The sequence below is a fragment of the Echeneis naucrates genome, chromosome 6 (assembly GCF_900963305.1).
Source record: "Echeneis naucrates chromosome 6, fEcheNa1.1, whole genome shotgun sequence".
NCBI lineage: Eukaryota > Metazoa > Chordata > Actinopteri > Carangiformes > Echeneidae > Echeneis > Echeneis naucrates.
This window is the reverse complement of record NC_042516.1, coordinates 7772443-7839749: the sequence shown is the minus strand read 5'-3', so window position 1 is coordinate 7839749 and position 67307 is coordinate 7772443. Positions and strand designations below refer to the sequence as shown.

At 39.5% G+C, this 67307-nt stretch overlaps 3 protein-coding genes across 4 annotated transcripts; 1 reads left to right on the top strand and 2 right to left on the bottom strand.

The window, feature by feature from the left end:
* The first annotated feature begins 23266 nt into the window (after window positions 1-23266).
* ccka (cholecystokinin a) lies at window positions 23267-26414 on the top strand. Its single transcript, XM_029504801.1, has 4 exons — window positions 23267-23321; window positions 24962-25041; window positions 25188-25377; window positions 25981-26414. The coding sequence occupies exons 2-4, from the start codon at window positions 24964-24966 to the stop codon at window positions 26118-26120; spliced, it is 408 nt and encodes a 135-aa protein (XP_029360661.1). The 5' UTR covers window positions 23267-23321; window positions 24962-24963; the 3' UTR covers window positions 26121-26414.
* Window positions 26415-29507: 3093 nt separating this feature from the next.
* mroh1 (maestro heat-like repeat family member 1) lies at window positions 29508-53935 on the bottom strand. Of its 2 annotated transcripts, XM_029504438.1 has the most exons (45): window positions 53534-53934; window positions 52227-52306; window positions 51820-51965; window positions 50648-50779; window positions 50408-50570; window positions 50110-50208; window positions 49663-49814; window positions 48735-48875; window positions 48559-48651; window positions 47518-47596; window positions 47069-47182; window positions 46738-46811; window positions 46411-46533; window positions 46100-46207; window positions 45736-45880; window positions 45522-45562; window positions 44872-45013; window positions 44584-44636; window positions 44223-44330; window positions 43646-43765; window positions 43393-43515; window positions 43119-43265; window positions 42539-42565; window positions 39372-39494; window positions 39191-39270; window positions 38691-38832; window positions 38368-38463; window positions 37954-38058; window positions 37559-37694; window positions 37262-37374; window positions 36854-37006; window positions 36669-36725; window positions 36367-36464; window positions 36025-36190; window positions 35514-35680; window positions 35264-35401; window positions 34889-35003; window positions 34637-34783; window positions 34447-34513; window positions 34151-34272; window positions 33880-34029; window positions 33626-33760; window positions 32322-32424; window positions 32096-32161; window positions 29508-32007 (listed from the first exon to the last, which is right to left on the bottom strand). In XM_029504438.1, the coding sequence occupies exons 2-45, from the start codon at window positions 52246-52248 to the stop codon at window positions 31931-31933; spliced, it is 4908 nt and encodes a 1635-aa protein (XP_029360298.1). In that variant the 5' UTR covers window positions 52249-52306; window positions 53534-53934; the 3' UTR covers window positions 29508-31930. The 2 variants fall into 2 exon arrangements, with proteins under 2 accessions (XP_029360298.1, XP_029360299.1); XM_029504439.1 differs by lacking the exon at window positions 42539-42565 and having other exon boundaries at window positions 53534-53935.
* An 871-nt stretch (window positions 53936-54806) lies between these two features.
* ncam3 (neural cell adhesion molecule 3) lies at window positions 54807-63317 on the bottom strand. The gene is made up of 16 exons (XM_029504653.1): window positions 63109-63317; window positions 62542-62610; window positions 62223-62420; window positions 61793-61930; window positions 60556-60699; window positions 60171-60288; window positions 59744-59898; window positions 59475-59608; window positions 59246-59381; window positions 58985-59152; window positions 58719-58839; window positions 58100-58229; window positions 57846-58014; window positions 57400-57595; window positions 57142-57258; window positions 54807-56040 (listed from the first exon to the last, which is right to left on the bottom strand). The coding sequence occupies exons 1-16, from the start codon at window positions 63179-63181 to the stop codon at window positions 55998-56000; spliced, it is 2109 nt and encodes a 702-aa protein (XP_029360513.1). The 5' UTR covers window positions 63182-63317; the 3' UTR covers window positions 54807-55997.
* Between the last annotated feature and the right edge of the window lie 3990 nt (window positions 63318-67307).

The window sequence follows — 67307 nt, the reverse complement described above, 5'->3', positions numbered from 1 at the left end:
CTCCAGAATATAACCCTTTTACTGTCAACCTCCATCATATTCTGTGTTCTCATCTGCACTAATAGGCTAAAGCTAGGTCAGGGGTTCACAAACATGGAGTCCAATTAATGGAATGAGACTGGAGGTGTGTTAGAGCTACTAATGACTCACATATTCAGGCACAAAAAAAGAAAATTGGTTATTTGAATAATAAGATATATGATACAATATAAATACAGACTGTTTTGAAAACCACAAACTATAAGGACATCATGACAATCGTGCTGAAGCATATTTTCAACACTGATGGTCCAAAATCCCTCTTGAATATCATGTCGGTCTGAAAACAGGAGAGCCTGTTCTGAAGCTATTGGTGCTAAATGTGGTTTGATGAGAGAGATTTCAGGATATCCATGGGTTCACATAATTTTCCACCTCCACGGTGACTGTGACTATGTTGCTGAATCACATTCTCTAAACTTTTAATTCAGATGAATGCCAGACAACAATTTGTGTTCCGCTAATGTAGAAAATCAGTTGATTCCGAGGAGTGCCAGAACTTTTCATGCAGTTCCTCTGTATAGTTCCTGCAATGTGAGTTACAGCTATATTCCACAGGGAGGCAGTGTGCCTCAGAGAAAATACTGACAGCTGGAGTAAACACAGACCATGGCCAATTGTAAGTCTGGCAAAGCAAGCAAGGCGATCTTGACAGCTTAAAAGATGCATCCAGTGTTGGGCTTGTGCTTTCCCTGGCGTCAGACTAAAGCCCAACGCCATACCAGTCTTCAGAGTGCCATACCGCTATTCGTGTTTCGATATAAAGTCATTTTGATTTACCACAGAGGCTTTTCTTGAACACCCAATGCGAGTGATCACTTAAAATTTTGAATACTGATTTATTATGATTATAACTTACAAGGCTCAAAATCGATGTGGGAAAAGATGTGGAAGGAAAAAGACAAAAAAAAGAGACAGACGATAAACAGAAAGACTGCTCAGTACTGAAAAAGAGGAGATGAAGAAGAAGAGGGGAGACAGATGGCTAAGGAGAGATGGAGCTGAAATGTTTTCCACTGTTTGGTGGAGGACTACCTGTTGTATGTAGTTACAGAGGGGAAATGAGAACATTGTTCAGAGTTGAGTCAACCGGGAAAGAAAAAGTGATTGAAATTGAAAAGGAATCAGATGATGCAGAAGGAGGAGGAGAGTTCTTTCCCAGCGTGATTTGGTCGGATTAAAACTAAATTATTAAATTATTAAAGTTGTTTATGGAAAAAAAAAAAATATGATAAACCAAAAAGAGCACATCACAGAGAAAACACCGTCTAAACAAACCTTAGAAAAGAAAAAAAAAAAAAAAAAAAGACTAGGCCGACTGTCTCCTTAAAGTAAAAAGCAAAAAGAGCTGTATGCTTCAACGCCAACCGACTGATGAGCCTAGAAGGACGGTCCACTTCAGCAATGTGGCGTGTGATCATGCCCTCAAGACGTGAGGCATGACAAATTCCTTCGGCAATGATCCTTCACCGTGTCCAAAAGGAGAGGTTGACTTGTGTAATCACCTTAACAACCTTAGCTCAGCCACAAACCTCGGCCACAGACTGAGAATGTATTGCATTTTGGGACAAAGCTATTCTTTTGTGCTGCCAAACTCTTTACCTCCGAAGTCAAACACCTATTTGTTCTGTCTCTGCGGAAAGGATAGTACTGTCATTTATCTAAATAATTCTTTTTGCCAAAACGCGGCATATGAAAGGAATCTTTACTGCGAGCTCAGGAGAGGTCATTTATCCCGGACAGGGCTGTCCCCAACACTGAATGTCACAACCTGACAGAGCTGGTTCTTTGCTTACATGTGCAGACCGTTTTTCTGAATAGGCACTTGATAGCAGCCATTCTTAGGCATGTCCCCATATTATTTCATGTCTGTGGATCGCGTGTACACTTTTATTCTTGATGGCACAGTGGATAGCAAATTTCTTTCCCGGCTTCAGTCCTCTCTGTCTGTGGATCAGTGCAGTAAGCCTGGTTCTTTAGACATTCATCTGATCGATTCTCTCTCTCTCTCTCTTTTTCACCCCTCCAAACACAATCAGCTGTCGGGTTTTAAGTGATGCCATTAGTGGTTTTCTAGTCCACTGTAAACACAAGAAACATATGCTCTCTGGTCTGCAGGAAGTAATAAATGTGTGAAAGTGAACATGAGAGATACACAGTCCTTATTTCAGTGCAGGTGAATATTAGTCGAATGTTAGTTTAGAGCATAACCACAAAAAACATTTTTGCAACAATATGACACTTCAATGTTTATTAAGAACTTATTTGAATCAATTTATTTATATGGCACAAGTATATTTAACCCTTTTGTAAGTATTTACATTGTGGGCTTTAATAAAGCATAGTGATGCCCGTTTCTATAGAGCAGTCTGTGTAAGTCCAGTTCCTTCATTAGTTTTACCATTTTAAAAATGGTGAAAAGAAAGAAAATATATATAAGTGCTTAATCAAATGCCATCAAATGGTTCTTCCTTGCTATATGTAAATCCAGATGAGGGTAATTGTTATCCGGCTTTCATTTATTTTGTCCCAATAATGAGAGCTTTTCTCATCCAGGCCAAGGGTCAGATGAAAGTGGATGTCCTCTGCTTTTCATTTTGTGAAGCCCCTTGAGATTTGCTGCTATGCTGTTGGTCTACCTTCAGATTCCCTGTATGTGTTTGCATGATTGATCAACAAACTGAACGCAGAGTACAACACAACATCATAACCGTCGTGGGCAAAGAAACTACACATTCAATCATTCAATCTTTAACCACAAAAGCACAAAAGATCAGCAGCGCCAGCGTTGCCGCAGAAGATTATGATGACAAAAGGAAAGTGACTTTCGACCTTTGGAGATAAATTGTCATCATTTCATCCTATTTAATGCTTTTTAATTGCCATAATTAGCTGAAATTCTTGACTTATTGCCAAAGACGTGTTTTGCGTGGTCACAGTGACCCACAATCACATTTTGACCCATTCCTGAAATCCTAACATCCAGAGATCATAAAAACAGAAAAAAAAATGAGAGGTGATCCTAAATGTGTCTCTGAGCTTTAAACTTTACAGTTCAGAATTTTTTTGGGGGGAAATTGATGAACGTATCAATAAATGCCAAACATACACGCAGACCTGGGTGAAACAATAACCTCCCTGGCATGATGTACTATTTTAGTAAAACAAGTAAAAACAAGAAAAAAAGATCACAATTCAACTAAATGAAGTTCATTGTGACTGTGTGGAAGATATAAACACAAAACATCATTTAATTTTAGTGCTTTATGGCTGCTTTTCTCTTGTCACTGTTGGCCATTTTCTACTTTTCCTACGAACTCTGTGTACTGTGTATTGAACTGCTGGTACTGCCAAAGCAATAATTTTCAGATCTCTCTGACAGATTCTTTTCTTTTTCCTCATTATTGTTTCCTTTTCACCTCTGAAGAAAACTGAAGACAACTTCGGGTGTGCTGAAGCTCAGAGCACTGAATAGACAACTGCCAAATTACTGAATTTTTAGTCGAGCAAATCCCTTCAATGATCAGCAAACCACAAGTTATCCAAAATACTCCTGAAGATATTTTCACAATTTAATGTAATCACAGAAATATTCTTATTGTTTGAAACAATCTGAACAGATAATAACTAACTTCAAAAGCGTATTCCTGTTGCTACATGCCTCTTGTGATTATTAGCAGGTCCTGAAGGAACCGCAAAATGAGAGGAAATAGTTTCCACTGCTGCAGTCTGAGAATGGGAAACATGGAAGGCTGGTTCTTCCCCCCTGTTTTGCTCATTACAGTTTAATTGTGACATTTTTTACAAACAATATTTACATCAGATTATTAGAATTTGCCAGACAGCAAATTGAATCAAATCAAATGAAGTAGAATTACATTTGTCTGCCTGGGAAATAAACATTAGATGACATCAGACACTGTCAACCTTTATTTATCATTTTTGGCACTTCAGGTGTGAAACCAATACTGATATTAATCCAAACTCAATAATCACACCTCAAAACAAAGTAAAAACTAACAAAATCGCCACTGTGCAATCATTTTCAAATTTATGCCATGTTGCAGTTTTTCATTACAGAGCGGATAAATTATACTAGATTATGCACGACTGAAAGAGTTTTTTAACTCAGCCTGAACAGAGAGGGCACCTCCTAATACAGCAGGCTGATCGCATTATGATAATAAGATCGTAATAAATATGTATCAATAAATCATAGATATTAGCATTTTATTGTATGTGATGGAAAAAGGATGTTTCTTCAGTGTGCTCCCAAGTTAAAAATAAATAAATAACTAAAAAGGAAGGAAGTAAATTCAACATTGTTGCACCAAGCACTCGAAAAAGTAATTTCCAGCGGGGATCTACAGCAAACAAAGCTCAAGCTTATTGCAGCAAACTATTCGTCCTGTTGCTTGTGATCCATCCATGTCATGCAATACAATGATTGCATATTCACGCAACAAAAAACAAAACAACAAAAGAATTAAATCCCATATTTCACCTTGGCAACTGAATAGCTGCTGTCTGAGTAAGTCCCCGCAGATGAAACAGGACAACAGGAAGCTAAATTTGTAAATCAAATCTGTTTTTGGCTCTTTGTTAACCCCTCTGGTTCACTGCAGTGTTTCCTGTCCTTTTTCACTTTTTTTAACGTCTCCCAGTATACATATATGAGAAATAATAAATTCTAATATGCTGTACATCCTCTTATGAATGCTTTATTATTCTCTGGGTTGTTTTTCACAAATTATTTCGTATGCAGTGCACATCAGAGGTAGAGAAGGCAAGGATCCTGATAAAGTTTACTTTGTGTCACCGCAGTGTATCCACTTTATATTTGAAGCTGTGGTGACGACTTTATTTAGGAATGTGACAGTGGTGACATTTCCAGTGGAAGGCTATATTTAGATCAATCTGTTCGTCTCACCTGCGTCATCAGAAGGATGTAGAACGAAATGACATGACATGAAGATGGAGATGTCGCTTTTATTTATATTTGTGTGTGTGTGTGTGTGTATTTGTGTGTCTGTCTGTGATTGTGCATGTGTGACAGGGATTATGCTCAGAGAATCAATTATTTGTTACACACAGTACCATATAACCATGAAATAATACAAGTTTTGATTAAACACAAGTGTCAAGAGAGGGAACATGCTGATAATATTTAATATTATTCTATTTTCTCTAATGACAACTAGTGTGTGTGGATGTAAACTTGTGAGTATGAGTGTGTGTGTGTGTTTGTGTGTACGTGCCTGTATGTCTCTGTGTGTGTATGGGAGGGTGGCAGGGTTGCCCCTCTTTAGCGTCTGTGAGGCACTTTGTGTTGCTTTTATGTATGAAGTGCCATGCAAATCAAATTTGATTTGAGTTGATATTCTACATATATTCAACAAAAATATTCATTTATGTGCATACAATAAACCGAGCTGTTGTTCTTCGTGTCGAAGAAACATGCAAATACAAGTTGGGACAAATGTGTCAGTGATGTATATTAACATCTTTATAATGCCTGTAAAACATTTACAGTAGATCATGAGCTAATCTGACAGAACAGCTGTAAGAAAAGCATCATGCCTCTGACTAGTATTGCTAAATATTAACAAACAAATGTGAGCACTAAAGCATGCAGCATCACACACATCTACAGGTGGGTTGTCTGTTGTTGGCTACAGCTATAACTTATGTCAATCGTGAGAATTTACTCGTAGAAAATAGAGAAAAGTAAACCGTGAAACAGGAAATGTCTGATGTTTTTTGAAGCCAGAGTGCTTCCTGAGTTGTTGTCCATCATATCACCATTAAAGAGAGAAAGAGGGGTGATGGATGTAACAAGGGTGCAGACTCAACACAGCGAGGGAGGATAAATCCAAACTCAAAGTTTTACTACGAGGATCTGACAAGGAATGATCAGCAGAGCAGAGTTGGTACGGAGGCTCCAGGTGACTGCTGAACAGCTCCAGCTGGAACGTCCAATCAGACTGGTCCTCAATCACAGGGACAGCAAGACGGAAAGGGCACGGGGGAAAATGTGACAATAGCTTAAAGTCCTCATCCGAGCTAGACAAACATTCCATTTTTGAATTTCCAATTGAATTTTTTTTTGTCATTTGCTGTTCGTCTTCACACCCTCACATTCATGATCATAACCATGTCACTAAATTAATGCTTAATATTTTCTATTAGTTAATGAAGTACTGCAGGATGGGATGGCTTCTACCAGGTCACTCAATGATGTATTTTTAACCCACATTTATTGCAAGGAGAAGGATGAAAGTATCAACAGAAGTGGTTACAGGACCTTTACTTACGAATAATCAAAAAAGAAAGAGACCCCCCCAGAATGATAAAATCTGTATCTGTATATTTATTACACTATTAACTTCAAACACTTCAACATTATCATTCAAAAAAAATCCTGACTAACCAATCTAAACTGAAAATGTCATAACTTATCGTTACGTTGCCAAAACATCCATGATACCAACCAGCTGTATTACTTATATTCATAATTGAAGACTGTTGGATTCCTTATCTTTCTTTCTCATCTCTAGCTGTTTGTGCTGATTTGTGTATTTAGAGCCAAATCTTGTACGGAGTGTGTGTTTTATGGCTCCTGACTCCTGGGATTATATCTAATATCTTTATGACTGCTTGTAATGGAAAACAACAGAGCGAAAAAAGATTGGAGACGGAAGGAAAGAGGGGAGAACGATTGAAGACTGTGTGTCTGAAGTAAATGTGTGTAAACTGCATGTGTGATAAGTGTTTTGCTGGATATAGTGGACCTTTTGGCATATTTTACACCCATCTAATTCCATTCGAGCAGACACTAGGATAATGATGGGTGACATTTGCTGACACCATGGATGAGAGGTACCGTCTGACGTTTACATTGTTGATTTTCAGCCAGTCCTCTAATACTCAGGATATTGTAAAGGAGGATTAGATAAAATGTCAAAATGCAAAATTTCCGTTATGTTTGAAAACTTTTACATTTCTGAAATCTCTTTATGACACCCAGCAATTTGAAATTGTTGCTATCTCAGCTCTGAATGACGCACATTACAAGCAAGGATGTCAAGTCTACATGTGGAGGCTGTGAATCAAAGTCAATGCCGAAGTCTTTCACTGAGAAAGGTTCAAATGGAGATATACAGCTCACAGCACACACTCATAAATCATAAAGAGAGAGATTCAAAAAGAATGTAAGAACCCACCATGCCTTAAGAGTTGCCAGTTTCTTTGATGTGGCATCTCCACGCAAAAATGCATTTTAAAATGCGTATTGGGTTCCTTGCTGGTGTCAAGCACTCACATGTCATTGGGGGACACTAGAATGGCTTTTTTTCACCTATTGCACCACAGTTTTTGTAACTGAGTGGAAAGTTGCTCCCAGATTTCTGGGAGTAAGTGAGGTTACAAGCGACTTTTCATCATTCTTACGTTCAAACTCCAGTCACTGGTATTAACGATTCCAGCTTTGGCTAGTAATCAACACCGACAGCTGACAAGAAAACTTGTGCAGCATATTTTAGTCGCTTGGATTTTGTACGTTCAAACGAAAAGCTGATGGGAGTATCTCAGCTTCCAATGAGGGAAGAATGCATGTCAAGTGGACAGAAAAAGGTTGTGGATCACGGCCACCTCACTTTCCCTGAGAAAACCACGGATGCGGAAATTTGTTTCCTGCATGGAAAGCACGAGACAGGGTGAACACACCTCCCTGCCGTTCCATGAGCCGCCACGGAAAGGCCGAGCTGGAAGAGCAGCAGCAAAACCCACAACAGGGCAAACATCATTGACAACAGAAACGCAATTGATAAGTCAGAATATCATGAGAATTTCCCAAGATTTCCCAGTTTGGGGTCAATATGGTAAATCTGTCCAACTATGAGAGGCAGCATGCAGAGGAAGCAGCAAACGGCATCAGGTTATACAGCTTACATAGCATGCCCAGTTGAATACGTAGGAAGGGACTGGTCAGCTGACAAACGGCCTAACCATGGCAACTGCACTGCCCAACATGCACTACTCACCAGATGCATATTGTGTGGAAATGCTGTCAGTCATCATCATAATTTGATGATGATGGACAGTTGATTGCAGTAGCGACTGCGACAGCTCACTTTCACTCAGAAAACAAGGCCGGAGTAGTTTGCATGCGGCCTTCCACCCAATCCAGTCGTGTTAAAAATCAAACGAAGCCGTGATGATGGGCTCATTTTTAAGAAAAAGGCGGATTTTACTGGTCATACTGGTCAGAGGTTTTGACACATCAATCCCAGTGGCAGGTCTGAATGAGACAAAAGATTTGCCTTTAGCGGGCGAACAAAGTGGTGGAGCCAGAGAATGACGTGAGTGAGATGTGGACAATGGTACACCTGTGACCAGCAGAGAGGACGACTCCGATAACTGCTAAGTGTTCACCACAATGCGGAGGCAAGAACTGAACTGAAGTTTCTATCTTGTGGGTGCATCAGAGGATTAGGTCAAATCGTACAAAAAGAGAGAGGGCAAATATTTCCTGAGAGTTTTTCAGGTAGAGCTGTCGTAAACAGTGAAAAGAAAGAAGTGAGAAACAGCTCGTGGAGATGGGCAGATGGGTGGGAGATCATATATATATACATAAGATATATATAAGATATTTTTGTGAGTTTATTAATTTATTAATTTAATTTTATTAATTTATCATGTTTTTTTATTTACAGGTTACATAAAACAGGTTAAATATTTAAATAAAAACTGTTCACACAAAAATACTGAAATAAATCTGGCTTAATACAAGTGCTGGTACAGATGATCATTCTTCATTTTATAATATTATTCCGATATTGCTCTGAATCTCCCTCACCTGTGTGTGTGCGTGCGTGCGTGCGTGCGTGCGTGCGTGCGTGCGTGCGTGCGTATATTTCAGACAATTGCTCCAGGGCCCTCTTCAGTGATTCTATTTGTTGAGAGCTGGAGCAACTGTTGGACTATTAGCATGATGAGCTTTGGCAACATGATTTCCATTTTAAAATATTTGACTCTAACCTGAAGCGGCATTCTAATAAGAATCATTTCCTGTGTCGTATGGAGCTCCTTCCAACCACTATTTCACCGCCAGCTTTAAATCTCCCATTGAAAGGAACTCTACCCTCTCGACTTGCAGGGGACATGGTCAGAGTCCTACGGTCCTTCTGTTCCTGAATCACAGTATTCAATAATGGCCAGAACGTTACAATAGCACAGCGAAGTTGACCTTTGACCATAGAAAGAGCTATCACTTCATTATTTTTCATATGAAATACTTAATTACTTTTTGGGTTTATTTAAGTTGCAGCAATGTTAACATCTGGTGTTCCCATCTGTTAGATGTCCCAGTTGATGGGCCAGAAAAATATGACTGATAACACATAATTTGTGAAGTCACTGTGACCTTTGTCTTTGACAGACAAATGGCTGATAGCAGAGATAAGAGTTGAAATGGAAGAGCGTGTCACAGCAAAAAGCATGCGGTCATCTACTATGCTTACAAGCGCCATTGTGACACTAAGTGCAAAACACAATCACATAATCACAACACAGCAACACATAACTAAACACTGCAATTTATAGCATTACAGACTGGCATGAACAGAATCGCAACAGGCATTCTGTTATTTCGTTTCATTGTTACTATAGCCTCTCGGGAAAAGAAAACAAAAACAAAATCAAACAAACCAGCGGGTAAGAAACACCACAGTGACAGAGTTCCATATTATTCAGGCGGGATGGTCCATGTATGCTCAGACGATCAGCACTTTCAAGACTGCTGCTATTAAATCAGAAGAAGCCTCCTCATCCATCGGCAAAATACATCATGAATAAAGAGTATGGATTTGTAGTTTCGGGGCTTGGCTAGCTCATGATGCGATCATTTAAAAATCAGTCTATGAAAAGATAGGTCACTGCAGTGGAAGATTTTGTAGCAAAACTTCCCACACTTATTAGCATAATTAAGGAGGCCCAACAATCTTTGCATTGGCACACAGAGTTCTGTTACACAGGAATGAATAAACGGTGGAGCAAATTTATAGTTAACCTTCAAACGTTCATTCATTTATTTTATTATAACTCATAACTAGCTCAATTTTAGAAAGAGATCAAGAGCAGGAGCAATAACTACACACCTGGAAGTTGGATGGTTTAAATGTAGGAACCCTGATGTTTCAGTGAAAGACAAAGCTTCATCTATAACGGAAATACAGATTATATAGGAATTACAATTTAGCATTCACGCAGAAGTTGCGTATACATCATTCAACCTTGAAAAGATTACGCTGGTCTTTATGATGTATGCTACAGCTGACAGATTAACACAATGTTTATAGCTACCTGCACGTGCTTCTATTCCATTTGCAGCTTATATCTTTGTTGGAACACATGACAGAAGTGGATACATGCAGTCTCATATTGATTTCCTGTGTGTGGCTATCATTAATGAAATGTTCAACTGTGTTTAATGTGATTTATGATTCCACCTGTGCTGCTAATGACATTCTTACCGGAAGCCATTATAGTAATAATCACAGGAAGCAGCAGGTAGCAGGTAAACTGGGATGTGTGTGTGTGTGTGTGTGTATGTGTGAAGTTGACACAAGTGTGTGTTTCTCATAGATGAATGAGTCTGCTCTTGTCAGCAAGGCAGAACTAAGATTATAGATGGATCGCATTGTTTAATGCACATCCAAAGAGCAAAGATACAGTGCAGCATTTTCCCCGTTTTGTGATTAATAATGATGAATTAGTTACGTGCTGCATGTACAGTATGTGTGCATGTTTTTGTCTGTGTGTGCGTGTTTGTACTATTTATTCTGCACAATTAGAGAAAGGGTAATAGCTGGCCCCTGGATATATTTACTGACCAAGAGGAAAGATATGACTCATTATTTGGTTTCTCTGCTAAGGTTCACCTAGAGCTCTCCAGCGAAGTAATCCAAATGCTCGATCAGATTGCAGCCTGTAAATTGAGGCATGTGGCAAAAGAGAAGGAACAACAGGCGGCAATTAACCAGTTAACAAGCCTCACTGGGTGCTTGGGAGCCGTGAATTAGATCTCAAGTCCATATCATCTTGGAATAATTTCAATCACAGGTGTTTCTCACCAGACTCCCTTTGAAGAAAAGTGTAGAGTCAGTTTCTTGGTTGCTTTTAAACCGAATCATCCAACTTTTCTACCACTCTGTTTCTGTTATCTTGTTCCAGGCCAGCATTTAAACTGCTTTATTTTATGTGGGTTTGCTGTTAAGATGGATGAAAGGGCCGCACTGGCCCACAGAGGAAGGTTCAAATAAATTATGAAAAATGTGCACAAACGGCTGGATGGATGTTCGTGACTACACACAATTTTTTTTTTTTTTTTTTTTTTTTTTTTTACCCTATAACACAATAACACAGTTGTGTTGGCATTAAAAAGCCCCTAGATGCTAAGGGCATCTTGTGTTTGACTTGCTGTTGTGGTCAACTCTCCCCTGCAGGTACCGTTTTAATGTTCGTGAAACATCTGGAAAGAGCTGTGTGCCCATTCGTTCCTTATTGACTGGATACACTGTACCTGAAGGCAACTAATAAACTCTACTCTTTTATTTTTTGCCTCCGAGTTTCACAGCTCTTATTGTATTTTAGCTCCCAGCCCCAGTGACTGATTGTTCTTTACCTCTATCTCCTTCCGCCTCTCCACCACCCGTCACTTCTCCCCTCCAACTACTGATCAGCTGATGGGTTTTAACTTATCAATGAAACATATCAGACTCTTGCCTTTCTGTTCCACATGGATGTTGTTTGAAAGAGCAAAACTGAAGGGTGGACAAGGTCAAGACAAATCTCCAGTCCAAGTCAGTGTGTTTGTGTCTTTTAAATGAGGATGACTAGTCCTCTGCTCTTACTGGAATACGAGTAATGTTAGGAGTGCCTCAGGTCCAATTACACTTTCCACCTCTAACCATGTCTGTCTACCATGTCTGTCTTCCTGTCTTCCTTCCCCCCCGTCATCCATCTCATCAATCACAACCTGAGGCTGGGTGCTTCAACTCCCCTAGATTACAACCAACAGTGTTTCCTTTCTCTGACCTTCCTTCAGAAATATGTCTTTAAAAAAAAAAAAAAAAAAAAAAAAAAAAAAGCTCTCAGAATGATAATAGATATTTTCAGACATTTAAACGTGCAATTAAATTGCTCTTTGTTTAACAATCAGAATGTGGTTCAGAGGAATTTGATCTGATTACTACACAATTGTAAAGAATCTGCTCGGTCGTGGTAGAAATATGTCAATATGAATGAAACTAACGTAGTCATTCACACTATGACAGCTGAACTGTTCTGTTCAGTGCTTTTCACAGGACTGACACAGTTTGTACAAGTCAGTGCAAAGAAATTACGCAAGGCTGCTTCCATTAACAGGAAATAACGTTTGTTTTTTGTTTTTTTTTTTTTACACTTTTACACTTTTAGAATGAAAAAGCATGAGATCATTAAGACAACAGAGCGATCATGAGAGAAAGGGATCTCTGAGGGATGTGCATGCTGCTCAACCAGGTGCTCTTGATCAAATTGCACAGAAAACAGAGTAACAATAGGCTGTTGATCCAGTGATTCACCTGCAATGGCTGTCTGCATTATGATGGCAGATCACCAAACCCACACTAATGACACCACTGTTTGATTTGTGTGTGTGTCTCTGTATAAAACAAATGTATGACTAAGTGCACTGTGTCTACAGTACTTGTGTGCAGAAGCATATCTCATCATCATGGTTATACAAAGGTCATCAAGGGTGTATGTCTGCATGTGTTGCCACTGAGGAGCAGGTAAAACTGCGCATCAACACCACCAGCGTTACAAAAAACTGATGGGAGAAGATAGTAAGTACACCAGAGTGTTGCATCGTCTGTTTGATTTTTGCATACCTCTGTGATACCTCTGTGTATCTTAAGCATGTTTCATCAGCAGAACTTGCTGGGCAACAAAAGTTGAAGAGGTGACAATATCCCTATAACGAGGCTTTTACCTTCACATTCATCTGCAATTATCTGATTGATTTCCATTGATAGCAGGTTTTTTTGGTTATTTTTAAATTTTTTCAGCATTCCTCTAATGGGGAGAGCAGATCCCTTTGGGATGTAACATTCCAAATCAGATCTGAAGATACCATTTTTGTGTTTTGTTTTGTTTTTCTTTTTTGGTTCATAATCTCAACAATATGACTGATGACTGATCTCGCTGTTTTATGCTCATTCTCTGAGGACCAGCTGTGGACTGGGTGGTAAGCGTGATACGTCTTTCCAATCACCGGTGGTGCTGTTTGACTTCTTGTCGCCTATCTCTGTGGGTTTCTGTGGTTTCAATCAGACACACACTTGTTGAGAGTTAATTTTCACTCAACTCACAGTTAGTTAAGCATTTCGTTTACAGTCATTTTTAAACCACTCGGTCGATTCCTCAGCTCTGGTAACTTAGCTTTGCAATAAGCAATGACCTCTCACTTGACAAAAATTAAAAGTGGAGTATTGAATATTAGATCAGTATCATCCAAAACATGTTAGTCAGTGATCACTGATCACATTATGGATTTATTCTGCATCTCTGAAACCTGGCTTCAGCAGGATGAATATGTCAGTATAAATGAATCTGCACCCTCACTCACGTCGACTTTCATATTCCTCGTACTGAAGGTTCAGAGGGAGGGGAGGCTGCGATATTTCATTCAGCTTATTAATCAATCCAAGACCAAACTCTGGGTATAGATCTTTTGAAAGCCTTACCCTCAGTCTCACCCATTCAAACTGGAAAACAGAAAAATCTGTTCTGCTAGTAACAGTATATACTCAGTTTCTATCAGTTCTGAGTTTCAATCTGAATGAATTCTTGCAGATACGTGCAGATAAAATCATTACAGTGGCTGATTTCAATGTAGCTGTTGTCAGCGACAGCCTTGGTTCTGCATTTAAGTCATAACTGGACTCTGACGTTTCCCAGTGTGTGAATGAACCGACTCATTGTCTCAATGACACCGTTGATCTGGTGATAACATTTGGCATTGACATTTACCAATTAATAACATCTCCCCACAGGGCTCTTCTCTCTGACCACTGTTTAAATACATTAGAATTTACGATGAATGGCTGAAAAGCATCTGGGAATTCATTCAGATACAGCAGAGGTTTATCTGAAAATGCTGTGGCCAAATTTAAGGAGAAAATTCAGACATCATTTGGTAAACCGCAGTGTCTAAAGACAATAGAGGACTTCTCGCCGACAGAGATGACGGCCTTCCTTTATGGCAAAGCCTCCCTCTCTCTCCCTCCCTCTACCTCACCCCCCCCTCCTCTTCTTCTCCACACTCTCTCACTGATGGCTGCCCTCCCTGAGCTCGGTTGTGCCCGAGGTTTCTGCCTCTTAAAGGAAGTTTTGCTTTGTCACAAAGCGCTTGGAGGGATCTGTTGGGTCTCTTTAACAACTGCATAAAGACTTTGGTCTAGACCTGCTCTATGTGTAAATGCCTTGATGTGACTTTGTTATAATTTGGCGCTGTATAAATACATTTGATTTGATTCTATCAAACTCCACACTACAGTACGTGTCTAACAAAGTGCAACAATAATATTGCGCCAATGTCTTTTTGAGCACAAGGCGAAAGGATGATGTCTTTCTTTTTCCTCTGTCTCTCTGAACGGTGTCACCTCTTTATTGGTGCCATGCTGCCTTCAGGAAAGCACGCACACACATACACAGCAACACTCACACACTGTTAGTCTGCTGTGGTTAATCACACAACAAAGATTTTCCTCCTAAGTCCCCTTCTCCTTTCTGTGGTTTTTAGGACTCATTGATTTCACACCTACAGAGAGCAAAAGGGCCGATAGCAAGCTGTAACAGTCGCTATGTTAGTGAGTCAGTGATCTGTCCTGGCTGTTTCATTATTGAGGATATGATGGATCACACACTGACTAGCCTACAGAGACCAATGTACACTGTGGTGTTGGTCCCTGAAATAATCACTTTATCAGATAAAATCTAGCACAGGTAATAAAAAAGGCTCAAAGAAAAAAAGAGACAAAAAAAGATACATAGAGAAAGAAATTGTTGTGGTAAAATTAAAAGCCCCAAAAGGGTTTTCATGGAGATCTCACCAAAAAGTCAATTTCCCATGTCATTACAGTTCAGCAATTTAGGAAACATTCGCAGAACAAAGAAAACAGAATTTGGCATTTATGGCTAAGATTACTTCAGAAGATGCCAGGTTTAATGAGCTAAATATCAGATTCAAGTAGTCTGCCTCACTACATAAGATGTACACCTGTATTTATATCTAATGAGGGAAAATGATTGTTGCAATATCATTTATGCATTTTTTTCATAGCTGTGCTGGGAGAGAGAGATTCATTTCCGAAACAAAACACGAGAATTTAGAGAAAACACAAGAAACTTGTGCGACAAAAAATGGACCAGACTCAGTGATTACCTTCCTAGCAACAAACTTTCGCCCTGCTCTATGTTCCCTGCAGATAATATCCAACTAGGCCAGTGAGCGGGGATAGCTATCTTTGGGGTCATCAGGTGGGAACCTCCTTTTGTCGGCGTTTCGTCTAATTAGGCCCACAACACCTCCAGGTGATCACTGGTGTCCCAGAGTCACCCCCCTAATGCCAGCCATCACTGCTCCTCACACAAAGACAACTATCTCAAACAGCACCACTGTCAACTACCGAAAGTGTGTGTGTGTGTGTGTGTGTGTGTGTGTGTCAGTCCTATATTCAAATAAAGCCAACTCACCTGGGCTAACTGCATGGTGTCAAAGAGGCTCAAACAGGCCACACCCTCCACTTAAATACACTTCCTCTTCCTGTATTTCTTCCTCTGCTGCTCCCCAGAGTCTGTCTGTCTTAAGAGCTCCCCCTGCTGGGCCCCCAGCTACTATTACTTCTTCTAACCCAAATCCACTGACTGGGTCTTACTGCCTCATCTGACATTTCCTTCACTGTTTTCCTCACCCTCTGTCCCATTCCTCCTAACTCCCTCACCAAAGCAACAACAGCTCTTGCCCCAAACCCTCTACATCCTACTTCCACTGGACAAATCCTAACCTTCCATCCTCGCTGCTCAGCATCCTTACCTAGATCTGCATACCTGAGCTTTTTCCTTTCATACGCTTCTTCAACTGAATCCTCCCTCAAGAATTCAAAGTGAATAGTTTTAATCTCATGATGTTAGATTTCTAAAAAAAAATTGAAGTAATAGTAATGTGTCTTTGAAAGAAAAACTGAAACATGTGAAGTAAAAGTTAAGTAAAAAAGCCGAAATCAGTTTCTCCAAAATAGCTGAGAGGGGTTATCCAAAGAAAACAGCCCCAGGCTCCAGAGATGCCCCGTGGCAGGTTACAATTTTACACTGCAGCTAAAACCCATTTCTGAAGCAGAATGGGTGAACCTAAATATACTTTTGCTTAAAAGTACTGAATATACCGAACGCTGCAAAGACAAATTTGTGTTTCAATCCAACTGTCATTTCACCTGGGATATATTTGGCTCTGAAACATGGAGCCCCAAGTGACCCGACCCGACCCTGTCCAGCAGGCCATCAGAGGCTGGGTCAGGCCTCAGAACGCCCTCCTTGTTTGGGTGATATGACTGCACTGCAGGTTTATGGAAAAAACTCAGCCACACTGTTACTGATGTATCCTCCCTTAGCTTCAGCTTTTCCAGTCGATTTTGGTCGTTTGGTATACAACCGTGACTGGCTCTACATGCAGACATTCATTTTTCTGAGCGTGACAGACCGGCCATTTATTTTTCACCCAAAGCCATTTCGACAACACAGCTGCACAACAAGCACTTTTTGTTTAGTTTTGAGCTCATCCTGTGGGGCCTCCGCTGCGTGCTCCTGGCTGTGATCTTGGGGAAAACAGCTGGTTTGTCTCCCAGTCTTCAAAAGAAATGCACAGTCAACTTCATCTTTGACTTGCATATGAAGTTTGACCACACTTCGGTCATCAGCAAGTGATGAGTCACTTTACAAGACGTTCCATAAGGTTCTGTCTGACCTCAGTCCATTTTATTGCCGGGGCCTCTCTTGTAAAGTAGTCATGGCAGGGCAGACTGGTCCTGGGTCAGTGTTTTTTTTTTTTTTTTTTTTTAAGTCTTAATGGTCCACTGTTGCAACAGAAACCATCCTTGGCAGTGTGGTAGCCCACCATAATACATAATACATACTGTGCCGCTTGGAACTTTCTTCCTCATAAGCATCAGCTCTCAGGCTCAGACTCACTTGATGGACCCTGATAACAACATACACACAACAGAGAAATAAAGGAAGGTTTTTGGGGGGGCAGAAGAAGTATGAAGTGTTTGTAATAAACAGACAGGAGCAGCAGCACCATATATAACTAACTCATTTTATTGCTGCACACATAAAGCACTGGCGTAAATGGTGGAAGTACTTCTACTTGTGAATACCTCATGATGGTATTCTCTGAAGATGACAAGGAAGGTTTATCTTTTTAAGCACCAAGTCTTCTTCACTCGTGCGGATTGATGGCTTTATGGAAGAGACAGTTGCATAAAATTAATGTGACTTTGGTAATGAGCACAGCTTCGCATTTAAAATAATTTTATATTATATTCTTTTCGAGGAATGGCGGCGAGGAATGTTTATAATCTCTTAAAATAGTTCGATCTAATCAGCCCAAGGATCAAACACTGTTGCAGGGATGTTGGTAAATTAAATGTAGCTACTTTCCTTATAAATCTAAAGCCTGTCGACGAGCTCATCGATTGTCAGATTAAAAGATTAGCTGAACCGCTGCAGGGGTGTCACTTAGTTCAAAAGAAGAGAAAGAAAAGAAAGCTTTGTTGGTTGGCATTCAACGAAATTGGAGCAAAGAGCCACATGGTGCCACAACGTGACAATTAAAAAAATGAAATAAATAAATAAATAAATGCGTATGGACACAGTGCATACACATAATATGGATCAAAAAAAGGAGCACACACATATAATTGCTTTGTGAGCAGCTGCAAAAAATGAAAGCTCAACGTGTGCAGAGAGGCTTATGTTGCACTAGTATATCTGTAAATAGTTGCTGCTGAGTGCATTTATGTGTGTTTGTGCAGCTCTCATTAAACTGTTTTCTACACATTTCCTGTGTGTGACAGACTGCCTCAGGCTTGCAATATATCTGTCTAAACTAACTGCCAAAACAAGAGGAGAGGAGAGCAGAGGAGAATTTGTGCATCCTCTTCAGATAGGATGGGAAAGCTCCACCGCATACAGAGCAGTGCTGACTCTGATAAATAGACATCAGTGTCTACATGGACATTCATAGCCATCACATTCAGATCTCTTTTAGACTGGTTTGCGGACTGAAGACATAAAAAACAAGAACATGAAATTGCTGATTCAGTCCTCTTACATTTCTAAAATGAAAACTAAGTCTAAAAAAAAAAACAAAAAAACTCACTTAAGCTATGGCAACATATTTATAGTTTTGATTTCATCTGCTCTGTTTTGCAGCTGCTGTTACTGTACAGTATGTCACCCATGGCAGCTCTGATGCAGGGAAGCTGTTTGACTGACAGCAATTATTCAGTGTTGATGGACGGTGGGTGGCTCTGTACATCTGATGTAGATGATTTAGAGTGTGAAATACTCATTCATTGTTTGGGGGTGAGTGAGTGACTCCAAATCAAATTTATCTGCTTGTGTACATGTTTGAGACATGTTCATTAGATTGCGCTGGTGCAGCTCATAAAAATGAAACTGGTAGATCAAATGGTAAACTAAAGGTTATAGAATGTGTCTGCAAACTGAGCACCTCTTACTCTGTGTTTTTCCCCCCATTCCATCACATTTTAAGCTAAAGCAAATCAATCCATCCAAGGATGGCAGCAGCTTTTCAAACAGCATTTAACAATATTTCAAATGGGTCATTTCTGGATTTCTCTGTTTTCTTCAGTTTACAGTTTAACTGTTCATAATTACTATGGCTTTACACACAGACGCACACACACACACACACACACACACACAGAGACAGACGGACATGCGCGCACACAGTTTTTATGGCCCAAAGAGAAGCATTAGTATTGATGAAAGATTCTATTAGAAAAAGCAGTCTCACATTATTTCCCCTGAGAAACTCATTCTTAAGATGCACCAGTAAGATCTTGCACTTCACATATTTATTTTAATTCAAATAGCTTCCAGCTTTTCCATTTAATTCAAATAATAACTGATATTTCTTGTAAAGCCTTTAACGGTCATTCTGACCACTGTGATCTTGACAGATATTATTTAAAATTTTTTGTCCCTTCGAACTGTAAAAAGTTAGAGAGAACAGCAAAGCTCGGTAACATCATTTCCTCCTCTTGAGAAACACAAATTTGGTAAAGCAATATCAGAGCAACACAATAAGTACAGGACTGTTGGTTGTAATCACGGAAGTTAAAGGAGAACAGATGTCATGAATGCCGCGTGGTCTCATTTCTCTGCAGCCATTTCCTGCCTTCCACCTTCAGCAGAGAGAAAGTGAAAGCCTGCGACTGGAAAAGGTTGTTTTCATCCAAAATACTCTGCTGATTATTCTGTCAAACTAATGAATAATTTGTTCCAGTGTGCTATGAGTGCAAGTGAATCATGAACAGGAAACAGCCTTCTTCTAAACCAGAAAGTCACTTCATGCACTTTTGTTGTTCTTCATAATTTAATTCATGCAGGATTACTTTCCATTTGAGGCAGTCAACATAACAAATCCATAATTTCAGTAATAAACTCTTTCCAAACTCTGATATTAGGTTAATATTTTTTCTTCACAGCTGCCGTGTGCCTCAACAAGCACGACAGTTGACTTTTTGTCAAAAGTTATGAGTACAAAAAGTGGCTAAATAAATTCTATTGAAAACGGTGTAAAGACATTTTAATTTGGCTGCAAGGGATGTTTTTTTTAATAACTTCAGGCATTTTTGGAACAAAGAAAAGGGCATAAAGGTATAAAGTAAGACAACCAGAAAACAGTCATTATCACTATTATCAACACAAACAACGTTGTGATTTCTTGGAGTTTATTATTTTTTTTTCCTGCAGAATGTTTTGTGCTTTGCTCAGGCTGTAAAAAACTGCCTTTGAGCATTTACTGCTACAAATCACTTTGTATTCAAAAGTGACAAAGATGTTGTTGGGTTTTTTTTTTTTTTTAGATTGTTTGATAATTAGTTTTTTCATCATCATCACCATTTTGTACGCTTTCACTCCTCTATCTCCATCTGCCCCAAGCCCTCCCTTCATATCCAACAATGCAGAGCGAGCCGGCTGATTAGAGCAGAAAAGAGGGTCCATCCACTTTGGAGGTTTCTGACCCGCACAGCACAACAATGCAATTAACTGAAGCACCATGACTCACTGCTTGAAGTGGGAGAGACAAGGAGAATAAATATGAATGCAAAATGCGTGTGTGTGTGTGTGCATTTCTTCTCTGGTGACAGTGATGTCATTATGAAGCACAGGTTTATGTGCAAAGCCTTCTTTGGATATTTTCAGATTCGTAGCACATTCCACTGGAGGGTTAACTTCATGCGGTGCATCAACATAAGGTCAGCCTATCATAGATGGATACAACTAAACATGACGTAAACAAAGCCTTCCTTTAAAGAAATGTAAAAGAACATCATCTTGGGCCAATATGTATCAGAATATCTCACTTCACTCGTTTCGTATTGAAGAAAACCATTGTTTGTTTGTTTAATGTTGTTTGTTATGAGGGCATGTTGATGCTTTTTGAGAGGATTATTATATGATGTGAATGTTGTATGAATGTAGACTGAATTAAAAGCAGAATGGTGTAACATTAAAGCCACAAATTCATAGATTACAATTTCAGATAGATTTAACAATGAGAGTTGGCTAACAATGACAGCAGCTGAATTAATTTGAATTATTTTCTAAGGGCTTAGCTTCATACGGTAGATAGAGGAAATGTCAGTGTGATGACGTACTCTCTCCCAGGTGACCAAAGTCATATAGAAGATGGTAATTAGGTCATGTTTCCATACAGTACAGAACCAACACGAAACAAATGGCAACCCATGTGGCTGAAACATTTCAGCTACATACTTAAATATAACTTCAGCTTTCAACTTAATACTCATGCACAGCAGTAAAGTATCATTGGTCCCACACCCGAGCATGGACACACACCAGCCTTCAGGTACCTTATTGAAGCGCAGCATGTAACGACACTGCCTCTAAACTGCCAGCCCAAAGGTGGCAGGCATCACTCTCACCAGGCTATGCTTGTTCCATGCTGTGTGCGTAGCTGGCCTTTTGAGCCGCGTGTTTCCTGTGAAAAAATGTCACGCAATCAGGGTGGTGTTTATGTGAGCACTGCGTGAATGCGTAATATTCAAACAAATTGCATCAACGGCCGTAAAAGTCCAACAGGGTAGCTTAGTGTCAAGTGTAAAGTGGCGCTCTTCCATTAACTGAAGGGTTGCTGGCTTGGTTCCTGCATGCTTCCGCATGTCTACATGAGCCGTACACTGAAACCCAAATTGCTCACAATGAATTTCCCGGATAACAGCCCCATGGCTCCCTTGTGGTTGTGTTGGGTATGTCATTATTTTACACAGAGAGTGCTTATTCATTGATCAAACAACAGACAGGTGCTGTCTAATGAGCCTTACAGCTGGACCTCTGGAATGAAAACCTCGGGGAGCAGGGTGGATTAGTTGACTTCCAGCCATTCGCTCAGATGACTGTTTGCCCAAAAGCACATTTGATATCTCAGACACCGTGGATTCAATTTTTAACACATTGTGAAGAAGAGTAAAGATTCAAAGTTCCTCATAAAAGACCCAGACCAGTAGTGAGTTCACTTTCTGATTTGTGCACAGCGTGGAGGAGCGGTGGTCTTGCAGCTGATGTTACTCAAGGACACTTAAGTGTTACATTGCAGTCCGATGGCCAATCAGGTGAGTTGAAAAGGGTGAGTAATTACTTCCTTGTGTTTGTGTGTGCTGGTGGGAGAACTAAGACAGGTGCCGCTGACAGCATTTAGGTGAACGCACCACCAAAAGTCAAACAGCTGCTAATGACAGGCTAATGTCAGCCTCATTAGCATACCGGAGTAGAGCTAAAACACACCAGAGGCAGTCCTCATAGATTCTCACAAACACACCAAATGGTAGGATGTTTGTGTTTTTTTCTAGCACGAGTATGATCAACTATCCATTCGATGTAAACTCTGGATCTATCACAACATCTCTGTATTTATATGGATTCTCAAATGACTTCAAAAACTTGTCTAAACATGAAGGAAACACAGTACAAAGTTGTTCAATACAGGCCTTAGTGAAGTTTATTTAGTTTCTTTTTGCATGTGTGTGTGTGTGTGCGTGTGCGTGTCTGCGTGTTATATGATGTAAATATAGTTGCAGTGAAATGCATCGTAAATAGGAGAGTAAATAAATAAGATAAAGAGTCTATAGCTTTTGAAGCTCAAAGCACTGACCCTGGAGGGCAGCTATGAACACTCATAAGTTATTCAGTGTAGATACTAAATATCCCCACTTTGGACTCCATCTGTTTGCAACCCCAGTATCAGTGAGAGTTTGTGTTGTGATCCTGGTTTTGATCAGCCACTTTGCTCCCACTGATATCGGAGCATTAGAAAGAAAGCTTTAAACAGTGATGCAGTGGAACAGTTTTGAAGTGTGGGACATATTTTACTCTGTGGTCATGATGTTTTCGTAGCTCCCCCCGATATCCCGTGTCAACACACAATACTTCACTATTCACTCTGCTCTTTCTTGTCTTTTCTTGTTTTTATGACTAAACTTCAATTTGTCTCCATCCAAGTTTCTGCGCTTCCCCACACAATGATGAGCGTTTCAGTTTCTCATTTTTAGAAACCTCATAATCAAACCAAACAAGCAACCATGGTGTCCATTTGTGTGTGTGTTTTTGTGTATGTTGTGAGTGAGAAGATAGCACGATGTAAGTCGTCACCTCTTTTTGCACTTTCTAGTTTGATTTGCATGTCACTGTGTGGGTTTTCAGCATATGTGCAAATTTGCGTCCGCAGTTGCGTCAGTGGCATTAATTTCTGCGCCAGCAGCAGACTCCTCCCACTCGCCCAGACTCCTCCTCCTTCCAGCGTGGCACTATATAAGCTGGTCTGTCCTCTCACACACACTCACAGCCTCAAACTGGAGGAACAAAGCTCAGCATCTTTAGATTCAGCCTCTTGTGGTCCACGACAACTGCAGGTAAGAACAACATAAAAAAAGGAAAGAAGAAAAAGCTTTCTTTAATTGTGTCTCATTTTTGGTTTGGTTTTTTACACTGTATGTTTTTTCACCTGTGAAGTTGATGTTCAGTGTTATCTCATTATTAATCGAATTTTAACTGTGCTTACATTATTTTCTGTTATCATTATCAGTAGCTCTGGCTCAGTAAGTAACTTTAAGAGAAGTTACTTACAATACAAAATAAAAATACAAAAATAAGATAAAGAATGGATCTATTTACTCCTGAAAGAAAAGGTTTGTTAAAAACCCTTTATTCACACTTTATTCACATTCAGAAGAAAATAAATTATAAATTAGAGTCCAAATGGAGATAGATATTCATCAATGCAATAACTGAACATTGAGGTGTTTTAATAATATTTTTTTTTTATTTATTTTTAGACCTCTTTCATAATCAGGAGAGAGCTTTCACTCACATTACAATAACCCATCATTACCAGCCCATTGAATAATGAATGACAGACAATGACCAGCTGCTAAGAGGAATTATATTTGCATCAACAGAATAACTTTTTACCACCACTGTGCCAATTTTAATCAAAATCATTCAATTGTGCTGCTGTATTTATAATTACTTTAACATGTACTGTCTGTCATGTTATATATATTTTGTTGAGCTCTGGTACATTTTTATTTGGAGCACATGTTTAGCATTAGATTGTACGCATTCACAACTGATAAGTGAAAGTCTTCATGAAGGAGCTATTCTCCATAAATAATCCATAATGTGTAAATAGTGCACTCTTTCACGCCGTAGAAATAAACTAACAATTTCGTTTAGTTTATTAGACCTGAATATTAGACAGGTTAAGAAAGAGAGTGTGCGGAGAAGTATTTGTGGTGCTTTAAATAATTAGAGATTGAAAGCCTCACGGTGATGGGTGTTGTTGAGTTTATCTAATTGGATGTTTTCCACTGGATGGATGCTCTGGCACCAACGACAATTCACCGCAGTGAATATGCTGCAGCCTGGGATATTGCAAATATAGTGTGAACAAATCAGTCAATGCAACATCATGCCATCTCTTTCTGAAGTTTTGCTTCTTGAGCGTTATTATTATTATTGTTGTTGTTCTCAAAGCATATTTTAATCATGCTGGAGTGCTGCCCGCTCAGAGAAAATGCTCAATTGAAATTGGTTATCTAAGCAAAAGGAGGCAGAATGAACTATAAATTTTAAACAGATTAGGCCTCCGCAATAAATTCAATTTACACTCTCTTGATTTAATAATGTTTTATGGGTTTGTTTTTCTACACATAAGTGAGTAAAGAAAAATTAGAGCTACTCAATCTCAAAAAAGCATATGATTTTCAGATAACTGGTATCTTTCCCTCGAGATTCTGTTACCGCCTCCCTGTAAAGGAGCATGCCAGCTACTTGCCTTGGCTCCAGCTGAGCCATCCTCATCTTTTAGTTAGTTTTTTTTTTTTTTTTTTTTTGCAAACCCAACAATATCTGTGACTCTCCCTCAGTGACAGAGCAGAGTGCAGACAGGAGAGATTGTTCAGAACAAATCCGAGATGACCATCAGAAAAATGGATTTACCAGGATTTATTTTAACACGTTTGTATTTTCTCTTCCTGCCTGTCTGCAACAGTCATGAAAGTAGGAATCTGCATGTGTGTCCTCCTGGCTGCTCTGTCCAGTGGTTCGCTGAGTCTGCCCTCACAGTCCTTAGTAAGGCGTGCGCACGCACACGCACACACACACACACAGAGAGAGAGAGAATGAGAGCACATTAACATACAATCAATTGAAAAAACACAGTCTTTTGTCTTTCTCTTTTCAGATGTCTCACAAAAATGTGTATTTTTTGTCTCCAGTCACAAAGAGCTGAGGGTGAGGCTCTCATGTCAGACAGCCTACCAGCCCTCTCACCAGACCACACATGGCACACCCGCTCAGCTGCAGCGCCGCGCTCAGGGCAGCTCGCCAACTACAACCAACCCCGGGAAAACGCAGATGCTCGAAGCAGTCTGAGCCAGCTACTGGCCAGGCTCATGTCCAGAAAAGGTGAGCAATCAGATGTACGAACCACCTCCTGCCCGCAAATGGAAGATGGATAGAAAGAGTAACTAGAGGGGAAAGCTTTTCCTTTAATCATTTTACTTCACAGGTCATTCCGGTCGCCCTGCTTTGCTCCTGGTGGTGTTCTTTCTTTCTTTCATAGATTCTGTAATCTACATTCACTCACGCTGGGCCTGAGCTCCACCATCTGGCACTTCCCACCTCCCTCTAGCTTCTTCTCTTCTCCTCCTCCTTCCCTCTCTCTATCTTTTTCCACTTCTACTTCCTCCTTTTCTCTTCACTCTTCCTCACCGCTTCCTCTTTCCATTCCCTCCTTCCCTCATCTCCCTGTTCCCTGACCTCTCTCTCTCTCTCTGCTCCCTCTGTTGCTGTGTATCTGTTTCCATTTTATTTCAACACTGTGTGACTGGGAGACATGCTGAGCTCACTGTTTATACACAAAGACAGTGTTACTCCAACTAATTCAGAGCTTATACATAAGTATTACAGAGTCAGAATAGGTGGAAAATGTGCACTGCAGTCATGTTTTGGCCAAGCAGAATGACTTCCTGTCCCCATCATATATCTCCTTGTCTTGGTCCCCTGCAGGTTCTCCTCACCAGACCAGATCTTCTCTCTTCAGCAGAGCCAGTGGTCTTGCCCCAGGCCACAGGATAAAGGACAGAGATTATCTTGGCTGGATGGACTTTGGAAGGCGCAGTGCAGAGGAGTATGAGTACACCTCCTAAAGGCATGGCCTTCTCTTGCTGAAAACCCAAGTTACAACCTTAAACATCACCAGTAACAGCTCAAAAAAAAATAATGACCCTTTTCACACTGCACCTATTGTAACCCAGGGATGACTTGACCGGGTCCTTGTATGATTTTGCAACACACCATGAGCAAAGAGTATTTTTTCCCCAAGAGGGTGCGCGCTGCAATTTGTGAATCCTGAATTGCAAACCATTGAATTTAAGCATCATAGTAACATATGTTGTCAATAGTGTATAATAAAAAAAAAAAAAAAAAAAGACAATCCAACAGTGTGTTAGTCCATCTCTTAAGTTCTCAGCCCCAAGCCCATTTATTTACTTTGAAGCTGAGCTGTATCTATAAAAACACATTCACACAGACACGTGTATATGCTTTATTTTTTGACAAAGACCTATTGATTGTGAGCACTTTAGTTTCATTGCAGCATTACTCAACCGGGGTTAAATAGTGGGCTTGTTGGGGACTATTTTCTCCATTCTATCTATTATTTACAGCAGCAGGACAGTGTATGTGAGTTGAACGGAAAATAAACTGAAGCAGTAATGAAGAAAATTTTCACTGAGTGCAACAGTGTGGCTCATTTTTGTCTTCTTAAAAGTTTTCGGATGTGTGATGAAGCTCTATGCACAGAGGAATACACTATGCTGCAGAAACATTTGAGTGAAATGTAATAGTTTTTTTAAATAATTTATTATATACATATATATATATATATATATAGCTCAACACACAACCTGAGGCAAACAGAGAAAGCTCACCTGTTTTTCAATTTAAATAGATTAACACGTGGAAGGCTGAGAAAATGGATCAACAAGCAAAAAAATGAGCATTTAGGTAATTTCAGTCCCATTCAGTTGACCTTAGACTCAAATTTATGCACATCAGTGTCAAAATGAATAATTTCACTGACACTCAGAAAGTATCTCCTGGTTGGGCTTATTGGGCCACTGAGGCGTCACTCATCGAACTGCAGCCCAAAGCTTCAATCCATTTCCACTTTACGCAAGTGCTCGGTAAAACCAATCATTTTTTTATACTGTACAATTTGCAGAAAACAAAGTGACTTAACTGTCTGAAACAGCAGCAGCTCCAGCTCCGTCCACAGCTGTTAAGGGTGAACCCTGGGCTAAAAACGTGCAGTGTGAAAAGCAGAGGGCACCTTCTGGAAAGCACAAGGTGCTGTCTATATGTGACGCTGGGTAGTCTCCATCATCACATAACGGACTTTGATGACACACAGAAAAAAAAATAGGATCAGAAGTTGCTTAGATAAGAGTAGAGGCGTGTTTTGTTTTTTTTTTTGTTTTTTCCCTTTTTCTGGAAGATCATGATGTATGTTTGTATGCACTATCAAATGTTAAGTGTGTTATAAATTCTATGTTTCTACCAGCTATCCGATGCAGTACAATTCAAAATAAAGTTCGATTTTCTGACGTCAGCAAGAAATGATCATTTATTTTTTTCTGATGATGAATTCTTAATATCAGGGGCACAGCTGATGAGCCGATCCCAAACAATTCATGTAGCAACTGCTTAGCATCTTCCTGCTGTACCGTTCCCTTCCACAAGAGTATTTGGCCTCCACAGAAGCCAGGACATTATCATTATTGTCTATTGTTAACGTAGAAGAGGCTTTGCCAGGATTAACACCTGGATTATCGAGCCTCCTTCCTGAATAGGAAAGAAATTCAGCTCAGCCTAATCCTGATTTAGAGGTATCTCATTTACATTTCACAAAGTTATGTATTCAAAAAGAATAAAGTTAGAATCTGTGTTCATGCTCATCAGTGGGAGCACAAAACCAATTTTAATGTTCTCGACCGACAGCTCCTGTTGAGTCAAGAAGAGCAGTGTGATCTCCTGGGAAACAAAACTGAGCTCTACACCGCGAAGGACAGCAGCCTTCCATCTTACTGAAAACTTTAGCTATCATAAGAGATTTTATGATTTCATCAGACACACCTGAACATCAAGTAAAAGTGGAGGGCTGAACATGATCTTGAATGTACCCTGTAGTATAGAAAATGCCATAGAATCACACTTTTATTTTGGAAATTCAACTCCACCTCTTGCTTGGTAACATGAGTGGTTTTGAATTTGATTTCTGACTAAAATAATGATATCTATTTATTCAAAAGTGAAATACTTAATAAATCAAGACAGTTTTAGATTTAATGATGAGAATGAATAAAATAATAAACATATTTATAAATCAAACTCAGCTTCCTTCACACACAGAGACACACACATTCACTGCACACTGAAAAGACAAATATGTAAAACATGCACACACTCATGGCCTTCCTGCCCAACAGGCCCGATTAAAATGGAGTCAATATTATCAGAGGCTTATGGACAGGAGATGACCCTTTCTCCCAAGCCTCATTACACAGAGACAGACACACTAATCGCTTCACAAATATATGTACACAAGTAACAAAAGGGCACAGAATTTCTTCATCAGAACAAATGAATCACAAGATGGTAGACATATGTCAATCTGGTGTTTAACATTTAGATACAGTACAAATGAAGCTCATCTCTTCCTCCGATTTACAAACAAAGACAAAACCAAATATCCAGCTCAGAGAGTGGTGTTTGCTAATATGCTGATATCCCCGTCTGAGTTCTGTTTGCTGTCTGTCTGTAACTGAAGCGCTTATGCAAGAGCTTCACTGGTTCGAATTCAAACTGCTTCTGTTACAGGACACACACACACACACACAAAACAGAATAGTTTCAAATTCCCGCAATGTAACTTTCTTCCACTCGCAGCTTTAGTCTTGGATGAGTCAGACAAAAAATAAAAAATTGAGAATAGATAAAAAAAAAAAAATTAAAACAAAATCAGGACAGAGATCATTTTCTCCACTGGTCGTATGGAGGTAACATGATGTATAACTGATCGCAGGAACAAATTCCCAAAGTAAGCTTTGGTAAGATAGAACATGATGCAAGAGCAGACAGACGAATAAAGTGTAGTAATACAGTCCAGAGGAGGACATACAGGGATGCAGTGACAGGAAGGGAAGAGAAATTTCATCTTTATTGCATTGCCCACATATATGGCTCTATGGTGCTCCCATGTGGATAAAGGAGAAGATACACTCCCATTAGATGTTTTTTTTGTTTTTTTTTTACAAAAACGGGAAACCTCACCCTCTTTAATAGTTATGAGGGTGATTGTGTGTGTGTGTGTAGATATGTTTTTTTTTTTTTTTTTTTAAATCAAACTGAACACACCTTCTAAATTAAGATTGAGGTGACAGAATCACCATTTACGCACAAAGCAAATTATTCTAATTTATAATCTGATTGTCCTACTTCAACAAAATACTCAAAAATAAGCAGTCTGATTTAATGGATCTGTTTATTTTTTTCATGTAAAATACATAGACAGTCTTCATCCACCATCCCCTCTGATCCAGCAACAGGAAAAGTGAGATGCACTCATTCACACTTGAACACAGTAGAACGTGAACCATTTGTAATAGCCGTACCTCTGTGAGTCACACAGACTGAGGACATACATACATTCAACATGTTAAAAACAGGAATATGACATGAAAAAAAAAAAATCTGATTTGTTGTATAAAGTTTGTAACAGTGTTTAAAACTGAGAACACTGTTAATTCCTATTCACCATTCACCCCAAACCAAGCCATAGTGTTAGAAAGTGCTAGAAGCCACAAGTCCCTGTTTGGAGAACATCAATATCCATAAATACAGGAGGAGGAGCAGCCTTTTCTCTGACGTCCATTACATTTACTGGGTAAATGTAACGTTAACTAGCTTTTGTTTACATCCGCTTGCTTGGGGGGGAATCAAGTGTCTAAGGTGCTTTATCGTTTCATTATCAAAGAGCGAAAAAACTGATACTGAGTCGATACTTATGAAGGTCAGTTCTGAAACAAGTGACCACATGGCAAAATGCAACAGAAACATACACACGATACTTTAAATGTCTTTCAAATACAAAAATGTATTAATCTATTGCTTCACTTGACTGTATTGAACATTTTTTGTCACCAAATGAATTCAAATTGAGACAACAATCGATCAGTTTGCATCATTCCTTATTGGACAAGGATGAATTCATTTAAAGACAAAATAGTAAAGCCATTCACACATAAGACAACCCTGTTAACATTAAGACCCTCGCATACCCAAAAGTGTACCCTAAAATTATACAAACTTATCATTCAATGGAATGACCGACACCAAAGCAACATTGAGTGTATTCAAAGTAAGAGAGGGGGAAAAAAAAAAATCATTAGCAACATTGTTCTAGTGCTATTAAATGACACACATTTGGCACAAACTGTTTCAGCATGGCCACACAGGTCAGTTCTACCAAGCAACACTGTTGGGTTTCACTGGCTGTAACTGGCTGGTTCTTGTCAATTACATCGACAAGTAAAAAAGTTAACTTGAGAAAATGACTATTTCTGGACCATCACAAATTTGTTTTGCATTAGTGGCTGCAGAACACCTCAGACGTTTTGGCAACTTTTTTCTGATCAATGCCATATGAGCTGTAATGCTGCGATCAAAGGATCAGCAGGATGTGTGGGGCTGCTACAGAGATGGTCATGTTTTGGCCATTCAGTTTCAGGAGTGGCAGTGATCTATATGTGGCTTCATTATGTCTTAGAGATGGAGGTGAGTCATATTGAGGTCATGAATGACTTTCTTTCATCTGGACTGAGCCAGTAAGTCATTGTGCAAGCTAAAGCTCTCACAGCATTATTAGTAATTATTATTCCTGCTCTTTAGGAAAGTTGCTGGCTAACCTTGCTGAACGGGCAAAGCTGACTGGATGATCAGGACTAGTGAACACAGCCATGATGCCATAATGGTCCGGTTTCCTTTTATAGCTGCCTCCTACAACAACTATGAACAACACAAGGCATTTAAGTCCTGCTATAGTTTTTGAGGATTTATCATTTTACCTATTCATTTTTATTAGAGACTTTGCCTTTTTAAAAACACGTACCCATGACAGCACACAACTAAATGAAATCCTGGCAGAGGGCAGGGAGAAAACTCAGCAAGCCCAAGGATGATCAGAGTCTTTGGGACATTAAGTGGAGATTGCCTGAAAATAAAACTAACTATTCTCTAATAATCACAATTGTTTGACCGCACTCACATGCACACACCCACGCACACTTTAGCTACCAGGCAGTCATATTAAATATTTCTGTGATGTAATTTTTAGTGTGCAAGAATTATCTAAAGAAACTATATTATTTCAAAAAAATTGCAAGTCAAACTTTGTATTTGAAACTTCTTTAAATATGGTATATCTGATTCATGAAACATATCTCTGATCACACTGACTGAACAATAAATGCTACAAACAACACAGTCTTTGGTCACTAAAGAACAGATAGGATTTAACACTCCCTATAAAGACCCACAATCAAATGCAAAAGGGAGCCAATCAAAGCTGCTAAAAGATAAATACTGTGTGTATGTATATATGTGTATTATTAGTGGTCATTTGTATGATAATACTGGTACATTACATTATGCAACACAAGTTCCTCTAGCGCCACAATTAATCCTGTTTGGTCCCTGCTTAACTTTTAATGAATCTTAGAGTTGCATTGTTTGGATCATTTTTTCAACATTGCACATTTAAAATGTTGGATTTGCACAATTTTGTAGGGTTGTCATGTATTCAATGTAGTGGTGGCATATAACCTGCGAATGAAGGAAACACTGATATTTGTCTAAGTGGAAATGAGTGTGTGTGTGTGTGTGTGTGTGTGTGTGTGTGTCAGTGAAAGTGGCCCATGGCCTCAGCCGCCTTCACTCTCACCGCTGGATCTGGATCTTGGAGCAGCATCACTAGACCTGCGTACACACCCAAGACGTCAGACACGGTTAAAACCAGCAGGCCAAGACAATGAAGAAAGAAAATGAAGACTGTCAGCTTCTTCACCTTTAGTGATGGTTCCCATATTTAGGTGGGAGAAATGTTCCTCTGGAAGATTTCCCAGCAGAAACCCTGATGAACCATAATGAATATAATTTAAAGGCAGTTTACATCAAACATATTGTTTTATTGTGACAAAGTTGTATGGCTGTGGTTACACATTATTTTAGATTTCAAATTTTCTGAATTCTTACTTGTTGATGCTTATAATGTAGTGGTGCTGTGCTCATACCTATAAACATGGCTGCTCCTGCTCTGACTTCAGGCCAGTTACTCTTGAAGAACTGAATAACGGATATGTGGTAGAAGTTCAACATGCCTGGAAAGTCCTGGATCTACAACAAAACATGTGTTTAACGTCAAACATGGACAATAATGTAAAGTAATCTGATTTTGCATGACATCAAGTCCACACAACCACAACCCAGTCACATTGTGTGTCCTGATAATCAGTCGAGCTGTCTACACAAGGCAACAACATACATACTAGCATCTGTATATTGGTCACCGAGAATATTTTAGCACAAGTACAGTAACTGTTAGAGGTGTACCAAAATATTGATGGAAAATTGAAGAACTGTGATTCTCATTTACTATGATTCAGAATCAATTAAATTAAAATAAAAACTAATTCACAGGCTGTCTGCCTCCATTTTGTATTTGGGACATCCTGACGTCAGCACAGAGCTGGTTCTGGAACATACACATGTGCAGTAAGCACCAAAACAAGGAGGAAAGACAGATTCAACTGGCCCCGCCCTCGTTGAAGGCAAATATTTGGACTCATTTGGTTTTTACCCAGAGCCCTATAAAATCTGTTTTATTTTTTCCCCAAATTCTATTTTGTCCATAATCAACCAGGGGGTTATCTCTGGAGGGGGGGTCCGGTGTCTCGTCTAGCCTGGTCTGATCAGGTCAGGTCTCTACTCTTCGCAGAGGTCCGGTCTCTGGTCTGCTCTAGTCTCTGGTCTCTGCAGGGGTCTGGTCTAGTCTCTCACCAATTAACCAATTAACCATTTTTTCATGATCGTGGATTTTATAGGGCCCTATTTACCAAATACCCAGGAAGAGAGAGCTTGACATGAGCTTCACAGTGTGCAAGGTTTGCAAAATGAGGAAACCATGTTTGACAGCACTATATATATATAGTGCTGTCAATCATATATATATATATATATATATATATATATATATATATATATATATATATATATATATATATATATATATATATATATATATATATATATAAAGAGACAAATCGGAATCGAATCGTGAGATAATAAAAGATTCCCACCCCTAGTAACTATAGTGATTGGGTATTGAGTGCTTCCAATATAGTGGTAACATACAAAATGGTCATGTGCAGCATGAGGAACAGAGCTGTTGCACTGATATTATGCTGCTAATGCAAAATAATTTGTGTAAAAGCACTGAGAAAAGAAAAGGACAAAAACCAAACCCATTTTGGAAAGATGCAAACTTCCCAACAACCAGCCATGCAGGGATACTTGTTTTCATGCGTGTGTCTCTCACCAGGTGCTTGGTGAGGTCGTTGATGAATTCTCCATAGTGCAAGCTCTTGTCGTCGTGGAGGTGGTTTTGAAACATGGTTGTGATCTGCTCTGACCCCACCACAGGAGCACAGACACGCATCGCATATTTACACGCCTGGACATACACAAATGAAAATCCATATTTGAAGGACACAATGTAGACGTAAATCTTCACACTTAATATTGTGCTGTGTTGTAATAATGTGTATTTATGTGGGAGAGCAGATTTCCTACCTTGACCACCTGTGGGTTCGGGTCAACCAGGTGCAGCAGCAGGCTGACCAGAACATTGTGGATCTGGTCTTTGAATACTGGCTCACCAGAGCCAAACTTAGACAGGTTCCCCATCAGGTGAATGGAAGCACAACGGATCTCATCATTCTCCTGGGTGAGAACAATAGACAGCATCAGTGTTATGTGTGTGCAGTTCAGAAAACCTGCAACCAAAGGTTTAAAACACGTAAAGGTTACATCTACACTGTACTGTATCAAAAAGGAAACTTACACTTTCCAAGAATGGTTTTATCTTCATGAAGATGTAAACCACCAGTAGATGGACATTCTTCTTGTCCAGATGCAGAAGAACTTTAGAAAGACCTGACATGGCCTCAAGAGTAATCAGCTTACCTGCAGAGGTGAATGAAAAGAGGAGCATTTCTACCATGAGCACCCATCCAGGATGAGTGGCTGAACAGGTGGTAAACATGATGAATGTGGTGAATTCCAAACTAGATGACTGTACAGTACTGCACTACAATTTTATTTTAACCAACAAAGCAAAAGAATTTGCAGTCAATTTACCTGGATCATCTTTCTCTTCCATTCCTGAACTCATAGCTGCCAGCAGTTCCTTGGCATATTTATTCACCTGGTGGGGGAGGGATGCAAGGAGGAGAAGGCGATGAGTGTCCCTGCAGCTACAGTGTAGCTGTACAGTAGCCCAAAGAGAATGTGTACACTTGTATGTGTGAAAATGTGCGAGAATATTTACCTTTTCAGGTGATCCAATGGCAATATTGCCCAGGCCTCGCACAGATAGCATGCGGACGGCGCAACAGGGATCCGATATTCTCTCCATCATGTTGTTCATTAAGACATCGATCAACATCAGCTCCGTCACCACATGATGGTTTAGCAGCTGAAACGGACAGCAGAAACTGTATTGTTCATTCCAGTCAGACCAACAAGACTCTGGGCTTCCTCCTAACACAGATCCAGGGTAAAATAACTATGGATTTATCACCTCAGAGAAGAAAGCAGTGACAGTGACTCTCTGGCATTCATAGATGTTGTTCAGGGAAGGACACAGGCACTCCACAATGGCGGGTAACCTGGGACCAGCATGCTTAGCCATCGCCCTGTAGACAACACATTTTAGGACAAAAGAACAATTATATCTTATTCCTTGAAACATATGGATGGATCTCACCAGCCCTTTAAGTTCCTAGCATATTCATTTAACAAAGATTTAAACATTACTGGACCTCTTATAGAGTTACTGAGCATCATACATTTAGTTTCTAATGCTGTATAGTACAGCGTATCCTGTAGCTGGTGTGTATTTATATTAAAAGGTCAAAATTCATGTAGTTAGCTCAATGTGAGTAACTGCTTGTACCTTGCTAGTAGTGTAATTCCAGTAATATGTGTATTCAGCTCCCTCATTGCATCCCAGGCATTATCCTCATCCAGTCTTTTCATTACTTCATCTAACTGGGCTCGTGCTAACAAGATTCTCAATGCATCAGCTGCTACCCTGAAAAGAGGAAAAAAAGATTGGACCAAACAATTCAGGCCAAAGCCAATATAACATTTTCAACACATATATGCATAATTTGTATTTCATTAGGAAAAGGAAAAATGCCCACCCTGCCACATGGAGAGACGCCGTGTGTTTAGCGCTGTCTTTTGGTGCTGACACGCCGACACTTGCTCCGAGTCGGACAGTGAGACAGGAGAAGAGCTGAGGAAACTGACTGACTGCTGGCTCCTGACTCTGTCCATTTAACAACAACTCTTTGAGGCCACATGTCATCTGAAAACAGAGGACACACAAACATACATAAAGTATCAAGAAAGAATCTTTTGTTCCAAACAAACAACAACAAAAAAAAAAAAGCAGCAAACAATGGTAGAAACCTTTTGGGCACTTGTTACGTTACAAATTGTTTTTTTTGAATGGTGCAATATCACTATTTATATCAGAGGGAATGTGTGTGTCTGTATGAAAGCAACTGTATCTGAATTTCAATGCAGTCATCAATCAGTCATTTATTAATGACCACACAACCAGGTCGGTGGAATGTGCTTCCAGTACAGCATGGATGTTTGTTCAGCATCAACACTGCTTGAGATGTCTGTGAATGTTTTATGACTTACTGCTAGTGACTGATTTGTTGCCACTTTTGTTGTCCCCCCTCTTAACATGGGCCCCTTCATTTCTACGTAGGGCGCCATGATGAGAATTTTCTCCATCACCATCTCTATGATCTGATTGGCTACAATGGGATCTGCTCCCAAGGCCATCCACATCTCGCAGGTCCAACTGAACAGAAAGACAGAAAAAAATAAATATATATACATTTTTTATACAAAATAGCAAAAAAAAAAAAAAAAAGACTAATTTGTCTCCTAAAATATCAAATAAATTCAGCAAATCGTCAGCTTTTATGAGTCAAATAACTTGTATATCTATTTACATGTTTTTGTGGGAATATATACCTGTCATATGGAAGTGGTTGGTTAACTAGTGTATTAATAACAGTCTGCAGATGCTGAGAAGCCAGGATTAGTACTGTCTGTCCTACTGCAACTCTCACCTAAACACAAACACAACAATCAATTCATTCTGCCAGTGAGACGCAAGTTATCTCTGAGAAAAAAATAATTAATATAATACAAATAATAGATACAAAAGCTTATTGTAAAATAAAAGTGCAAAAAGAGCCTGTGTGACTTAGTTGTTAAAACAATGAAACATATTCTAAATAACAATGCGAAATAAAGTAATACATTTATCTCACCTGCTCCTCTGTGATGCTCTGGAGACGCACATGAAGCACTTCCAGCATCTCTGGTACCTTAAATATACACCATACAATACAGACAAAGACAGAAACAAACAAGCTCTGTGTGTACTAATCCTATACAGATGTAACAATGTAACAAGGGGCTTTGTAAGATATGGCTGCATGCATGTTATAGCTACCAGCTCTTGCAGTCCGCCTCCTCTGTTCTTCAGCAGAGTATTTAGAATGACTGATGAAGCTCTGCAGCAGTTAGTCTGACTGTCGACCAGCCCTTCGAACAACATGAACACCAACGTTGTCAGCTGCTGCTGGGGCAGACGTTTGCTCATCACCTGGTACACATGTAAGAAAGAGGCATTACACACTTTGTACTATATGGGTTGTAAATTTGTCTAATGTATTGATGTAAACATAATTATTATCTTTGCACAGAGTTAAAGAGAGTAAAGGCGTAACAACAGAAAACTGTCTAAGAGCATTGTTGTTGTTGAGAACTTTACTTATCGACACTACAATTTACATTAGAAGAGGCAAAATTATTTAAAATAAGCTAAATAAAAGCTCAGATTGAGAGACGCCTGATGTACCTTGGTGAGGTCAGAGCATGTCTTATAGAGAACTGAGTAGTCAGGGTTTTCTAGTTTGTCTTTTAGGAGCAGCAAACTGTCGACGGCTTCATCCTTATAATCTAGTGCGAAACCTATAAGAAAGAAATGAGTGGCAATAAAGTTAAGTAAACAACAAGCTTTACAGGATTAATAACATCCAATTGTACAAATGCTATTCATCTCTATTCAACAAAATACTCAGAAGCCATTGGTGCAACATGTCAAAACCTTTTTTTTTTTCTTCTTTTAACTAAATTTTATGTTACAAATAAGTACCTTCATATCGTAGCTGTATATAAAGTAGTGAATATATACAGTCCATAGCAGCAGCACGTACAGCTGGGTGAGGATCAGAACAGCGTGGAGAAAGCCGACCTAGCAGAGCTCCAAGGTTGTGGAAGGAAACCATGTTCTGATCAAGGAAGCAAAAGAAACACACCTACCAGCCTTAACAGCAAGCGATGCCAAAGATCAATAGAAATCTAGGGGGCTTTTCTAGAAGGAACAATGACCAGCTTTACTGCTTTTGATCATGAAGTGTGAAGATAATGATGGATGGTTTGACACGTGGTTTAAAATATGATCCAACAATACAGTGGAATATTTGCGATTGCATCTGTAACTTTGAATCCACATTATCCAAGAATGTATCTGTATGTTTGTGTGTGTACCTTAACAGTCAGGATATCCAGGTAGTAAGCCAGTATATGAGCAGTAGCTGTGACAGCTCTCTCTCTCTCATAGTCCTGTCCAGAGTTCAACCATGACTCAATGTGCTGTGCAGGACAATAACACAATAATAACCTTTATTTCACTGACATCCAAGATACTGTAGATACAAGACAGGCTAGGAAAGTAACTTCTTCATGTGTGACATTTCATTTAAACCCATCTTTTCATGAGAAACAATTCAAGAAGACTTGGGTGAAAACACAGAGAGCTTTTTGTTTAAGAACACGTGATTTGCTTCTGTATTAAAAATTATTTTACAATAGGGTGCTTTTAGCAGTTGCAGTGCAGTGCAAGCAGTACACTAGCAGCAAAAACATCAAACAAGCCAGATAGTCATAAACATCAGGCCTCACCTTGAAGACACTCTGCAGGCCATCAGGTGTGGGATCCCTGGCCAGCACACTCTTCAGTAGCTCCTGCAGCGCAGCCAGTGTGTCTTTGTACAATGCCTATTCAGATTTATCTGGAGATGTTATTCTGGTAACACAATGGTGTCTGCAAATTGTTAAATATTGTTTATTATGCACACGAGACAAATTTCCATATTACTAGTGACATGCTGTACTCTAGAAATAAAAAAAATTACTTGATGAGAATATGTTACTTGTGTGGTTTAGCGTGAAGTTTGTATCGCAATTGCAGAACTGGATTTGAGGGCAGAAATCTGTTTTCTCACCTTTCTCTGCTTCGGGTCTACTATATCCTCTTCTTTAGTTTTCTCTGGAGTGTGTGTCTCCGGTGGCAGAGAAAGCACACTGTTCACACACACTTTTAGTAGGTCAAAGCTTTCGTTCTCAGTCAGTGCCGGGTCAAGAGGCCTTAAGAACTTAAGGTGAAGGATAAAGCCATAGAAACTCAAGTGCAAATAGGGAAATGGCAGACTTTTTATGGATAATGTGCAATGACAAACATGTTTTTGCCATTACATCAATCCGGAGTTGGCTTATGTGTTGTCTGCTATATACATTGTAGTTACAATTCTGTGGGAGTGGGATCTTAAGTGAAATCACCGTGTTGTAGGCTATATTTTTATGGACTAAACATTATACCAAAGATTGTCAATAATAAACTCAACGTATTACTTTTAAAGAGATTGAAAGAAAAAGATGGCTGTTGACATTTAGTAAATCTTAGTTTTCAGAGATCAGAGGGTCCGGCTGTTCTACTGAAGGATACAGTAGATTTGCACAAGTATTCATCACAAGGTGGCGTACTGGAGTCCTCATTGAATCTGCTGGCTCTGCCTTGATAAAATCCTGGACAGTGTGAACATAACAGCAGGAGAAAGGATCAGAAAACTATTTAATAAAATGGTTTGAAAATAAGTGACAGTACCTTGATATGTCTTCATACTGACCAGCATAACATTAATGAGCTCCTGTTTACGAGTGAAGATGTAGCCTTGTTTCTTCACACATTCACTGATGGCTTTGGCTATGAGGCCAACACTCTGGATCAAACTCAGTTTCATAGTAAGGTCCTGGATTAGGTCCACAAACACACAGGTACACAAATGCAGATGGACAAAATACATAAAGAGAAGGGACATACAAAAACAAAACAGAAACATTGATAGGACATGCACAGATAAAGATATTTAGGTTGGGAGGAAAAATGGGTTAAATATGAAGAATACTCTATAATTGCATTTTTCAAATTATCAAAGATGCAAACAACAGCACGCACTGAAGCTCCCTTTCCAAGAAGCAACTCTAAAAGTAGTTAAGCAAGAGCAAACAATTAATGCACTCAATCCATTAATCAATTTAATCAATCTATAAGTTATACTGTAGATTGATCTTCCATGCCTCTGGATGGAGAGAAAATCAAAATGCTTTGTGATTAGAGGACACTGGTTCAACAGCCAGTCACCTGCAGCAGGGAAGAAGTGAAAGAAGAGTTTGAGAGCTAGAGACATAAGTTGTTGATTTTTCAAGAAACGATTTTTCAAAAGGCTTTTCACACTGAGGATTAATTAGTGAATGTTTCAAGTACACACAAGATGATATGGCCATATTAGAAAAGATGATCAGATTTGTCAAAAGATTGATTTTTTTTTTTTTTTAATAATAACTATTTGTATTAATTTTTATTCAGTAAAGGCCAAGACGTTTGTGAAATCTGAGCTGATTTCAAAACTTAATGTGTTGAATGCCAGTTGTTCATGCAATCTTAGGTTACTTTTAGAAGAATGGTTAGAGTGATAAACCACCTCAACCACCTGAACCACTTCTTTAACTCTACTTTGGCGGATCTTGGTCATGACTGGTATCTAAAGCCCATCTATCCATTTTCTTCAGTCTTAAAGTCATATTTGCAGTGGTTCACAAAGTAGACCAAACATCCCTCTCCACAAGAGTATTTTCAAAATCTTTCTGAAGCACCCAAAACACCATTTCCACGGCAGATGAGAAATATAACCTCTCCAGCTAGTTTCTAGTGGCAACCAAGATGTATTACAAAGAGATGCCCAAACCTCCTCAAATGGCTGATTTCAACACAAAGGAACAGTGGGTTTACTTCTCAGCTCCCTCTAAGATGTAACAATTCCTTTCTCTATCTCTAATGCTGAGTCCAGCCATCCTGCAGAGGAAACCCATTTCAGCAGCTTGTATCTAGCTCTTTCAGTCACCACTGAAACCTCATGACCATTGGTTAAGGTCAGAAAGAAAACTAATCATCAAATTAAGAGTTATCTTCCAGCTTCCTCTTCACCAGTACAATGTCTGATTTCATTGGTGATCCTACAATGATCTGCTTGTCATCCTCCCAGTCCACCCTAACCTTATGAACAAAACCCCCAAACGCTTAATTTCCTTCAACTGGGAGAGAAACACAAAACACAAAGAGAGTAACTGTTTCTGGCGCTGTTTTCCAACAGAATCAGCTCTATGTGGAAATCATTGCAAAAGCTTCAGTTCAAGCTTACCACTGCCACTGTTACCCATCAAAATGGACGTTTTCAACAGCTATCTTTCAATGTTACACAGAATGATTGTTTGATATGCCAAAGGTTTTTGGTAGTTTGTCACTTTAAAGCCACAGTTCGCTGGGTAAGAGTGTTAAAGTAGTGTGAACACTATTGAAGTCAATTGTGGTGTTTTGCGTTTTCCAATGAATACTGTTTGCAATTGATTAGTTTATTCCAAAAGAATGCAACAACTTAAATTTAGCAATCTTAGCAAAACTTGCAAATAGCTTCTTTATCCCTCCTGTTGTGTTCTGGTCAAAAATCTGACCGCTTTACAAGTCTCTAAAAAAGTGCACTAAATTTCATCCGTTTGTCATGAGGTTCCATGACTTTGTTCACACATGGCATTTGAAAACACAAAATAAATTTGAAATATTTTTATTAAAAAAAAGTGCGTGTTTTATTGAACTTGTATACACCCATGGTGTTCCCAGTCAAAAATGACTGGTCAATGGAAATGAATGGGTAAGACTACAATTAGTGTATAAAACACAGTTCAAGCACATATCTACTCTCCTTTCTCACACCTCAACATGCAGGTGTCTTTGAGCAGACGCAGACACACACAGACACAGTCAGTCAGTCAGACAGACACACACATTATGCCCCTTAATGGCTACCAGGCAACCTTCAGTAACATCCACGCAAACCAGAGAGGGTGGAGTCAAAAGAAAGAGGTGCCAACTGTGTGCACCAAGAGATAAAAAAAAATAAAAATAAAAATAACAGCTGTGTGCCACAGATACAATGGATACATTTGTAAAGAACATGCAACAACCTCAGCATATTGCCCAATATGCACATGAGAGGGCAAAACTGAGGACCATGGACAGGACACTACGGCACTATCTTTTCAGTGCTACAATAGAAAACTGTGAATATGTTCAAGCAGTGTATGGTTCAAGCTATGTGTAGCTTATTTTTTGTAGTATAGTTGTAGTTTTCCCCGTTTTTGTTTTCAATAAATAAATACCGGACAGTTTTGATCAGGAACACAAAAGTTGTTATTTTGTGCTACATTTTCGATAATTTAACTGGTTTCAAAAAAGTGACTTTGGTAAACATTTCAGTGAGGTTTCAGGTTAGGTTTCATCTTAGTATTTGTTATAGTCAAAATAATTTGTATATACTGTTTTTTTTTTTTCCTTAAAAAAAACAAGTGGTATGAGCTCAGGTAAATGAGGCCTGTAGGACATACGCAGCAAATACAAGTTCAAAACTTGTAATGCTTACAAGAGCTGAAGTTGATAAAAAGATCTAATACAACAACACTATGGGTGTTAGCCGAAAGGAACACAACAGCAGGGTTAATGAATTATTTATGAGCTTGAGCGCAACCATGGAAAAATCTAGCTGATGCCATGTAAAAAAGCATTTTCATTATTTTATCAGTTTTTTTCTTGGTTTAAAGACATTTAGTAAAGACTTTCACCAAAGTGTGCAGAGCAGAAATACAAATTCAGAAGAAATTCACGGAAGAAGAGCAAGATGAAAGGGAGAAAAGAGCAAGTTCATTGGCAGAAGTAACAGCCCATGTACGCCTGTGACGATACCTTTGTCTCTACTTTTATCCCCAGAACCTGTATGAAGTAAAGGTGATAAAGTCATGAGTTTGAAAAAAATACATTTGGTGACTACAGCTTTAAGTTCTGCTCACTCATCCAGAAATGTTCTTTCAGCCAGTTTTTTGTGAAAGGCATCAACAAAGCTACAGATGGATCCCTGCAGTAAAGCCAGACGCAGGCGGATGCATGTTCATTTAATAGTGAACACAATAAGTTGCACAAGTCAGAACTCCTTAGCTGGTAATGTTTAGAGAGATTTCAACACAGACTTGAGAAAATGCAGTTATAATAGCATTGTGAAAATATCTTGTCGTTCAATGGAGTTGTGCAGCACTAGCAGTGAGATGGTCCATAGTAGACTGAAATTGAGAGTCCATCTGTAGTATTTTCTGATACTGAATGGCTGTGTTAGTGTCTTACTTCAACGTACAGCTTATCAGCTACACTATCTCAAACAACTGGTTTGTGGAGATTAAACTACACAAGGCAACCCTTGTTTCTTATATTTGTCATTGTCATCATTGTCTGTAAAGTAATTACTGCCATGTCATCACAGCATTCTCGTTACCTTGGTATTGAAGTGTTTACTGATGCAGCGAAGGATGTCTTGATCAATGCGGTTCAGGATCTTTTCTGGAGGTGCATTCAGAGCCACTTGACCATAACAGAGGATTAATGTGCTTTTCACCTTTTCCACTTCAACATCATTACGGTCCTTAGAAAAAGGGAGAATGTAAAACCAAAACAAAAGACGATTGAGGTAACAAGCAGATCAAAAGAAACCAATCGATATCCCTAATTAAACTGTCATTTGTCATATGTTGTTAGTAAGTTTTTTGTACTTTGAGCAGGTTGAAGATGCTTGGTGACTTCTTGAAGGCGTCTGATTTGCCAAACTCATCCAGCTTAGCCAGAGTTCCTTCTAGGTGGCTGTTAGCACAGAGCCCAATACCCATTGCAACTCCCTAAAAAAAAATAAATAAAAATAAAAAAAATGGGGAAAACAGAATCAAACGGTAGGTCTTTGACCCAGTCTGGATATTTTAAAAAGCCCATAGCAAATTGTAATTTCCATTTTCATCATCACAGTTGTACCTCTCTTTCAACAGCGTCATTGTGTCGTGCTGTAAGGAGGATTTCCTGCAGCTGTTTTTTAACCACCTCCTTATTAAAACACTGCTGGAGAGTCACTCCTATACACCGATAGAGGAAACTCTACAATTGAGGGTTAAAAAAAAAATAATTAAAATATTTTCATGTATGCAGAAAATATAAGTGGTATTTCATGTACGTTCCTAAGCAATAATTTACTTTGCTCCCTCATTTATTTTGGGTCCACTCACTGAGTGGCAAGATCTTATAGATTCTCATTAAATTACTTTTGTAAGCTTCTACTATCACCCATTATATTATTTCTGAAAAACTCATGATTACTAACTGTCACTGTAAAATCAGCAGCCTTCTGGGGAGATGGAGGGACGAAACTATGGCAGTTGTATCAAGAGCGAGAAATGCCTTTTATAGCTTTCTTTGAGGGCTTGGCAACTCTAAAAAACAGCCACCTATGTTCATTCAATTACTGTAACTGGATAAATGTTTCTAACACTAGCAAAGCAGTTTGTAAATCAGCTCGCTCTCTATTTGTTGAAATGATGCAGCTGAATGCAGTTACCTTTTCCTCCAAGGCGAGGTTGTACGTAGGGAGATATCTTGTTGCCTCAGCTGCCAATTGGCAGACCCACTTGTCATCATCAATTGTAGCCAAGGTTTTCGACAAGAGCTGGAGATCATTTCAGAGAAAGTCTGATTTAAATATTTCCATATGAAAAGACAGCACAAGCTCACTGCTGCATCAAAAACATAAACAGCCTAAATTTTGATCTGCCCAAATGAGGATTTAAGGCAAAATAAATAAGAAATATCAGTTAACTTGGGTACTAGTAAAATGTGTATCTATTATCACAACATCATGTTCTTTATTCAGATATATAGAACAGTGACATATTACAATGTGAATATGCTAATATCCCCACCTTCAGCATCTTCTCATCCCAGTGCTTCTTATTCAGGCTCTGTGTAGTTGTTTCTGAAAAGAGTGAAACACATTTAGACTACAATATAATAGAAGAATAGGCTAAAACAGTACACAAAGACAGAAGAGGACATGGCTCAAATAAACCACAATCTCTACAAATGCTCAAATGCTATAAAAATGAGGCGAGGAAGCATCAACTCACTGCATGCATTAAACCCTGTTTTCCTGAGTGATTACTGGCCATAAAGATATATATAAAAAAAAAAAGAAGACATTATCTCCATACCTTCGAGTATAGCAAGCAGAGGTGGTATCTCCTTCTCCCAGAGACTCTCTGTTTTGGGGTGAATGCTGGCACTGAGAATTTGAAGGAGAGCTAGCGATGGCATTCCGTGACCTCTACTACTGAACGGAAATGCTCCATTCATCTAGGACCGCCACAACAGACCATGACATACAAGTAGATAAAAAGAAATCCATTAAGCACCAGACACGTAAGTTTGTGCTTCCTACTTTCAAATCTCATCAGATCTCATTTTAATTGCAACCATTATTTTGTTTGTATTTCAGCAAAACAGCAGTAACAGCTGAAATACTTGAGGCGCATTATCATTCTATTCCTACTTCTCCCATGTTGCGTAGATGGCCAGTACAACTTTAACATGTTAATAGAATATATTCCAAAGAAATAAGATTGTAATTAAAAAATATAATATGACATGCGATGATTGTAAACCACAGGTTGTGATGAATTAATTACATTAAAGAAAAAAAAAAAAATAAATCAATCTCTACCCTCTAATGAAACTGGATGTTTAATGAGCCATTACTCCATACAATACGGACAAAGCATATGTAGTTTAGCCAACAGCTTTAACAGATTAGCTTTTGTGTTTGCCTTTAAACTGCAGAGGTCATGCAGTTGGCTTTACTTACCAGCAGTCTGACCATTAGTGTTTGAGGCGAGGGCAAATTGACTGGAAGAGAGATAAGCCACATTTAGCTTAAAATCAACCATAAAAGGCAAACTTATTTTAAATTTATTTTTAATGTTGCTTTTTGTATAATTAACACCTACTCTTCAATGTAGACCTAATGTGTAACACATACAACATTCTATATAGCTGCACCTTGCACCAATGCCTCCTACCTTCCTGCTTAAAGTCTATGTTGAAGCTGGGCTCTTGGTTATTTTTCTTCTTGTTTCCCAGCACAATGAGACTCTTACACAGGGGAGTGGTGGCATTGCTATACTGTGGCGGGGTCAAATAGTACAGCAATTTGGGCCATAGCACCTACAACGCAAAACACATGTATTAAGCATCTCAGCAATTGCTAGTGAGGGTTATATATAAACCCTAAGAACTCAATTTCGATTAAAAAATAAAATAAATAAATAATAAAAATAAATTGCAAAACTAACATCAGCAAAACCTTATTAAGTCATTATTTTGGCAACTAATTAATTAATCACTGACAAAAATCATACAATTGTAGACAGGGAGTTTACGCACATCAGCTAGCCGTCCAACAGTTGTGGTCAGGAGATGAAGGGTGTTGTCACAAATCGTCCTCAGAGCCTCATTTGTCACCTCCTCTGGATCTGTGGGCCTATCACCACGCTGGAGACACATAATCAGGTGCATGTACATCAATAAAACGCTAATGTGAATGGATATCAAGTTTGAACAAATTTCATTATGTTTATTTGTAGTGCATGTATGCATTTGTCATATGTATATAATATAGTAGATCTATGTATAGGTTTTTGTTTTTTTTTTTCACCTTTTTTGAACAGCTTTACACTTAAACACAGGGAATTCACCTGGTATGTATCTGGTAAAGCACAGTGTTGAACTATGAATCGAACCAGTAATTCTCCTCCCTCTAACTCCAGATAACCATGATGAGCCATCGCACTGATAACTTGGACCACACACTTCTTCACCTAAGAGATAGAATGACAGAATCAGTTACTGGGCCATAACAATGTCATACTTATCTGAACAGTAAATATCTTCAGAAAATCCAAACAGTTAAGTTAAAAAATAAAAACAAACAAAATCAACAACAACAACAACAACAACAACAACTATCATCTCATCTAAATTCAGTGGGGAAGCAACATGGGGACTGATCTGATCTTTGTTACCTTGTTACTCTGGTCAGCCATTGGTTGTCTGATGCTGGCCAGAATCAGCAGCTTCTTACTCTCCATTGTTGAAGCTGTAACGTACACACATTAACCCTTTAAGACATAGCCATAAATAACCTCATTACAAATGGGGCAAGCAAAAAAGTGAAAGGAAATCATGTAGGCCTCAGGAGTACTCAAATATAAAAATAATATAAAAATAAATAAAGTCAGGGCTCACTAAATGAATGATTGTTTTTTACTGTCTTCTGATGAAAAAGGAGCCACAGGCATGTGAAAAGTAAGAGATTAGCAGATTTGACAAGTCTGTATGTTTAGGTCTCCTCACTGGTAGAATTGATGAGGTGGCGAAGGACAGAGAGTGAGCCCATCCTGCTCCGCTCATTACTGTTCTCCAACTTTTGAAGCACAAACATGACTAACCGGTCTGGGAAGGAGTTTGCTAGAGGAAAGAAAAAGTAGAAAATACTATCAAGAACACAAAAACGAGAACAAAAAACAGAGAAGATAAACAACAGAAGAGAGGAGGAGAAGTAGACTGAAAGTCACAGTTAATATGATTATCTTGTGGTGAACTACAAGCCTGGATCACAAATGAATGATCTCATTACTATTCTTGTGACTCCACAGAACTAAAATAGGTAGAAAAGCCTGATCCCATTGCACCACAAGACCACTTCCTATTACCGTCTAAAGAATCACAGCGGATTAACACAGCGTCAACAACAGTCAATCATGATTAAAACAATACAAACACCAACTGAGGAGCTTCAGTACCGAGCAAACTGAAACAGCGCAGGACCTCATTGTGGTTCTTAACTGTAGGAGGGTTGTTGTAATCAACAGGGGCAGACACCTGGAGGAGACAAAAGAAATAGTACGCTGTTCTCTCAAACATTATCAACTTTGTGGGACATCCAACTCTGTGATAGGATGATAAGAGCACTGACATTCAAGTTACATAGGACTATATTGGCTAACACTAACAGAACTTTCTATCAAGATTCTGTTTTATTTGTTCTGTATTTAATAAAGAAAGAAAAAGTATAAATCTTCATGATAGTTTTCAGTGACTTCTATTTCTTTGTACAAGGGACAGCTAATCCCATCTGTTCTTTTTAATAGAACAATGCCAAACAAGTTTAGAGTACAATCAAAGTCTGTTTGCTTTACATTGTTGAACCACCATTTTCAATTCTTTTTTAAGTATTTTATTTGGCCCTAATGAACTTGACAACTTCAGTTATTCACATTTAGTTTGGTGCTTACAAATTAATTTTTAAATTCTAAATTTAAATTTCAATTCTAAGATGTAAAACGTACCACTGCAGTAACTTGGTGGTGAAATACTCCCATGTGGATGCATATATGGACTTTCACTGACAGAGTCACTTGTAAAATGTTGCAACAATCAAGACATCAGGCCAAGTATCAGCTGACACAATAACATGTGACAGCAGTGATATTGACAGTCATTTAACACAGCTAAAAAGGTAACATAAGGAAGACAATCACCAACACTATTCAGCCACAGATTTCATTATTGTAAACGGTTTGTCACTAAAAAAGGAAGATTGAGACACTGGGATTGAATGCTCTGCACTACAATCCAAGCCTTTTCTAATCCCATCTATGAATTGAAAATATATTTACCAGTGTATTAACAATCCAAAAAAGAAGTTAAAAATTCCAGTTATGTGTGTTAAAAAGTCAGGTCAACAAGACGTTGGATGCAGTATAACTTGTTTTAGGGGAAATGCAATTTCAAGAAGAATGCTTTCTGTCTAGTATGACCTTGTGTGAGTACATAGAGCATACCTGTTGATGCAATACAATGAGTAGATTGTCGAGTTGTGTCTCCAGGATCCTGCTGCCCATGCTGAGAGAAGCATCAAGCACTTGGCACAGACTCTGAATGAAGATGAAGTCATAGGAAAAAGAATTATCACCCTCTGAAAATGGACCAGTTTACTAACACTAATGTCCATACGTACCTTGCTAATGATATAGTGCTCATTGTTTTTCTTGTACAAGGACAGGATGGCAGGAATGAGTTTGGGGATTTGCTCCTCCAGTTTATCACTTGACATCAGATGGCACATAGAGCCAACTGCCTCAGCTACAGTTAGCCTCAGCTAGAACACACACACAGAAAAACAGAATATCAGTTGACAAATAAGGAACAGCAACTGTTTGTATCTATAACTGTTTGGAGATATGAAACAATAAAAAAGTGAAACTAATCCGACCAAATCAGACATCATATGACTTCAGTCATTACCAAAAATAACTGCCATTTCATTTAGTGCAATGGCACCCTAGATCTGTATTTAACTTTTCAAGAAGTAGAGTGGACTACGGAATCAAAACTTTAACTTTATTTTGTTTTCACTTAAGTCTTTGTACATTTTGTTCCTTGTTCCTAAATTTTGACTGACATTCTTGGGGACCAACTACCTGGCCTCTGTAATGCCCCACAAATGCATGATAGTTAAACTACACACACAGTGAATTGTGTGGTGACTACAGTGATGAAACAAACAACATACTTTAATAGACTGCAGCACGTCTAACGCATGGTGCTTGTGGTTAAAAGCTTTAACTAGAAGGGGTAACAAAATTAAACCATAAAAATGCAGTGGTGTGTATAATTATATTACTGGGCAAGATGACAGTTCAGTTCTTTGGCGATTTTCTTGTCAGTTATTCTGTAGTGCAGTTTCTTTAAGCATGTTCTTTGGACTGCCACCATCTTCTTTGTATCCAATACAGTAGTTAAAATATAAAGCTTTATACATCTTAGCTCAGCTTCCTTTATGCATGTTCACAACACTTAATGTCAAATGTTCAGTCATTTCTTCATTTGTGTGGTCCACTTTGTATCAAAATGTTTTCAATTACCTAACACTACTGTGACCTTACCTTAGACTCTCTGCTTTGCAACCAATTATTGAAGAGGATGTCAAAAGCAGCACAGATTTCAGTGGAGAATGTGTCCTTTCTAACTGTGGGGTCTGGAGCCTTGTCTAAGTTAGCCAGGTACTCCAAGATACTGTCACTAAAATGGCACAGAGCTGAAGGGAGAGGAGAAAACAAAACAATATAAAACAAACAAACAAACAAAAAAAAAAAAAACAAAAAAAAAACCCAAAAACAACAACAACAGAGTGACATAATAAAAATAGGGGGAGAAAAAAAGTGATGACAAACTGTAAAACATGCTGGGAGAAGAGTTGTACATTTTGAATTTATTTTTTTATTTATTTTTTTTTTTTTTTTAAAGGTGAAAAACTGGAGGAGGTTTTTCATGATTGCAACAGAGGATATACAATACTTTGGCGCTTATAAATTATAATAGGAGTTTCTTACCAGATGAGAAGACCCATTTCATGTTGTCCTGTTTGGCCATGCTCAGCATAGGCAACATGGTGCCCAGAATAGCATTCAGGAAGGGTACCATGCCATAAACTAGAGAACATGGAGAAGAGAGCATCATTAATGGTATGCTTTCATACACAACTTCCTCTGAAAGTAAGGGATAATATACAAATGTTAAAGTCATGTTCCTAAAGGTATGCTGGAGATGTTGGTATTACACAGTGATGGGGACAGAAAATATTAAATCATTTTAATAGCAATGTGTTCATGCATGCAAATTTCACCTTACCATTAGAATCGGAGAGGTTGGCTAGTGTTTGTACGACAAAAAAATGAGGTAGGACCCCTGGCTGAAACTTGCTTAGTATTTCCTCCATGATGTCGTTGATGTGCTTGTTACCCACAGCAACCAAGATATTACTGGCTGCCTGCTGCCAGTCAGGGATGACCTCCTGAGAAAACAGCAAGAAATATCATCTGTTAGCTGTTCTCGCAACAAAAATAATATATTTAGAATGACATATTTTACCTTTGATCGTGTCATCTCCTCTGAGGCCAGAGAGATGATGCTTTTAATCCTGGGGGAACTGATCTCCTCTATGCTGCAACCAGCAATCAGCTCAATAGTCTGAAGAATCACAACTCTGTGGCTCACCACCAGCTATAGGAGGAGGAGGAGGCGAGAAAGACAGCAAGGAAGACAATAATACATCCATTACATTTGAAGACCATAGTTAATGAAGACAAGAAGAAGAATGAAGACAAATATAATGCCAATGATGTGAATAGCATATTTTTATCTCTACCAAAAAGAAAAAATTCTACCTTGTAATGTTTGCTTTTGGCTTTTGCATGGGCATATGCAAAGTGAAATGACTGCTGAGTATTTTATACACCATACTAATAAAAATGGGAAGTCAACGTACAATGTCGAGACCTTTCTGAAGAGAAATTATGCCATCATTTGATACACATGTCACATGTCAGAGAGGTGTGACAATGATAAGATGATGCAGCACCATGTATAGTGTAGCCACAAGCTGTTTCAAAACCCTGTGGTGATATTTCTTTGGAGAAAAGGTGCTACAAGTAAAACAAAAAAAAAAAAAAAAAAAAAAAAAAAAACAAGCAAAGAACTTAATGTTTTTTATTTTATAACTAACTGTTTTGATCCCCTATTTTTGTATTCTATTGGCCCATGCAGGGAAAATGCTGATTGCAAACTGTATGAATGAAAATTTCTAGAATTATAATACTATGGTAATTTATTACATTTTCAGGAAAGTAAATGACAAGAATCTATACAAACTAAAAAACAAATGCATCTGTACAAACTTAATGACTGGAGCTAAAATATTAAAACATACAACTATTTATTGCACTGTTTACATCTTGTGAAAGTGTGAAACGTGTTGATTTATATGCTGACACTGTCTTTAACCAGTCAACAGCCCACATGCTAGGGGTACTGAAAGGCATTTCAAGTGTAACCAAGATTAACATCTTAGCAATAGACTATTGTTAGCTGGGGTTTTGTGTTAGTATGTTTTCATACTTATCTGCCTGCAATAACTATTTGCAGGAACAAGGAACACTGATAACAGCCACAGTTGTTCTGATCTATTTTAATAGATAGCTCTGACTGGAGGCTGGAACCCGGCAGCATATTTATCTTGATAAAGGCGTATCTTGAGATTTTACCTTTGGGTGTTTCAGGAGGTAGTCCTGACACATGGCTAACACTCGGTCAGGCTGCTGTTTTCCAAGGGTTAACATAGACTTCCTGACTTGCTCTTGGACCTTTGAATCTTTATCAATGGCTGCATCTAGGAGAGCCAGGGTCACCTCTGCGAAGAAAACGCATCATAAAAGGCAAAATTGAAAAGGAAGCTTTAGCATAGTGAGGAAGAGAGTTAAGACAAAAGACTAGACAAAGTTAGTGTGACCAGTGCAGTAAAACTACTGGCTGAATGAGCCAAAAAAGGAAATATATATATATGGCACAGCTTTCAAAGTTGTGTTGAATAGAGTAAATCAACCAGTTCAACTAAATAGAGGCAGGTTTCAAAACTAATTGGAAGAGAGGAAATTTAAAGTGAGGAGCTTACGTTCCACATCTGTCTCATCCATGGTGGACAGTGAGAGGGCTGGCTTCCTGGAGCCTGTGGCTGAGGATCGATCTTCCCTCCTTGGAAAACAGATACGTGGGGGTTGCATGGAGTTAAAAGGCAAAATATGTGTGGATACAAAGACAGCACTAAACAGACGTGTTTTCAATTAAAAGGAAAGGTAAGGCAAAGAAAGCATATTTATATAGCGCATATCATACACAAACGCGATTCAATGGGCTTTACATACATACAGAACATACATAGACAAGTAAGAGCAGTGAGATGCATCAAATCAAACTAGTAACTCATAAAATAATTAAATTAATTTTTTTAAAAGAATATGCAGCTGTTTGGATAAGTTAAGAGACGTACAATGCAGAAATGTTTTTAACGTGGATTAGGTGCTGATCTAACCTCCACTGGCAGTTCGTTCCACTTGTTTGCAGCATAAAAGCTAAATCCTGCTTCTTCATGTTTAGTCAGGACTCTGGTCTGGACTAGCTGACCCGAGTCCATGGGTCCAATCACAGAGTTCTGCAAGGTTTATATTCTCTAACATATCAAAGATGTATTCTGGTCCCAAACCGTTCTGTGATTTGTAAACTAGTAGCAGTAGCATTAAGATCTAGTTTGTGACTGACTGGGAGCTAGTGCAAAGATTTTAAAAGATTTTCAAATAATTTCACAGCTGTGCAGGAAATAAATCTGTCACTTAAAATTAAGCAAGTGACAGTAGCTTTCTCCTTCATTCTGTGGCTCTTCCTGGGACAGGAGCAAAAGATCCTCCCAAGGTAAAAAAAAAAAATAATAATTGATTTATCTCGAATAGTGATATTGTTTGTAACATGCAAGAGTAAAAGACTGACACGGGTTAAGGCCACTCTGTGGCAGCTTCACTGAACAAACACTGGCATTGCTGTCATCGATGTTTTTAATCATCCTTTGCTTCCTGTTCCAGCCACTTTATTAGCTTCCAATAGAAACACTAACTACATCGGTCACGAAGCAGCTACGTTAACGAAGCTACGGCAAGATTACAGTAAAGACAAGCACACCTTTCTTTACATATTAAGCCGGAAAAAAAGAGCGTCATGTGTTCTGTTGCTGATGTTATAATTTAATGATTACTTTCTGCCTGCCCGGTGGTGATGCTGGTGAAGCGAGCTGCGGGCTAGCAGTTAGGTTAGCATGCTAACTTAGCAGCCGCTGCTACGGAAGAGCCGCAGAACAACCAGAAAGCCTTGACTCTACTAATGGAGCTAATGGAGCTAATAAGGCTAATGAGGCTAATGAAGCTAACTTACCAACTCCCAGTGAGCCTCGGCTGAACGACAACGCTGCTTTTGGTGTCAGTGTGGACAGACGGCTCCCCTGCCAGAGTCACAGCGAGGGCTGGAGCTGTGTGTCCGGCTGCAGGTGTAAACACGCCCGGTCATGTGCTTGTAGTCAACAGGAACGTATCAGGCAGGAGGGGGGCGGCACCCACTCAGAGCGCCGCAGCATCGAGGCGCACAGAGCCTGTCCGGTCAGAGGTTTTTTTGTTTTGTTTTTTTTTTTTGTATCGTTTTGTTTTTGTTGTTTGTTTGTTTCTCTGTGTGTATGGTTTAAGTCTGGTCTTACACCGTGATTCCACTGAATGCAGAACGTCTCCGGAACGGCTCCGTCCTCCGCCCGCTCGTCAACATTCACTGGATCAGTCTGTGACGCGCACTTTTGCGGCTCCGCCGGACAGCTGGAGTGGGAGGACTCACGAGATCTCGCGAATTCATAATCGCGTGATATAGCCTGTTGTAGTTTCTATAGAGAACCACAAAACTATTTAAACAGTTTATTGTGTCCATCCAGAGGACATTTATTGGACCATATTCGTAATTTAGCATCCACTCCAATTACTCCTGCTATGGTATGCCACGCCGCACCCTTTTTATGGGTGTTTTTACAAAAACGATATGACGGGTTATAGATTATTCTGTGATTTTGGACCTCCAGAATCAGCATCTCCTCGTCCATGGTGTCCACCGGGTGAAAACCTCTGACCTGTTGACGTCAGGTCTGTCCTCGCCCATTATGACATCTTCAAGATGTGATATACGATCCACCGTGAGCACGGGGTATTTTATTTTGAAAATAATAAGGATGTCTTATTTTGTGTCTGCGCACAATTTTCCGTCCCGCGCGACCTGCTCTGTGCGTACTTCATGCGCCGTGCTCCGGCATCCGGCAAAATTAGGACTCTGCGTATCTGTTGCGGAGGGCTGCCGGATGCCGGAGCTGTTCCGCAGCCGTTCCGCATCCAGTGGACTTTTGGGATTAGAGACTGTGTTTTACGTGCTCTTTGGTGCTTGGCTGAATTTGTTTCCTATACTTGCAGATTTAGTGTCATTTTTATCACATTCTTAAAAGGAGATTGATCTCATATTTTCATGGCTGTGTGAACTGATGTTATAGGTAATTTCTGAATTTGTGAGTTTTTAGAGCCATTGAAGACAAAACATTTCCTGTTCTGTCTTCATGATTTTACTCTGTTGGGGTGTTACGCATGTTGTTGGTGAACACAAAAGATATAAAGTTGCTTTGCAGTCAATGTTTTATAAAACACAAAGATCTGATAAGTGTATATACAACCATGTACAGTGTGCAGGGCAATGTCACAAGAATGTCAAAACACTTCAGTTATATGGTTATTTGCAAATATGCCTCTATGTCAAAGTAACTTCTGAACAAAAAAGCAGCAAGAGATTGTTTTACATGTCATTAATGTAAATAGTGGTTAAATAGTCACAACTATAAAATAACTTGCAACAGCAGCTGTTTGGCTATTATTACAGGTACTATAAAATGATTCTCATAAACAAAGCTGGCTTAGTTAGTTAGTTAGTTGCCAACCATGAAAAAAAAAAAATCTCAATAAAAGTGCTGAGCAGTAAAACTGGCTACAAAAATGGTTTTAAAGCATCTTGCCATGAATGTCTGGCGTGTCTGTCTTAAGATAATAAATATGAATGCATAGTAATTGCATAAAGGTTAAGTTTGGTTTAGTTCAAGATGAAGTGCCCTCAAAATGATTCATAATACTGTGTAATATCATATAATGTGCAATAATATATCATAATATGACACAAAAAGTAACATGTTTAGAAGTTTACACACACAATCATTAGGGTAGCAATCAGTCACATGCAATGCTTCTAAAGATTAATGATAACAGACCTACTTGAGATAAAATAACAAACCCATTTTGGTATGTTAAACAAATTGCTTTACACAAGATTCTTGTGATTCAAGGAATAAAAATAAAAGAAGTTGTCTTTGTGTACATCATTCAAAATGCAATAAAAGTAAATATCTGTGTTGTTCTGAGCATTTAGAAAATTAAATAGCAACAATTTCACCTTGTAAAACACAGACATTAGCATTACCCTGTACAGGAGCCCTTGTCATTTAAGTTCAGTTTAAATTGGAAAATACGTGAAAATGGTCCCATCACTTGCTGTGCTTTGGGTCAGCCTGAGAATAGGACAGTGCTGCGGCACACAGGCCCGTTGTCTCATACCAAAAGCACAGAGGAAGAGAAAAACACCGTGACGAATTCAGTTTCTTACAGCGCGTCAGTATATCTGAGCTTTCCCATGGCAGTCATATCCAACGCAGAGGTCGCTGAGAGATCAGTGACTCAGTCAGTGGTTGTGACCAGATTTCTGACGGCTTGTTGTCTGTACATTGTCACATGCTTTATTCTCATCTTTGTCATTTCACCAGTTTCTGGCCTCATGCGTTTGCTTTGGCCTGGTCTCTGTCCGGTTGTATTTTCCTAAGAAAAAAAAAGAAAAAAAGAAATAACTTGTTTGTTAGATACTGGGATACTCTGTCTACTCTCACTCATTTTCTAGGGCTTATCCGTGAGGGTCATGGGAGGTGCTTGAGCCAATCCCAACCAATGTTCCAGCATGCGTAAGACTCCAGCACTTCACCACTGCTAACTTTGTCCATTTTCAATTCTTTGTTTCTCAAGGTTAACAAAGCATTCTCACTCACTCCTGCACCCATTTATTACTGCTTATCTGTAAGGGTCATGAGGGGTGCTGGAGCCAATCCCTGCCAACATTCTGGGGTGGAGGTGGGGTTTCTCCCTGGACAGGTCGCTAGTCCATCACAGGGCAGACACACAGAGACATACAACCATTCACACTAAGACCTACAAGCAATTTAGAGTCACCAATCCACCTAAATGTGCATGTCTTTGGAGGAGGGGAAACCCAGGCACAGAGAGAACATACAAGCTCCACACAGAAACCCCAAGGCCCAGGAACTGACCCACATGCTGCCATGAAACCCAGACATTGGGATAAATCTACACAGTTGTATGAAAGTGAAGTCCATAGACATCACTATGAAGCAGAGTGGAAAAGGTAACTCTCCGCTGTAGGTCTGACCTCCATGTGACTGTGTCAGCAAGGATAAATGTAGGTCAAGCACTGCATTGCTGCATTGCTGCCTTTTAAGCGCATGTAGACGTCATGAAAAGTCACCAAACTGCAGGCAAAGAGCTGTGTCTGGATTTTATGGTTGGATGATGCATGCATGTTTTCAGCATTAGATAAAAATTAAAGCACTGTAAAAAAAAAAAAAGACTATTGCACATTTTGCTGCATAAATAAATGGCTATTCCTAAAAGACTTAAATGATATTAAAATCTGCAACTACTCTAACTAACAACAAGTTGAATTGGGGTTATAAATATGTTTCAATTACAGAAGAATAATTCTCTTGGGTTGTAGGCCTAGTGTAGCTTTTTTGGACCAATACTATGTATCCTTCTCAGTAAAGTTCTAAATTTTCATTAAAGTATTTGTTTCCACTCTACTGTACATCTGTGGGGATTTTACTGTGAACGGTGCGTGAAAACACATACTCATGTTTGGTGAGGGGGGCTTTGTCGCAGGTGACCTCTTTGAGCTCCCCCCCCTCCTTGGTGACACTCTGTTGCAGGCTGCCCCTAGGAGTGGACATCCCCTTCAGCTTCATGTCTCTGTAGCCAGGACACACGTAAAGTTCTGGGTTATGGTGATAATTTGCTGACATATGCTGTATTTTGCACAAAGAAAAAAGCCCCCCAAACCCCAAGACTGTTCGATTTTTTTAGCTTCAGTGACAGATCACATCAATTTACCCATTAGTTGCTCCCGCTACTCCGTCAAGCATTTTGAGACCCGGGACTTTCTGCCCGAAGAGTTTCACACCAATGGACATGAGAAGGCCGCAGCGATTTCTGTAGCAGCAGGTGGCGTCGACCGCCAGGAAGACCACCAGGAAGATCACCATGACGATGCCAACAATGGTCCCTTTGGTCATAGTGCGGCTTTTTGCTTTGAGGCAAGATGACAAAGCCTTGATGATTTAACTGAATATATAGCAAGCATTTACAATGTGGTAAGCAGCTCTTTTTGTTTTGTTTTTTTTTACAGAAATCATTTTCTTTAACATAACTTTTTTTAAAATTTCTTTATCTTGTTTACACAAAACATTGTTCATGTATAGCTTATATTAAAGGCATGAGCCACATTAAATGGCCAATGATGCTAATACATTTAGTGGTAGAAGCGAGAAGCTAAATACCTGGCTGTTCTGCAATGGTGAAGTTGAAAGTGGCAGGGATAGACGAACCATTATTATTAACTGCTGTGACTTCCAGATGATAGTCTGACCCAAAAGATAGGTCTTGAAGGGAGACAGCGTTAGCACTGGAAGGCAGCTGCATCTCTTTCCACTCAACGCTGTCTGTATCCTGTTTAGGGACAGCAGAGTAGAGGGAGGATGAGCGTCAAAGAAGCAACAGGGTGGATGACGGGGAAGATCTGAGCGTCTCTTACCGGTCTGTATCGTACGTTGAAGTGCAGCAGAGGCATTCCACCATCATCAGACTTTTTTAGAGGGACAGAGAAGGAGTTGCCCTTCACTTTCATTTTATCAGATGACAAAACCGGACTGTCAGGTTCACCTACAGCAAACAAAGAGATAGGAAACACTTGGTGAGCAAATGATGATCAAAGACTTGAATAATAATTAACAACTCATCATATAATTTAGTTATACTGATGTATTTAGGCTGCATCCTAGAGATTGACTGAGGATGTCAACGTATTTTCAAACAGTTTCTCAGAGTTACTGTGAGTACTTTACCTCCTGAGGATGGAGGGACATGGATTACATGGTGTCGTCAACCCCACAGTGGATGGCAAGCAGCAGATGATGGTTGCATACAGATGAACAAGAAAATAATTGTGACAGCTGAGATATATACATACAAAAATACATATACCCTTTGCCATACACAAAAACAAAGGTTCTCTATATTGTATATTAATACCTGCATACATGAATGCACATATAAATAAACACACACACCAAATATGTGGTTAATACACCACACCAATGTGGATTGATTGTGCTTTCTGTGTTTGGTGTTCAAGAAGTAATGTAAATCACTTACGAATTCCCATGGTTCGAACGGTGCTTGGTTCTGAGAACCGTCCCAGTCCTACTGCATTCAAGGCAGCTAAACGCACTGTGTACACTGTGTATGGCATCAGGTCAGTAATAGCAAGGGGATCTACAAAAGCACAAATACAGGCACACGTGTATACAACCACAATAGAAAAATCAACTGTATAAAATTGAATGCTTAAAATAAAAGCATCACATGTTAAAGTAAATCAAAGACAATGCAAAGCCTCAGAGAAGAATAGATCATTTACCTGAAGTTGACAATGTGACCTCCTTCCATGGTTCCGCCTTAGTTTGCCTCCATTGCAGGGCAAAACTTGTGATTGGCGTTCCTCCATCGATGGGTTTAATTTTAAGGGAAAAATGGACTGAGGCTGGTCCAGGTGAGACTGACAGATAATGAGGTGGACCTGGGCTGGCTGTGGGTCAGAGAGGATGACAGCAAGACAGGTTCAGATACCTTTCCTTCACTGAACTCATTTAAAAACACAAAGCAAGACATGAACTCTTACTTTGTATCGTGACATCTCTGGATGCATTTCCAGAGGCACTAACAGCCATGCAGGAATAGACTCCACCATCAGAGGGCATCATCTCTTCTACCACCAACACACCATCCACTACTTGGATGTGACCGGAGGAAGAGTCCTGACAGACGCAGAGGAAAATCACCATTTTTTATTTTTCTGCCTGAAGATGACCATGTGCAGTTGAATGTACAGTACGTCCGCGTGCTCTTACCAGTGTCTGTCCATTGTGCTTGTTTAGCCAGTGCAGCTCAGGCTGAGGATGGCCGGAGACGTTACAAGACACAGACACTTGCTCGCCCAACACTGCGCTCACCCGCTCTGTTGACACAAACACCTCTGGGGCCTCTAGAATGACATATTTCAATTATAACTGTAAATACATTGCCAAATATATGGAGAAGAAATATTCATCAACATTTGTGCAAGGGCTACTATAATACAACAGAATGAAGTTAAAAAGTAGTGCAGAACTTGACCAACCAAAGACATGGAGCATGATGGTAGCGCTGCCCTCAGCTATCTTGTTGGTGGCAGTGCAGACATACTCCCCATAGTCTCCTCTGGCAACAGCATGTATAGTCAACTGGCTCCTGTCTGAGTTGTACCGATGACGTGAAGGGTCAGAGTTCTCCGGTCTGGTACCAGATAATGTAGAGACGCATTATACATTGAGTGATGTGAAAAATATGTGACAGAGACTTGTTATCCATGTAACTCTAGGCACAAATTAATGAAGCAGGATGAAAGAAGAAAAGAGCCCTCAGGAGGGAGAAGAGTGATGCCACTGAACAGTAGCAAAGCTGATAAGGAAATGTCTTTGACGTGAGAGAAAACAGGGTTAGTTCAGCAGCAATGCACATATTATACTTGAAGATCATCAGCACAATGCAAAAAAATCAGGTCTTACAAGGTCCAGGTGATGTTAGGCTTTGGATGACCATCCACCAAACAAACCAAGGAAACATTGCTCTCCGATCTAGCCAACACTTTTTTCATTTCTTCTTTCAGAACCACTTTTGGAGGAGCTGCAGCAGAAGTAGCATATTTGAAACAAAATGATGTCACCAAATATTTTGCTTGAAATTTATAATAGCATTTTCATAACAAAGCAAAATGCGCATTTTCTCAAGCAAAATTTCGAACCACTTAGGTGCATCAGTGCCATCAGGTCTTACGTTACATACATAAAATTTTGCAAGGGCCAAATAGGATCCTTGTGTCATAAATGTCATAAATGATCATTAACAAGAAACAATTCTTCAGTACAATTTTTATTTGGAAAAGCCACTCACCATTCACAACAACAGAGACAGGAAGCGTCTGCAAGACAGGCCTTCCTCTGATCTGGGCCTGGCACACGTACGTCCCAGCATCATCTCTCATCACGTTTTCAATATGGAGTGCGTTATCAGTATGCTGATACACACGCGCTCCGCCTGAAGTGAGAGATAGCGGCACAGAATGGAAGAGAAAGATCATAAAAGATAAATACAAAAAGGCAACCATAATGCTGCAGCAGCATATCGAGAGCTCCGCCTGCTGCATCGCATGAGCAGCACAGCACTGAGGTCAAGAAATACTGAACTACACAGCCATCATTACTCAGTTTGCTTGTTAAGAAAAAAATATTGGTCCCAGAAGACAGAAATCTAAAGCAGAATTAAATAATAATGATAAATAAAAAAAAAAAATCATCACATGCAATTTCTGTAAAGGAGCTTTATTTTTTTATCTGGGTTTTGCATTTGGACACTGTCATATGAGGACAAAAAGAAAGTGTGGCAAAAGGGCTATTTTCAAATCCAGCAGATATTATTCACTTGAAGTAATGTTTTTTTCACTCCCCTGTAGTTGGCTGTCACATTTCCATTAGGTGCTCCATGCACTGTACAGTGTGTAGACTCTGTACCAACCAACTCTTCAGTTAAGTCAATTTTAGTCAGTGTACTAAACTCAAGAGCTAAGAACTATAAATACATGCAGCTGGATGGCAACATTCATTTTCAATATATGCCATCTACATTCAGTTTTTGAGCTGAGCGATCAGCCATTCACCCAGTAATCTAAAAAGGGTTAGGGTTAGGGTTAAAAAATACACTGACACATCATGGGGTGGGCTCCTAAAGCCTTACTTATTCTATCGTGCTATGCAAATACACTACAGAATCTGATAATGGGGTTTTTTTGCAACCACAGCATAGCCTTCATCATCATCATATTTTATATCATTAAAAGATGAATTTATATTACACCCAACGCACAGTTATATTTAAAGGGAATCCTGCCCAACAGAAGTCATGCTGAGTAGACCAGAAAGAGAAAACCATCCAAGCAATGCTTACTGGATTAGATTTACCAAAAATCTCACAGTAGTTCTTGTCACATCAGCGTGACGCTCCCATTTTCATCCAATCTTAACAGTAAGACTATGAAGTACTACACATCATCTGGCAAACTCTCAAACAGAATATTGCAAGAAAACACGTAACACAAACTTTGTCCTGATCAGATCCTGGGTCTGGGTCTTACCATTGGTAGTGATTTGTTGCTTGTTTCTAAGCCAGCTAACATCCACCTCTGGCCTGCTAGTCACCAGGCATGGCACAATCACATTTGTGCCTTCCAGAAACTCATGAAATGTTTTGGTGCCTCTAAATGATGGATCCTCTGTGAGGAAAAAAAAAAAAGATTAGTGTTACAGTGATTTAGATAGCTTCTCTCTATGCAATAAATGGCCCCAGCACCAGAGAGGGCTTTGTTTCATTGAAAAAGCGATTCAAAAGCTCTACATTAGCAGTATGTATTCTGCTGACCTGCAAAAATGAATTACCCCTGTGGACAATAAAGCACATCCAATTCAATCTAATATCGAATTGTGTTACTATACAGTGAACAACACAACAACAATATGACTGACTGTTTTAAGTATGCGTGTGTACAGCAAGCAGCTATTACATACCATAAACATACACTTGTATTTCAACCTCATCACTGTGTCCGTTGGAGAACTCACACAGACAGGTATACCTGCCCTCATCATCCATCTCGGCCTTCTTGATGGACAACTTAGAGGTGCTCTCATCGATCTTTATCATCTGTTCTTCATCCTCAATATCCAGCCCGCTCTTCTTCCATGTTATTTCCCCCTCTCCTCCAGCTGTCACAGGAGAGAAGGAAGGAAAGGCGTGAAAGCTTTTAAAGCATTAATAAGAGGTTTAAACTGAAGCATTTGATTCAAATGTAGACGTTTTATCAAAAGAAATAGAGGAGACTCTTACCTTTACACAATAATAAGATCTCTTCTCCCACCTTCACATCTTGCTTACCAATGATGCTCATCTTTGCATCTAAAGAAAAAGAGTTTTGTTTGTGTTTTGTATCCTTTTAATTATTCACTCATTTAGAGATTGGTGCCTGTGATCGGATTCCCAAAAAAATTATGTATTAACCTGGATCTAATTTAATAATTACGATATTTTGAAACACAAGCACAAGCACATTTCATTTCAGAAATTTCCACCATGCTAATTTCTTCAGTAAACAATCATAGTGTTGCCTGCCTAGGGGGTTGATCCTCCTTGTGGCTCCACTGTTTGTCTGTGACTTTCTGTTTTGTTTTTTTTTTATATTATGCTATCAGCACATTTCCACACTTTTAAAATACAGAAAATGGTGATAAATAATAATAATAATAATAATTAATCAGCTTGGCCAGATACATAAGATTTAAGACAAAACTTTTCGATTTCCTGAATAATTTCCTGCTCACATTTACAAGATTTCTTGTGCCCAGAGTTAAAAAACTTCAGTGATGTGATGCATGTCATTATCATCATATATCTTACCTGAGCCATGTACCACCAGCAGCAGCAGCAGCAGCAGCGCAACAAGTTTCAGCAGGGCTGACTGGTTCATCATGTTCACCTGGCAGCAGGCTCCCAATCCACTTAAACACAAATCAGAAGTCTGCAGCTTCGCTGTTGAGTCTGGTTATCCAGGCAGCACAAAATTGAACAGAATAGTGAAATGAAGATCTAATCAAAAATTGCTAATTTAAAAAAAAAAAAAAAAACAACAAAACACAGAAATGTCATTTATCAATATCTGAGCCTCAGTATGGTTCTGACATGCAGACACTGGTTGATTAATATGACAGGAACAGAGTCTCTGTCAGAGGTTATATAGAGGCACCAAAGCTGTGATGAGAGGAAACTTGAGAGAGGAAGGAGGAGAGAGAGAGAGAGAGAGAGAGAGAGAGAGAGAGAGAGAGAGAGAGAGAGAGAGAGAAAGTCCTAGTCTCTCATCCCTCTGGACCACTACAGTGTTGGGGCTGTTTCTGTTCTGAGAAATGGGAGGTGGTGACAGACATGACAGCTGTCCCCATCTCTGTCCTTAAGTTACCTCTGAACTAAACGACACACCCTACCTGTCCTTTGTCTTTTTCTATTTTTTACTATTATCTTGCTGCTACATCTCTCTCCGCCCCCCCCCAGGCTACCGGATGAAAGCAGGGGAGGCAGCCATCCCCCCAGGGAAAGAAAAGATCGAGAAAGATATTTCTATTATCATTCAATCGTTTTTTCCTCTCTCATTTTAAAAGGGACAAATTCTTCTCAAGCACATGGGCCAAAATGCACATACACAGCCAAATTTGTGTTTGCTGGAAGCACTCATCCTGTGAGAGGCTACAAAAAATCTTCTTATCACATATGTGTGTTAACCTTGAGAAAGCAAGTTCTGCCCAGTGGTCTGAAAGAAAAGAGGGTTTTTGTATAACTAGTCAGAGCATGTCAAATCAAAAGAAACTTTTAAAGTGAAATTATTCAGACTTATTCAGGCGCTTGTTCGGGGAAAAAAATGCATCAATGGTGAAGAACAAATGTTGGAGTTCGGGATGTCTTACACAGGCCTCTTAGATCACAAGCAGCAGCTGTGGCATTGAGACCTCACTCCTGAGCCTTTACTGCTGTGTGGCGGGGAGGTTTGTCCTGCCATAGGGGCCACTGTCATTGGGAACACCGTTTCCATGAGGGATTCGATTGGTTTGAAAAAACGTTTAGGTAGACGCTAGATGCTGTGTCAAAGTAGCCTCCAGACGAACAACTCTGCTCAGAGTTTCTCCCAGCAGAACGTTGTCCAAAGGCCAGAGTGCATCTCCTGGTGTCTCCAGGTAGGCAACATGATTCATCGTGATTCTTCATTCATGATTCATCAGACCAGACCGCCATCTTCCATTGCTCACTGGTCAGGCTTTGATGCTGTAGGTGTTGGTTTTGGTCACGGTCCAGCATCTGCCACTGCGCCCTTCCATATGCAACAAACTGTGATCTGTGTGTTCTGACACCTTTCTATCAGATGAACCAACGCCAGCTTTATTGAGCTACAGCAGCTCCTGTACGGAATTTCACCATATGGACAGGAAAGGATCCATGGCCATGTTGCCAACTTACTGGTTGATCAGTGTATGTGGTGACTCACTGTCAGAATTTCATCACTTACTGGGACACTGCTATGAAATCATAACAGTGAGGCAGCATGCACAAATCTGGACCTAAAACTAAATGTAATTCAGCCATTACAATCAGCCATTATTATTGGACACAAGCCTATAATGACCAAATTGATTGTGTGTGACTGAAGCACCCACCCACAAACACACAGAGAAACACAATGTACGTCACAGCTCTTTCATCTACATGGTGTTGGTGCGCTATGCCAACTACGCTGCCAACAGCCAGCCTGCCCCTCCCACCTTCCCCCTTGATAGCCTATCAATGTACCCACGCCATCGTCCAGTGAGCCAATCAAAGAGTAGGGAGTCCAAAGGGGCCACCTATCAGGTTGATTATCAGGAGGTGCTATTATGGCTCATTAGAACGGAGTGTGCTCATAATGAGGGCTGTTAACAAGGGCCATTAACGAGGGTGGGCACACACCGACAGCTGCTTCTATCACATTTGTCTGAGCTGGTTTTCTCTCATTCACTGTCTTAGCTGTTATGACTTCAGCTTTATTCAATGCCAATGGCCCCAAGAGTTATCGACACTTTTTGCTCAGCTGCAAAGACTTTAACGTCTTTGAAGATTATGCTAATTCAGTTTCAGTTCAATAGTGTTTTGGTCAATTCCAGTAACTCAGCATTTATTTGCTGACAAATACACACACACACACACGCACACAAATGGAATAGGTTGAAAAGTCTGTGTTCCGCTCTTTGTGTTTGTGACCAATAAATAAACAAAATACAGCGAACAATTGGCTGTTCTGTTGATGCCAAAACCTTCACATTGTTCTTATAATAGTAATCACACACTTTCCCTCCTTCACAAGCCCAAGCAACTAACGATGGGATGCATGGTTGATGATTCATTACCTAATGATCCATTTTCCTAATTTATTACTGGACTAACAAATAGAAACATGCACAAAGACATTCACTAATACAAAAACAGGGCCAGAAACAGGATATGTCTGTTGGTCAGCAGTCTCAATTAGAGCTGAGATCATGTCAAATATATTGTCATCAATTAAAATGCAAACCTCCGATCTGTGCATGGTATATTTGTGTGTCAGTGCACCTATAGAGCTGATACATGCTCACAAATCCTCATGCAACATACACGTTCTGACAGGAACAATAGTATGACAGGCACAAGGAGAAGACAGGCAGGGAGGAGATGGAGACAGAGACAGATTCTCCTGACTGCAGAAGACACACCCTCACTCTTCCTTAACAATTTACCATGAACAAAATCCATACCACTGGCAGGAAGATACATATCAAGTTAAAGTCAAATTATTATTAATATTGTTATTATAATCATCAACAGTACAAAACCTTTTATATTAATGGAAAATACCTACAGTTCAGGAACAATAATCTAATTCTCTGCAATGGCTTGCTTGCATGTCATCACTCTATAGTATTACAGTAAGATATAGATGCAGGAAGTACTTAGTTCTCACACACAACGATAATAATCTGTGATAGTAGAATGGTTTGTGTGCATGTGCCGGTGTATGAGTGTCCACCACCCAGCTGCGAGTATGACGTAAACAAAGAGCAACGCCCCTGCACTTTGTGGATGCATGATAGTCTGTGTGAGTTTGTGTGTGCGTGTATGTGTGTCTTGCAGCCCATGTTCTGTGTGATAGATGTGTAGATGTGTGCGTGTATGTGTGCAGGCTCGGGGAGAACATACACACTCTCCCAGGCGCAGAAACCGAACTCAGACCTCCATATTGTGGGGCAACAGCGCCAACCACTATGCCACTGTGCCACCGGTTCACCATGTTTGTGTATTCTTTTTCAAAATGCACCAAACAGGCATAACATTGTGACCACCTGGCTAATATTCTGTAGACCTTTTGCTGCCCAAGACTGCTCTAACTCATTGAGAAGACTGTGCCCATGAAGAGGTGGAGTTCGAGTGGAGTCCCCAAACCTGTGATGCTCTGTGAGTTCAGGCATCTTTCTATCACAACCAGCATGAACTTCTCCAGCAGCTTGAACTTTATCTCTGTTATTTGATCACATCACATGGACCAGCCCTCACTCACCACGAACTTCAGTCACCCTTGGCAATAGTGACCCCATCCGTGGTCCTGTTGTTTCCCTTTCTTGGGCCCCGTTCGATAGGTCCTGATGCCTTGACCCAGTCATCTGGACATCGCAGCTTGGTCCGTATTTGAATCACATCACTTGCAGGATTACATGTGATTTTACAAACAGAACATACACCTAGTAAACCTTTACTGAAGTGTGAATTCTTATTAACCCACTGTAAGCCACATGGTTTTACTTGCATATGATGAATGGAAGCAACTTACATTACAGCTTAGTGCCAAACATCTTACCATGTGTGAAACATTTCATGGAAAAGAACTGGATGACCAAGTCCATCCTACTTGCAGTATTAAAGTGTTCTAAGTGTAAGTGCGGTGGTGTAGTAGCGCAGCTTTAAATATGACTGCAACAGGTCCCTGACACTGCTTATTTCTTGCACAAAGAGCCGTAGCTTGTGTTTACACCAGTAACATTGTC

Excerpts from the sequence above, each read along its gene's own strand:
- ccka (XM_029504801.1), top strand. The coding sequence starts at position 24,964 with ATGAAAGTAGGAATCTGCATGTGTGTCCTCCTGGCTGCTCTGTCCAGT. Across the intron at positions 25,042-25,187 it reads GTCTGCCCTCACAGTCCTTA|TCACAAAGAGCTGAGGGTGA; the intron begins GTAAGGCGTGCG and ends TTTTGTCTCCAG. Across the intron at positions 25,378-25,980 it reads CAGGCTCATGTCCAGAAAAG|GTTCTCCTCACCAGACCAGA; the intron begins GTGAGCAATCAG and ends GGTCCCCTGCAG.
- mroh1 (XM_029504438.1), bottom strand. The coding sequence starts at position 52,248 with ATGGATGAGACAGATGTGGAAC. Across the intron at positions 46,812-47,068 it reads CCACCTCATCAATTCTACCA|CTTCAACAATGGAGAGTAAG; the intron begins GTGAGGAGACCT and ends TGTACGTTACAG. Across the intron at positions 39,495-42,538 it reads GGATAAAAGTAGAGACAAAG|GACCTTACTATGAAACTGAG; the intron begins GTATCGTCACAG and ends GACCTAATCCAG.
- ncam3 (XM_029504653.1), bottom strand. The coding sequence starts at position 63,181 with ATGATGAACCAGTCAGCCCTGCTGAAACTTGTTGCGCTGCTGCTGCTG. Across the intron at positions 59,899-60,170 it reads CCTAACATCACCTGGACCTT|ACCGGAGAACTCTGACCCTT; the intron begins GTAAGACCTGAT and ends ATCTGGTACCAG. Across the intron at positions 59,153-59,245 it reads CAGAGATGTCACGATACAAA|CCAGCCCAGGTCCACCTCAT; the intron begins GTAAGAGTTCAT and ends TCTGACCCACAG.